General features: G+C 39.0%; 1 protein-coding gene across 1 annotated transcript; it reads right to left on the bottom strand.

The window, feature by feature from the left end:
* Positions 1 to 8,154: 8,154 nt before the first annotated feature.
* Positions 8,155 to 36,929, bottom strand: lrfn5a (leucine rich repeat and fibronectin type III domain containing 5a). Its single transcript, XM_066694634.1, has 3 exons — positions 36,052 to 36,929; positions 12,403 to 13,810; positions 8,155 to 9,705 (listed from the first exon to the last, which is right to left on the bottom strand). Exons 2-3 carry the CDS (start codon positions 13,788 to 13,790, stop codon positions 8,748 to 8,750), a joined length of 2,346 nt encoding a protein of 781 aa, XP_066550731.1. The 5' UTR covers positions 13,791 to 13,810; positions 36,052 to 36,929; the 3' UTR covers positions 8,155 to 8,747.
* Between the last annotated feature and the right edge of the window lie 35,160 nt (positions 36,930 to 72,089).

Here is a 72,089-nt window from a genome sequence, read left to right on the forward strand (position 1 = left end):
GAGAACTTTTTAGACAGTTGCATTAACATAGATAAACATGTACTTTGTATTAACATAGATAAACATGTACTTTATTACCTGCAAAGTCAAAGCATTACTGACTTATGTACCTTCTGAGTAAAGTATTGTAACACTTTGTTGTCTTCCAACATTTATGGACAAATTTCAGTAGAAAGCACCAAACCAACATAGCTGTGTGTCTTCAGCTCAGATTTAATCAAAGGACATTAATTAATTATGGCTTCCTTTTCACAAAATGTACAATAATCAGAATAGTAAATCCACATTAAGACTGCAGATATGACATATATTTCCAGTGGTATAATTTTATGTTTTAAGTGCAGTCAGCTTTTTCATTTAGACCGAATCTTAACGTATATCGATTGTTTTGCCATGTAATTACTATAAATCTGCCCTTGAGGGATTATAGATCATAATTTACATTTTTAAACGTTTTAATTTAATTTCATTTATTTTATTATTATGATGATATTTCTTACAATACCCAATGGCCACAAACGTAAGCCTATAAAAAATCTCTTGCTTGAAAAAGTATGAGATTTTTATCATATTTTTCTCCTACTCATAGTATTCCTCAAAATAAACCATTTTCCTTAATGGACACAGAGAATCATATGGGTTTCAGTCAGAGACCAAGGGTATCGCATGTGGGTGGGTCTTCAAACTGTCTTGCTTCTGGTCTTTGACATTAATCCCAATTATTGAGCATGTAGGGATTAAACGGGAAGTCAGGCAACGCTGACATTAATCCAGATTGTGTTTGGCGCACAGATGTTTGAGTGTTAGGACAATTATACTATCTTACTGTTATCTTTAGAGATTATTTACAGCAGCACTTTTTTTGTTTTTAAAGTGTGTCTGCACATAAAAAATAATATCAGTTTATGTCTGTATTATTATTAGGATGGTACCCAATGCAAACCCAATCTCAGGAAGTGTTATTTGTTCTTATAAATTCGATTTTCTCTTGTGAGATTTGTGCATACTATAAATGAAAAATACATGTATTGATACAAAACGTATTTTTCTCACTCAAAACCAGTTTCTCAAATGGTATTTTTTCCAATTGTATTTTTTAAACACACTCGTATTATAAGACATCTGTGCTGCTGTGATCTGTGCAGAGAAAAAAAATCTATCACGTCCTACTTATAATGAAATGAATAGTCATATTGCACTTCCTCCACAAGTGAAAATTAGTACAAAAAGTGATATTAAATTGCCTACTCATATCTATTTAATTTATTCTTTTGCCTTTAATCAGAAACTTTTTATGTCAGAGTAGCCTGTTCCTCGATGTCCAGATTCTAGAACATAGTATTATTTATACACAGTTTGTTTTTCAAATTCACTTTATTATAAAAATATATGTACAGTGGGGGCACAGTAATATTTCACAGCACACATACAATATCATGTTGTAAATGCATCGGTACTTGCGTTAGGTACTAAGTTCAGCAAAATAAGTCAAACCTTTGTCCTTCTCTGCTGCTGAGCAACGCTGACAGGACAGGACTGTTTTGTCTAATAACGATGTCAGCCAGTGTCCTTCCCGAGACATTATAAATCATCGCCGGTGGTGCAGTCTTGGTCATTGCCTTCCGATGAGAAGTGAAGAGTCAATCAGTAATTATAAACTTAATTACCATCCCCATAGAAAAAATATATCTTGTACGACCTTCAATATTCTACTGCCAGCCCAGCGTCTACCAAGGGCAGCGATTCACCAAATCAGAACGTCGGCTGCTGGAGGACTAATTCCTCTTGCTTTTTATGAAGTACAGTACAGCAGTTGGGAGAGAGTGACAACATGCCAGAGAGAGACCAGACAGAAGTCAATGCACAGGTTTGGAAAGAAATGCAGTTTGTTCTGGGAAAGCACACAGCACTGACAAGATATGGGTTAATGCTTTGTGGTATCAGAACATGCTTACACATTGTGTGGGTGAGCTCAGCCATCCTGTTGTGGCCCTTGTGTAAAGTAATATGCCAGAAATGGGCTTTGATCCTGGAAAGTAGGATTATTGATCTCATCCACACCATGATGAAGCCCAATCCGTGATTCATCCGAGTCATATTGGCAGTTTGGAAAGCGACAGTTACTCCACTTGGATCACAACTACAACATCCGTTCTCCTTCTGGAGTGTAGGACACAAACTCAGAAGGCCTGCTGTTCATCTTCCACTGCTCTAGAGGCAGTTCAGAGGAGAGCAACCAGACTTATTCCAGGTCGGAAGGGAAAGTCCTACTGAGAGACTGAGGAACTGAACCTTTATAGACTGGCATTATGACAACGAACTGGATAGCGAGAATGTGAACAGATTTTTAGCAGCTGCTCGACAAGACTGTCCGATCTGTTGAATCAGGTCTGAGTACAGAGGGCAGCAGATGTTGTTCTGATCGTGGTTTAATTCAGAGAGTGGTAATTATGTTAATGCATGACTGTGTTGGAGGCATTGTAACAGGTAAAAATAATAATAAAACCCACATACATTTTATATTTGGCGAGACCAGACTTAGTCTGACAACATGTTGTACCGAGGAAGGATGGTTTGTTCAATCCTGTACCTGCCAGCTTCCCTTCGAGAAAAACCAAGAGAGAGGATGACAAGCCGAGACAGCTGAGATGAGGAGATTCTACACAAGGACATGAAAGACACCAAGTGTCAGTCAATACCCAAGACAGACCTCTCAGAGTCATCCCTGTGATTGGCAGCAGATACCAGTACTGCTAAAGTTTGTGCTGAAGTCTTTAAGCAATGTCTGCCTTTACGTCCAGACAGTACAGCAGACATTTAGATTCATCAGAATATATCATTAGTGTGTTCGGTTTCTTCGCACTTTCCTAACGACAGACGGGTGACAAACGAAAGGCAAAACCTGAATAAATGAGTGGAGGAGCATAATGAATGCAGACGCCTCCAAACAGGTGTACTGCATGATACAATTAAGCAATTAACATCCCATCATGCTCTGTGGCATGTATACAAATGCTGACTGCTGGACCCCTACAGTGAGGGATTCCAGAGGCTCTGTTGTGCTGTGGGGGGCATTTTCCTGGCACGGTTTGGGTCCACTTGTCCCCTTAGAGGGAAGGGTCACTGCAAATCATGACAGCGTTGTTCTGAGTGATCACCTTTATCCTGTGGTGACACATTTCTATCCTGATGGGAGTGTCTCTTCCAGGATGACAATGCCCCATCCACAGGGCACGAGGGTCACTGAATGGTGTGATGAGTATGAAAATGATGTAAATCATATGCTATGGCCTTCGCAGATCTCAACCCAATTGAACACCTATGGGAGATTGTGGACTGACGTGTTAGACAGCGCTCTCCACCACCATCATCAAAACCCCAAATGAGGGAATATCTTTTGGAAGAATGGTGTTCATCCCTCCAGTAGAGTCAGAGACTCGTAGAATCTGTGCCAAGAGCATTGAAGCTGTTCTGGGGCTCGTGGTGCCCAACACCTCACTGAGACACTTTGTATTGATTTTTACTTTAATTTGTCACCTGTCTGTATATAATGATATTTTCATTCATGGTAGACTTTGGATGGCCTGACAAATATCTTCATTCATTAGCTTGTCATACTTGAAATATATTACAGAAGCAGTCTTGGAAAACTATGTCTACACACATAACAATCTCTGTGCTATTTACACACTGTTACATTCTAAATCAATGTGTTATTTATATGTTTTAAAAGTCATGCAGCGTGTCATGTTTACAAATTGATGTGCATTGTAGTCGTGTAAAGAATCTGACAATATGTCACACAGACTTTCATCAGCACCGCAGAAGCTAAACCTAGAGAGACCCATTGGGGAGCAATCAAATATTTCGGTTTGAAATCAGCTAACCACCAAGCATGATTAAGGGCACGATGCTTTTTAAAGCTGACAGCGAAGATCCCACGACACTGTGGTGAAGCCTGGCATCCGTTCTGCCATGACTGAGTGACAGATGTCGACTATTAATTAATTAAAATGACTGTGTACTTTACTATCGGTTGGAGGGGCTTTATTTTTCATTATTTTGAATATATGTTTGATTTTCATGGTGTAAAGAAAGTCAAAGATAGATTGTGAAATGATCACCATGTTATTCAGTGATCACAGTGTTTCAGTGAATTGGACTTTTAATTAACGGGGTAATACAGAAAACATTTCTAAGATGAATACAGTAACATACCATTCAGTCGTAAGGATAATCTTAGTTCTTCATCCATATTCTTAGAACGTCAGCAAACAATTCTCAGTGTTATAAAAAAATATTAAATATATTTTATTGAGCAATATTCAGGTCTAAAAGGGATCAGTTATTTTCAAATTAATATAAACTTTTACTAGCAAGAAAACAGGTTTGATTGACCTAAAAGGGTCATGATTTAATTAAATATCACATTGAGATTCCTGCACACTGTGAGAGTACTTCGCTGTGTAAGTTATACCAACATAACAGGCTTTTACTGAGACATATATGGATATGTATGATTATTATTGTGTTTGTTTGTTTTTTAGGTTCAAATAGGCTGTTAAAGGTGTTTGTCCATTTTAAAATCTATTTTGAACTTCCTCAATACCAGAATAAAATGCAAAACACAGTTCCTTGCTTTAAATATACAGATTAGTGCACTCAAGATGAGAGAATCCCTCCTCAACGCCGCACAGATACACGCACAGACGACCAATCAGTCTGAAAGAAAGGGATTGTGTGTTTAGGAGCTTGCTTGTTAAAATCCTATTACTATCAACTTTAGTTTGGCCCATGAGCAACATTGGAGCACTTTTAACACTCCCACGGGCTGCAGCGAGAGAGGCGGCTGGAACTGGAATTTCTTACCGCAAAACCCTTTACAATCCAAACATCAGACATAAGATATTAAGCACAATAGAAGAATGTAATTTTAGTTATGTAAGAATATTATTTACCGCTGTAAAGATTTTGTTTAAAAAATATCAGTCAAAATTTATTTTATTTTCTAAAAAAGGAACTTGCAAGTCTATTTTACAATTTTCATAAAACATTTACATAGTTTAGATGACTTCACACTTAACACGGGTTTTCTATACCGTTTATTTTTGCTTGTAAATGAAACACATAATGCTTCAAGTCAAGTATGAATGAACCTAAGCCATCGCATTTGAGATTTCAGGGATTCATAACCCATTTTTCCTGCTCTTAAAAAGGGTGTCTTTACGGATGCACAAATTAAGTAAAAGTGTGTGCATGTGTGATTGAAGTATGAGTTATTTGTTAATGCATCAGGTCATGCTGTCTGCTCGCCTGCCAAGCATGATGTGTCAAACTAAATCACTTGTAGCGCTGTGCACGGCCCACTGCCTTTAATGACTTCTATTCATTAGCGGTATGATGGGTAAATAACAACATCAGATCAAAGTATTCCATTACATGGTAAGAAAAATATTTATTTCCCTTTTTTTCAAGATTAGGGCATGATCCTGGAAAAAGGAAAGCAAGTTTGCAACAGCAGCTGAAAAGAAAACACCATTTTACTTCAGTCAAATGAAATCTTGTTCAAAAGCAATCTTGCCATCGTGCCTGCGGTCAGAGCCCAGATTCGCACCGCTGTCGTTCCTGACACCCGCTACACCAACAGACCGGTGCCCTGATGCTCGGGACTTGTACATGGCACTCTACCGAGCTCATATACTATGAGTAAGGCTACAATTTTGTCCTAGAGATAATTGTGTTTACCTGTCTGCCTTGTTTGTCGACTTTGTGTCTTAATTAGACTCCTGTGAAAGCTGAAAGCACGTTGTGTCCAGGTAACTCCACAACAATGCCAAAGTTTTTTCCTAATTTTCATTCTGTTAAATTAATTAATCAGTCATATTGCAACACATATTCTACATTGCTACAACATATCTAACCTCCGCAGCACAAAATGCTTCCATGTCTTTTGCTCATACTGGCTAAGGGGCAAATTGAATGACTACAAACATTGTAAAAGTAATGTAAACACAATTATCTCCGTGACAAAATCTCAGCCCTAACTATGAGCCCCAATACACCAAGAATATTTTCTTCTGTGATGCTTTCAAAACTCTACTGATAACTTGTATAAATTAGTTAATGAATCTTCAATTAATGAATTTGTTTGTTTGATTGTTTGTTTATTGATATAAGATTGTATTGAATGGTTACACTTTCACATTATTACTTTCAAATGTACACCTCAAGATCCTTGAAGCTGAGTGGGATTGACGGAGTTGGGACTATCAGGTTCTTTCGGCAATTAGGACTTGAGAAGGCTGTGAGAATTTGTTTCCTTGCTGTATTGACAACCTGCATTAACACTGACCTTGCAGGACTGTTCTGCACATGTGCAGTAGGACCACCAGGGTTGAATTCTTAATCTGACCAGTCATCTTTGAACAAACAACTTGGCAGCAGATAGAGAGATTTAATAGAGACCCCAAATCCCTTGACCTCATCAAACTTTTATCATCAAATGAAAAAGCACAACGGCATCGAGGGAAGGAGCTGTGTTTGTGAACAAGCCAAGCACATGTTTTGCAAGTCTGGACCGGGAACACCATGTGGTAAAGGAGAGTGATCCTCACAAAGCTACTTATGAGCAAGTGCTTTTAAATCTTAAGAATGGCAAAGGAAGGTCACCTAAGCTGCCTAAACACGAATTATCATCACTATTCACTGTTCACTTGGTTATAGTTAAACACAATGGTCAACAACACTATGAACTGCTTGGTGAGAAGAAATATGCCATAGATACAACTATAAAAACTAAAAATAAACATAAAAACAAACAAACAAACATAAACACTTTTTTAACGATGAAACACAGAGCTCCATCTTGACCAATTCAAGATCTGTTGCATTTAGTTAAGATTTAGTGAACATATCCTGACAACTGATAGATTTATTTGAGAGAACCAAAAAATCACTTAGTGTAGGACTTCCCCCAGAACCAAAACAAAAATTAGAAAGGAAAATTCAGTCCCAGGCATTCAGATATAGAACAAAAAGACTAAAGCTGGAGCTACAAGAACTCAATAACTCTGACCCCACTGGATAAAATTCAATGTTTATTCCACATTCATAATACATGTAGATTTGATTGTATTCCTTAAAAATCTGTGCTGAATTGTGTTTTAAACCCTAGTGACTACTTGAATATTGAAAATGAAAGTATGGAAACTGGGAATGTTCTTTGGCTCCAGACAAATAGAGTCACAAGGTGTGTAACATTGAATACGCTGTGTTTGATTTCAGTAGAACCTCTCGAAATTCTAGAACCTGTGGTACGGAGTCACCCTACGATCTGTCATAATGGCCGTCTGTCCAGTTTTATACATTTAAATGAATGTCTGATGTGTCTGACTTTGTATTGCACTTTTATCACTGAGGAAAGTAATGATACTTATTCAACAAGCTGAAACTAAAATGATTGGAATGTATGTTCAATATAATCTCCTCCGTGATTTCTGCATTTTGTGAAGCAGCTTTTCATACATTTTATCCAAAACCGTTTTCTACCTGGAATCAGTATGTTGAGTCTTTATGAACATGACTTTGTTTCAATCCAAGAGCAAGGCAGAATGTGTGAACAATTTGTTTTAAGGCTTAAACACATTTTCAAATCAATGCTTTCTCAGTTAAGTCCAGGAGTGGCACACAAATTCGAAGCTGTAAACATAGAAATGATGATGTATGTCAAAGATTGTGTTTTCTTTAATGGCATCCTGTATCTTCTGACGACTTTACATTTTGATTCTTACTGTAGAACGCAGTGTATACCACTGGCGGGCAAGATCTCTCTCTCTCGCTAAGAGTCTCACAGTCAGCTGTTCGTTAATAGACATTGTGACGAAGCAGGCCAATGTCAGGATGAGTTTCTGGTCCAACTCTTGGGGATGAATGAAGAACTTTATGTTCTCATCTGATCAGCTAAGAGGTTTTTGACATCCTGTAAGAGAAAAGAATGAAACCATTGCTGGGGAGCTTTCAAATCATTCATTAGAGATTAAAAACACATATTCAAGCGGTGATCTGTGACACTAACTGTGGTTTTTAGTTACCAAGAACTTGTAGCAATATTGTACACCGTTTAGCTGCGCATTTACCACAATGACAACATTTGAGTATACTTATTTCATATTTTATTTTACACAACATTTTTTCTGTACAGGGATTTGTTTTTTGTTGTTGATGTTGTTGTCGTTTGTGCCTGAAAACAAAGGCATTTCAATGTCACTGAAAAGAAAGCTTGAATTTCTCTTTAAAAAATATCAATTTAATAAGAGGTCCGATAACAAGTCTATTTTTGTGTCTAATATATGCAGGAAATTTGATTTCCTTTGTAAAAAGGCTTTTTTGTGAAATCTTTCCACCTTAGACCCCAATCCCACACCCCCAACAGATAGACCTATTTCCATTAGAACCTCCTACTGCAGAAATGAGAAGCCAATCGGTTCGCAAGGGAAGGCACTGGCGCTTTTCTCTTGCTGTAGTAATCATAATTTATTTATTTATAACGGGGAACGTTTTGTAAGGTTGTTGTCAGACTGGCGCACGGGCACGACGCTGTTTGTTCACAGCCCCGCCGGGGACGCCATTTATCAGCCGAGACAAGTTTGGAATTCCAAATTCCTACAAGGCAAACATCCACTGTTGGCTTTGAGAAGAATCAACGAAAAAGAAAAAAACGATTAAAAAAAAAACGATGCAAAAAAAAGTCACACAGTGCTTTCCAGTATCCACTCTGAACTTGAAAATGTCACTTTCCCGCTATCGATATCGGAGCCGTCCAGCTGCACGAGCATGCCGTTCATGGACAGGCTCCGTCTAGACCAGAAGTTGCCCAGCTTTTGGGAGCCGATATAGTAATGATATTTAGACAAGTCTTCATTGAGAGAATACCTTCGTTTGGCCTTCACGCCCTCCACCGGCAAGGTCAGGTATTTCGTGGGCCGGGGCTGCGCTCTCCTGAACGCCGGCGTCTCCTTGATCAGCACCGGGGACGCGGCGCTGGGCTGCTGCAAGGCGGTGGAGTTATTCCGGTTGGTGTTCTGTGTCTCCGCGTTGGGCAGCGCCTCGATCTTGGGCTCGGCGGACGGCGAGGATGACGGCTTGGGCCCAGCCTTGCGTTTTGGCTTGAGGGAACCGGAGGAGCTGGGGTTCCAGTTCTGGGTCACCATAGAGGTAGAGGTGGAGCAGTCGGGGATGGAGGTCTCTGAGGAGTGTGTCACCGTGTCGCTCTGGGCTGCTTTGTGACACTGGTCGCTCTCCGGTGGCCCCAAGACCTGCTTGGACAGCGAGGGCGGGACCGCCCCTCCGCACCCCTGCGCCTGTGCCCCGTTGGTCTGGGAGTAGACGTTGCTGACCTTGGCGGCCTTGTTGGGGTCACCGTTGTTGCACACTTTGTAGCGGATCATCAGGATGATGATGAAGACCAGGACGGAGGCGACGATGATCCCGCCGATGATGATGATCATCGTGCCGCCGAGGAACTGCGATTGCATAAAGTGGCAGCGTAGGTACTCCTGCTCCGTGGTGAACTGGATGCAGCCTACGACCCGGGTGGCCGTGAGGGAGGTGATGCCGTCATCGTAGATGGCCAGGACACACAAGTCGTACAAGGTTCCCGCGGCCAAGTTGTTGACGAGGAAGTTTTTGCTTGTAGGAGGAATCATTCTGTAAGGAGAGATGTATGATATTGTAATACTGAGACAGAAAAACAGGCATTTGAAACACAATTCCCAAAAATACATCCAACCAGCTTTCATCTCCCACTCAATCAAATCACAACGACACAATGTAGAGACCTCTTGCCTGTTGCACTTCAAAGTCTGTGCTTATACACTTAAAATGGAAAGGAATGATAAAACTAACCTGCAGAGCATATCACAATCAATGCAATGATTTCATAGATGCATTATGCTTTCTTACAAATGCAAATTCTGTATTGTTAAATTGCTGTTGAGTGCACAACTCTCCCGTCAGAACATTTGCTGTCAGAACAGATGTCCTGTCTGAATTTTAATGGCATATCAATTTTTTTTTAGTACAGTTCCACTTCTAATTATGTATCTTACATTCAACATTCGGCCGCAGACATTCACAAAGCAGCCATGAATTGGTGAAATAGTGTAAAACATTTTAAAAGTGCTTGCCATATATGGAAAAGCAATATGAACATTACCCATCAATATATAAAAGAATAGGCTGGAAGATTTGCTCATGCTGTAATGTTGAAAAAAAAGAAAGCCCTGGAAATGTATCAAACTGCAGCAGCTACAGTAGATGATGAAAAGCACAAAACTGCAGTGCATGCTGGGATTGTGTTGTATAATAGCTATGGAACTGAATTAGGAACCTGCCTTCCTAGCACATGTAATGCCAGAAAACGAAATGAGTCACGTATTGTAAAAGTACTCCCAGATGTATACCACATATTGTGTGTCTACAAAATGAAACAAAGAGCGCATTCATTCGCTGGTCAATTTACCAGGATGCTAAATGTCTGAAAGTTGTCGTGTGCATTGCCTCCCATATTTTGTGTGTGAACTTTACATACGCATATTTCTCATTGCGTGCTTTTCTATTTTAATCTGACAGCTTACAGTGCACTAGGCATTACATAATGCATTTTGGGGGACTTCTGTGCATTTCAAACGTTTTGCACAGTGATGTACATTAAAAAAAAATACTGAATTAAATTATATGAATTGTAATGCTTTCAATATTTGCTTAGGTCACATATTTTGCTCATATTTGCTCAATTCACATCTGTAAGCACTCTCACTCCAACAGACATCAGCTGATTAAGAGCAGAAAGCAAATCTCTAATTATCGTGGCCATTAGAAGGAAAATGTGAAGTTGTATATAATGAAATAGTGGCGTATTGCCTAGACACATTTTAACATTTATTTGAGCTGCTGCAGAGTGTTTTCCACTAAGGGTAGATTACTGTAATACAGTAAAAATAGAATGAAATGTCATGTAAAGAAAAAGATAATTTCAAAGGCATACTTTCTTATAGGTGTGATTTAACTTTATGATTCTGACATGACTACATATAATGTTTTGTTTACTTATTAAACTGATTTAATTTATGTTGCATTGACTGAATCTGGAAATATATTAATATATGACCATGAGCAATACTATGATTGCACTTTCAGTAATAACGTGCAACCATAGTATTGCATATAAAGGAAATATATGGTGGCCTGTGTAGCTCATTAAAATTGGTCTAGTAATTGTAGTAAAAATATCTCACTATCTAATTATCACATTCTGTTATCTATGTATTACAACATTATTTTACCACTTAAGAACTGTGAGCATCAATAAATATTTGTGTACTGAGGGGAACGTCCTTTTGATCTCAATCAATCCAAAATTGGGTGATTTTCTGAATGCATGCAGGATACTAATCTAATGCAAATCAGAAGAGCATTTTAACTTCAGAGAGAATTGTTTACAGAAGATCGTAAAAAACTATCTCAAATGAAATTATTTATGTATTTGAGGCTGGAAATAGAACAGGGAGTGAATTAATTCAGCACTGCCATGATCACTTTGCTTTTTAATTACTATACGCAAATGTAGAATAATCTAATAAGAGAGATATGAGAAAGTGGAACATTAGAAAGTTTGTTTTGTGGTAAAAACACACAGCACAATCTAGGACGCGTTTAATGACCTTCTGTTATTCCAGTTCATATTATTTTCCATTTCTCACCAGGCAGGTTTTCTACTGTTCACTGACTCTGGATAAAATTTTGTATTTGAATGGTTTAATACAGCAACAGTAACTAAAAAATAGGGAAAAATCTCTTATGAGAAGGGTACAGGTCCGCCGAATGAATGAGATCAAAAAAATATGTGCAAATCCATACTCCTGCTAACATTATGGAGACTACTTTTTGTCCTTGGCATCGCTTATACTACCCCTTCATTAGAGAGAGAACATTTTATTACAAATTAATTTTGATAAGTATGACTGTTTTATTAGTTCCTTAAATAGCTTAACCATAACCTTGAGCTTGATCACCTTGGCAAATTAAACACAGGCTTATTTAGACAGAGGACTGCGAGGTCTCAGAATCTGAGATATTTTGGGTAATTTCTGAGATTTTCATTTGTTTTTCAAGCCCAAGCCCCACACATCTTGTAACACAATCGCTTTTATCTAAATAATTTACTCTTCAGATGCTGCCTGGTTTGTTACTATTAAATCATTGAGCTGCATTACAAAACGACACGGAGTTCAGCTCGTGCCAGACTAAGTGGTACCACCCTTCATAATGGACGGGCGGAAGAAACGCATTAACAAATCAATGACGGAAGGAAAATTGGAAAAGGGACACAAGATACAGTCCTACCTGTAAACGAGAGAGTCGTCGTAAGTCCCGTTGTATTGGATCTGGAACATGCGGATGCCAGGTATATTCCTCTGAAAGTTAAACTTGATGAGGGCAGTGGAGGATGTGGCTTCTGCGATCACCACACGCTTGTCCTGGCTTGTCTTGACGTCGCCCGTGTTGGTGCTCGCGTTGGAACCAGACTTAGTGGATGTGGAGATGTCCGAGGAGCCGGGGTCGGGCTCCTGAATGTTATTCGTGCTGTTAGTGAAGTGGGGCAGCTTGATGATGTTGAGGTCCACAGTCTGGTGCGCCTCCCCCGCAGGGTTGGAGGAGATGCAGGTGAAAGAGCCAGTGTCTTTCACAGTGGTGATCAGGATGTCCAGGGTGCCATTGTTGTAGACCAGCGCCCTGGAGGAGTTGGACACCAGCTTGCCATCGGGCGAGATCCAGTGGATAGCTGGTTCTGGATCTCCCCGGGCTTTGCACCTCAGGGTGGCACGTTGGCCTTCCAGCACCCTGATCTCGTGCGTGTATCGCGTGATCAGCGGAGGCTCGCACAAGAACTCCTCCTCGGGAATGGACCAGAAGTAGCGCCCGGACAGGTGCGCGGGTGTGGCACACGTCTCGAGGTCGTCTTCCCGCGTGAGCCGCCTCAGCCACAGGAGCTCGCAGTTGCAGTGCAAGGGGTTCCCACCGAAGCTCAGGGCGAAGGACGAGGGGCTCATCACCCCCGATGTGGCCAGAACCTGCGCTCGCTGGAACAGGGGGTCTGGGGGCAGCTTTTGGAGTTTGTTGGAGGTCACATCCAAGCGCGTTAGTTTCTGGAGGAGGGAAAACGTGCCCTCTGGGATGAAGTCAATCATATTGTGGTCCAGACTTAGCGTATGTAAGCTGATCATCCTCTGTATGGCTTCCCAAGGGATACTTTCCAAGTTGTTATAGGATAAATCCAACTCTTCCAGAGCCAGTAAATCGTTAAATGCCCCTAGATAGATTACAGTGAGCTGGTTATTGTTCAGAATAAGGTGGTGCAGTTTGGACATCCCACTGAACGTGTCGTTAGAAATCCTCGTCAGCCGATTGCTGTTTAGGTGCAAGGCTCGTAGATTTTCAAGGTCCGCAAAAGCATGTGGCGTAATGAAACTAATTGTATTCCTCGACAACGTGAGGTCCACCAGTCTGGTCATGTTGGCAAAGTCCTTCCGTTTTATATTCGTGACAAAGTTATCGGCCAGGCGCAACTCGACGGTATGCCGGTCGATGTTTGGTGGGACGAAGAGGAGCCCTTTTTTGGCACAGAGAGTTGCAAGGTTGGGAGATAGTATTTGACAGACACAACGCTTTGGACAGATCTGGGCCTTAACTGCCATGCCAATAACCAGCAGATAGACAAGCAGTTTTTCCATTGTAAGTCAGGTTCAAACACCTGCAAAACAAAAAGAAAGACACCAATAAATAGACTGTGGTAATCATTGTCTTTAACAAATATACATTGCAATCAATAACGTCATTAAAGCATCACTCTATATTTCTAAGTGCTTATTTTTAGAATGAGGAAAATGTCAGTCAGTTCTGAATACAAATAAATATGCTCTGCTTTGGTTTGACTGGCACTTCTGTATTAAAAAGATAAAATCAATAAATAAACAGCAGATCTGCTTCGGATTGTGTTGATGCCCTGCCGATTCACATCTTATGAAGCACAGAGAATACCAATATACGAGCAAATCTCCAGGACAATTTTAAAGAGATGGTGAAAAGACAACCATTGCATTTATTCAAACCCCATGAAAATCTACCCCGGCTCTTCACAAGAAAATAAGTTTGTAAAACATATAAGCTGATATTTATCTAGACTTTAATATAAAGACAGTTGTGCTCGGTGCATTAGCACAAATATTAAACTACCAGGAATAAATTGTACTAAGTAGCTCAGGAATTTATTTCATGAATGAATTATTACTGAGAGGATGGCTTAAGATAAAGCACTATAAAATATTTAGGGAGAGATTATCTTAATGGCACAAGTGAAAAAGAAATATGGATAAGGTTCAAGATATCTAGAAAGCAACGAGCTTGACTATGCATGCTTGTTAGAAAACAGTTGAGAGGCATTACATCCTGATTATATCTGTTTGACTTTCTGTACCAAAAACAAACATATTGAAATGAAGATTAAAATCATCCTAAAATCTATACATAAACCCCCCACCCCCTTTTGTTTGAAAAAAAAAAAGTTTTGTAAGAAAACACTAGTTTTAATCTGTAAATGATGGACCATGTGTGTAAATGTATTTTAAACTTGTATCTAAAACTTTATTTACTTTTTAGTTTTAATACTATATGTAACTATCCAATTACAAATATTATATAATGAAACAAAACACTGATAATATGATTGGCTATCAGAGCTGTCAACCATATTGACACACTCAAGTGAAGAATTTGAGAACCTTAGTCAAGAATAAATAAAACACATTCATTTTCTAAATACAAAATAATATTGCATTATTTTACAATAATTCTTGTTGTGTATCATTGAATATTGTACAGTTATGGGCTCACGCAAAATATCTAAGCTGTGTACTTTTGCAAGCGTGTTATTTATTGAAAAAACCTTGCACCTGTCATATCTCAAGATTGCAATATGCTGTATCAATAAAGGTAATGACATCAATTGGTAGATTGGGGGGCAAACCTATGTTCAGATATCTATTGAATAGCGGAGGTGTCATATGAAAGCAGTCCTGCTGTTCTGATCTCAGTGCCCTCAACCTGTTATTATGTCTCTGATAACTGCGCTGATGCATGAGAGATGAATAGGCAATGTCTGATGGGATAGAAAGTGTCCTAAAATGGACACTGCGTCTGGCCATCTGCTGCTACTCACCGTAATCAAATCTAACTTAACCGTGATAATTCAAAATTAAAGTAAGGATTGTAAAATATGGAAAAGGGGGAAGTAGATAGCAGAAGCAAAATTAATATATGGGTGGTTATTAATCATATCTTTGTAACTGAGGAAGCATCTTAAAGCTATCATACATTATATATTAACTTAGAAAAAATGTCAGATGTCAATGCGAATTTAATAGAGTAGTATATTTGGAAACAGCTTTGTTAAGCAAGAGAATTTATGCAGCTCAACCTCAGCTATTAGACTTAGACACCATGAGATGAAAGTCCTGCATGATTAGTATTTGGGTTTGTAAAAGAAATGTCTCTCTAATGTCTCCTAAGAAGTCGTATGAAGAGATAATAAAACTCGAGCTGCTGGTTGGATTACAAACAGAAACATCATGTGCATAACCTGAACAATAACGTCAAATATTGATTTATGGCTTCTTCGCTGCTGCAGCTTATATAAGGTAGATAGTGATAAAATATGCATTATGGGGACTTAATCCTTGTGGTGGCTTGACATGCTATAATTTCTCAAGTTGTAAGACATGATGCTTTTTAAAGCTGGAAGATGGAATTCTGAGCTCAGCGCTGGTGTTAAAATATTTAGCTTCCACTGGGAGAGAAAAGAAATCCAAGAATTCTTCCAAGCAAAACAAAACCACCAGGTTTTCACAGTTTTAAGGAATGGTGGGTGCATTTGTCTGTCCCACACCTGCAACAAAAGCTGTTTTTATTTACTGATTCAAGTTGCTTCGATTATATATATATATATATATATATATATATATATATATATATATATATATATATATATATATATATCAACAAGCATATAAGCATATTTGTCAGTTTCATTTGGAAGCTGTGTGGTTGTTTCCGTGACCGGTGATGAAAAGCAATCTTACAATCTTGATGTTGGAATCAAGTTGAAGTCGCTCTCAAAAGAAACATGAGCTTTTTGGTTTGTCTAAAGTCTCAGATACACAAGCAAGTTTGTATGATGCTGGACAGCCCAGAATGACCATGTCGGACTAATTGACAGCTTGAGTTGTCAACACATTTTCACTTGACTATCAGTTTTCCGGACTCAAATGTCATTATTTTCAGCAATTCCTCTGACAATTTTCTACCTCTGCATGCACTCAGCCCATGTTATTGCATTTTTTTTATTACCTACTCTCACATGGCATTACTGCAGATGAGAGGACACGTGTATCTGTATATATAGATAGACAATGTTAAGTGGAACACAAAGAGAAAAAGATTAACAAAAAGAACAGGGAAATACTTCTGAGAAATCAAAAGTTAAGGCGAATTCCAGATGCCTCAGAACTCGGCTTCACACGCAGTTATAAGAGATTAAATGAGAGTACTATGGAAGATGCTGAAATGTTTTTCAAATTGCTCAGTACACCATCAGTGTGACAATATGCACGACGCATACGATATTTGGCAACATTTGTTCCCAAGTAGAACAATCCAAATGAAATACTCCTTGTCCTCAGCTTTTCTTGCCAAAACGGTTTGTATCCTGTAAAGCTGTTAGCTAAAGCTAAAATCCAAACTTGCACTATTTAACTCCAAGGTAAGCCCGGGAAAACAATGTCGTGTCACTTCTCTTCACGTCAGTATTCCACCTAACGAGTTTCTACGGGGATTCGCCTCATTTCATGTCCAGCAGGAACAAGTCCCGCTCACTCCCAGAGAAATGTCCTGATGTGTCATTTGACATGTGCCTGTTCTCTCCAACGCAGGGAGGTCAGGGCAGGATGCACGATGCGAACCCAAAACGTCTGAAGAGGTACTCCGCGTCCTCCATCTCCATTTCTATAGCAATGCCACACATTTGATAGGTTGCACTACCTGCACACATTTTCCAATTAGGATTATTTATGCACAATACTAAACTTAAAATATGTGACCCATACTACTCAGACGCTTCAGGGCTGGTCATAATACATTTTCTGCTGGATAGCGAATTAAAACACAGAATTTAAAATCCCATTGAGCTTCATCTCTGCTTTCCAAATTCACCAGTTTGAGTATTAACTGAAGCTTTCATATGAAGCGATATGTAAATGACACCAATTGGTATATGCTTCAGTCGGCTCCCTTTAATTTCAATATGCCTATAAAAATATATATAATCGATGGCAGCGCAGTCATGTGCAAAAGGTATAGGCTGGAGTATTGTACATATTTAGTGAATTGTAAATAATTAATTTAACAGAATATGACAACTACTGCATAATTGAAACACAATTAAATTGAAACAAAACGCCTAAGTGTATATTTTAGTGTATAAATAGTTCAATTACACAGAAAATACCAATTAGCGGTATTAAAAATGTGTTTATCGCTACAGTTGGACATAAACTACAGATGCACTATGAAGACTTGGGCTGCTAACTACTTTACAGGCACCGGGATGCTCTTGTGCAGTTCGAGAGAAGACTTGGCCACAGGGGCTGTAGGAATATAAATAAGTAAAATGAGGCACAGTACAAAACATTATTCCAAAAATCATATATTCCAAGGCATATATGTAAGCACCATCCTGAATAAATAAAGAAGGGTTTTATGATTCTGAGTTGAGAATTTGTAATAAAATGTCAAATACTGGTATGTACAAATGACAGGAATTGTTGCAGCTGTAGCACCATTATTGAGTCCCAGAGAGAGCGGTCTTGACTGTTATAGAGACCTATCCTTGTTGTGTGCGCTTTTGTCCTATTAAAAAATGCATACATAAAATCTGCATACTGTATATGTGTGTGTGTGTGTCATACCATATCTAGCATGTGTATTCACATATGTATTTTTTTGGAGGTGGAGATACTGACAATATGAATGCAGTAAAGTATAACAACAACATACAATCTTTAATGCTAAATCAGAAGGTTCTGGGTACTGGGAAAGACACATATAAGTGTATATTTTCATATATGTCAAATATGTTTTCCCCACATGATAAATGTGTACATATGTTTTTATATAAAACACAACACCACTATTATTTGAATCAGAGATGTGTATTGTAATTATTCCAAGCAATTTAAATTAAATGGGTAGCAAAGCAAACCAAGAAAAGAGCAGTTAATGATATTCATCAGCCAGGAATGATTTTGTTTCAATATGCCTCCAAATTACAAATATAATCCGCATTTAATTTAGTTTTACTTATTTTGTTCCGTTTGGACTGTTTTCTATAAACTCATTATCATGTTGGAAGTACATCATCATCATGCCGTTGTCATTTTGTTGGAGATACAAGCACGGGTAATGCACCTCACTTAGGTGAGTCGAACACCAGTTCTGTTCAGGAGTTCAGGGCTCTGTCTTCCGAGCTTTGTCAGGAGGGATGAGACAAAGCATGCCAACTGCCCGCACCCATCAGAGGATTTGATAAAGATTGGACAGCCAACACCTCGAACCAGCAGGAGTCTGAGCAGCTCCAGCAGAGTACAGAGTTATCCCCAGCCAACTTTCACCCGTCCTCTCTAGGCGGTGCTTGGCCGATTGAACGCCACAATCTGGGAACTCCGGGCCAAAGCTGTCAATGCTAAAAGCAGGACAAGACCAGCTTGCTATCGTCTGTAGTCAATCCATTTTTAATTGGAGAATGAATGACGTAAACTTGGGAAATTCCCATGGAGAGAGTTGGTGCTACCAGCATTTAAAAGTGAATCATGTTATAGAAATTGAAATCTAATGAAATCTAGCCTTGAAATGCTAGTAATCCTTCCTGCATTTGTCAGAAACTATTTATATCTGCTCTACAGTAGCAATTAAGTTCCAAATGTTGTTGTTTTTTCTTGTGGAAAATGTGTGGAAAATATTATAATAAAAACTAAAACAACTGCCATCATTAATTCAGTGGTTTTCAGGCCAAGAATTTCAAGTAAGCATGAAGCTACTATGAGGGATCAAGTCATGAGGAATTGGGAATAAGGCTGAATGGGGAATAGAAAAGTGGATGCAAAAAATAACACCTTCACTGAATTGTGCTTAATGAGTACACTGCCTCATTATTTTCTTTGAGTAATAATTCATCCAGTGCATATATAAGATTCTTAGATTTCATTTTATCAAGTCCATTGACACAGTGAAAGGGTAGTACAGTAAAGCAATGTGGCTCATGTTTAATTGTGTATTTCTTTCTTGACAAACATTTTTCACAAGCAGCAGTATTATCAGAGCAAAAGAGTAAAGACTGGGATGTTCAGTTTGGTATCCGCAGCTTTATACAGAAACGAGGTTTAAATGAAAGCTTTGGCAAACTAGTCACCTGGCAGTCTGCGGGGCGGGTAAATCCTACTGGCACAGAGAGGGGGCAGCAGGGACTCCAGTCGGTGGTTTGGTACAACGACTCCTGCTGTAGTTGATACGGATGCCTGCAGCAAGGAGGGCCCATGGAGATTGGGTATACTAAACGCTGCTGTGCCCATATGCTGCTGAGCTGTACGGGAATATAAGGGCTGGTGTATTTCGAGAATATGATTAAATATTAACCAGAGACAACTCGAAAGCAATAACAGTATGAATTTTAAAGATATCCGAGTACCAACGTGGGCAATAGAGCTGGAGTTAAGGATAATCTCTTAATCATGCTGCAAACATATACAGATACTGTATGTAATTTAATTATATAAAACCGAGTTAAACGGGCCACTATATGAGCCAAACAGATGCCATGCAACACAGATAAGTGGATTTTTCATCTGGGCTCTATTTTTATAAACATAATGTCATAAATAACCTCAGCAATGCCTGTATTTTCATTTCAACTATTTTCATTTAATATTCATTTTTGAAATATTTGTGTATATATAGACATTTAAGATTGTACAGGTTGTCTTGAGTTGACATCTAAACAGCTTTAAACAAGTCACAATGAAAGACTGTAAACTGGTGAAAGTACTTGGAGAGCTGGACAAATCCAAGCAGATTAATTTTTGAAGCACTAAATGACAACAATAATACTCTTATTTTTAAAACACCAGCCTCTTCTGAGATGACATTGAGGGCACTTAGCCGAGCAACTCAAGTGTATAGAGATCAATATCCGCGCTCGGGGAGGAATTCTCCGTGCTTTTAGATGGATGCAGGGGCACAAATGCACCCGCTGAAGTGGAGGTGGGCTCCTAATGTAAGATGCTGAGAGACTTCTCTTCACGAGGACAGTATCTGCGCAGCGCGAGACCAATGTCTGTCTAAGACACATTCAGAGGATTACAAAAAGAAACACTCCATGGAGAAAGTCGTTTCCTTTTATTGTGTTGCTTCAGCTTTAAACGCATGCCGAAATAAAATCGTTTCCCTCTCGTTTCTGTTTGATGATGTCTAAAGTCAAGAGTGTTACATGAAAATGCGAGGCAGCAGATGAAATTTCTGCTGCTTCAGAATTAAAACCAAACCATTTACGCATACTTTATTTATACGGACAAGGCGGTGGAGAAACAAATTATAGCTCTCTGCAGCATATGCAAAAAAGGCCCGTTTCCATGTAGAATATTATGAATATATTATTGATTTGTAGGCACAGTAAACAGAATGAGAACCGTGTGACGCATTCCAAGATAATAGGGCAACTGAAGATAATGCTAAAGAATATTTGTCATATCAGGAAACAGAAAAAGATTTAGATTATGGAAGATACAAGTGGTATCATAAGTTCACATTAAAAGACATATTCATAAAATAAACTATAGATTTTAGGGAAATTATAGTATTGATTTAGTTTTTTCCTATAGTTTTCACAGCAGCTGCCTCACCTAACTATTTGTCTCCCTTTCGGATAACAATTATTCTGCCCAATCACACAATCCAAAGCCCGCAATCCACAAGCTTCCTCTTTTTATAGTGCTTTGGCTCTAGAGACCTTATTATGAGAGACTGGCCTTATTTTGTGCTTACTCTGATATTCTCCAGAATCCAGCTAGATCACTGAGATAAGCTATTTTGTGTGTGTTGCTCTAAGCTCTATTAAGGATACCCTCTTGATAATGTAAAAAAATATGAGAAAATACATTCATGTAAACCTGGAAAGCAATTATGTTCTGAAACAGATCAAAAGCAATGTACATCAAAACAAATGTGTGCCAGACATCTCCTTTCCATATTTCATGCACTGTCTGTTAAAATACTGTTGTGGGTTACAATCCTAAGATGTGTTTACATTGAAACCTTGCCTAGAGCACTTGCCATCTGAAAATATAGGTTGTGTATAATCACGCTTGCATCCAACACTGTTTTTGTACTGTTTTTCAGTACGCCAATGAAAGTGTTTGTTTCCATAAACCCATACGCCATTTTCTACGGTTAATTAGTTCAATTGTGAGGCCAGAGCTTTTCAAGAAAAATGCTCTGAAGTACTACTGTGTAGATCATGCATCAAAAATAATGACATATTATCAAGAGCTTCAGAGAAAATTGTTTATCCAATTTGTACACAAGTAAGCAAAATAGCAAAGATAGAACTATTTTATGGTTTTCTCCATTTGGAGAAAAGGGAATTGCAGACTGACTGGAAACTAAGATTTATTTTGGAAGAAACGTTTGTGTTTACTAGAGAACAGGGGCTCGGGTTTTGTTTTAGAATTGGGGGATACAGTTCAACTTGAAAAATAATGATAGAGCTCAGATATTGTATCATGACAACCGATCTTTCACATCCATGAAAACATCAAATATGTATTTATATTGAGAAAATGGGCACTGGCACGGTAGTGGTTGATTGAAACCAAAAAAACAGGGATTATGATGATCAACATAAAATGTTAAGGATTCGGTAAAAGACAAATTCCTTCTGTGCATCACCTCAACTGTGGCACATAATGACACTAGTGCTGTTAAATATCCCACAGCTGCCGCCATAAACCCCCATTGAACTTGAGTGGATTTCTTTGAAAAATAAAATAAATAACATGAATTAACTTAGGTAAAACTGTGAAGATTGATTAGCCAGTCTGCCTGTGAATATGTGGGTGAGTAACTGTCAAAATGTAATTGCCAATAACAATATGAACTGGTGAAAATATTAAACTGCTACAGAAGATTTCACTGAAAAGAGTATAATTTTTCTATTTGAACATGGCAGTGACTGATTCCACAGTTTCAGCATACAATTTGGGAAATCAGGACAATGACAATGACCCAGACTTTGAGCTTTTGACAAGCTTTGATAGTGATTAACTAAGTTCCTTTCTCTATTACATTTAGAGTCTATTTTTCAGACCTTCTTTACAGCACAGCATAGAATTGATTAGAAATAGTTCTGTGTTCATGATTTGACTGTATAATGTGAATTGTATTATTATATTTTTCAATAGCACCAGGTAAAATGTGTATAAATTATATAAAGTGGCTTCTAACAATAAATTAAACTGCGATGGGGTACAGATTTGTACTTTGGTAGGTCAAAGCTCTGATTGGGTCCAGCCCTGAGTGGAACCTGTTTTTAAATAATTAGGGCAAAATCACCACTTTTCGCAGGATTAGAGTTACTGGAAGTCACTTCACAATAACTCCTCATATTTTGCTTTGATTTTATGTTTTGGATCAAACCTTTATCTAATACAGCACCTTCATGTTAATGCACCAAATACTATCCTGTCTAGAATTTAACAAGAAATGTTTTAGCTGAAATTAAAGCAGAAATCCATGACTTTCTCATCTTAATGTTGTGTTAGTGAGATGTATCTGGCTTTCTGATAAGGGTTGTAAATGCATAGACACAGCTCAGTTCTGACAGCCTGCAAACTATTTCTAAATCACTATGTCTGGTTCTATTTTTTCCTTAAAAGAAACGCCAGAAGCAAAGAGAATGCAATACATTATTTTTTTTGTTGTGTCATAAATGCCAATGCCTCAGTAAATCAAGATAAGCAATTAAACATGAATAAATAATTCAGAACAAATAAGCTATTCGAAATGCATATAGTTCTTAAAAGAAACCTCTAAGGAATTAAGAGTTCCTCTATCAACGTTGAATGACTTCAGTATTGATGAACTAAACTCCTCATTGGCCAAGATTAAGGTTCATCACAGCATGTATGTTCATGGGAAATGGAGAACATTCTGGGACTAAATATGTACTAAAATTGAGCAAAGCACATCTTTGTTATACTATTTTATAGCTACATTGCACCATGACAACTCAACAGTAAACAAATAGATGATCTCCCATTTAATGCACTAATCAAATACAGCTGTCGTTTTCAAGTTCAAGCCCTTCATTTTCTGATTTACTTTATATCCTGCATATGTGGATCTGGGTGCTGGAGGCTAATACTGGAGATGTACTTCAGGATAGCATTCATTACAGCACACCACTACATTTTGTGAATCACATCCAGTGGTTTCAGAGGCTGGACTCGAGCCCCTGGATGAGTAATAATACGATGGATACAATGGATTGAATACAAAGGTTAGAATGACTCACTCTGAAACGGTGCCACGGTTTTTATACTGGTGGATCGAGCCGTCTGAAGCAGGCGTCGCACAAACTGGGGGAAGGTAACATTTTTGTCTTTTTAAAGCATGAATAGAATGTTGCTAGGGTTTAGGGTTATTTGTCACGTAGGGTGATGGTGTGGGGATAGGTGACTGCCAGCAGGGGTGTTGGACCAGCACGGTAGTCACGCACCGCCGGGTTATTTTGAGAGCAGCGCAGGGGTTGTGTAGTTCGCCAGTGCCCTGTTGAGAGCACAGCTGCCCCTCGGTGTTGCCATTGTATGTGAAGAGCGTTACACCTCATGGCAGAATAAACCCCCTGAAGGTGAAACACAAGTCGGTGTTGTCATCATCTACCAGTTGTGTTAATATATATAATAAAAGCACCCTCTTGCAGGTTAACCTCATGGTTTTAATATGATTTTACCATTGATGTGTAGTAGTTTGTTCATCTCTGGGCTTTACTACGCTGGACCATGAGTAAACCATTCAATAACAGGAGATGGAAACCCTGCTGATTGAACGCACTCTTGTTTTTTTTTATTCCACCCGAGTTCTCAATTACTTAATTGAATCAATTATTTGCTAACCTGAACACATTTTGCAATACTTCCAGGTTCAAGCAGGTGATGATTTGAAGAGGAATAGACTTTCCATTACAGGACAACAGTAACCTGCCACTGGTGTAGATCGTAGAGAAAACAAATACTACACTTTCCATGCCTGGTTGTTTTTCATTTGATTGATTTTACCATCACATAATATCCTCAATTTATACCTCGTGCTACAAGTAATTTTAATTGTTTTCATTTGAATACATGACTTGTAGTTTTTGGCAGTGAAATGAAAGCTTCAGAAGAAGTCAATCACCAAACGGTCCTGCAGGTGGAGGTGGGCGAGTATCCCAGGCTTCCCGACACCAATTTGTGATTCCCATCTCGTTGCTAAGCAACAAGAGCAAAATATTCCGAGTTGATATTTGCTTTTCCACTGTTCAGCAACACATTAAATCAGCCTGACTGAAGTACCTATGCGAGGCTGGAGATGGTAGCTATCCAACCACTACTCAACTAAATTTGTTTTTCACCAGATTAAAAGGCACCATGTTTTGGGCAGAGACTCCTGCAAATATATATGCAATGGTTAGATTCAATAATAATTTTCATATAGTACTATGGAGTAAGATACCATAGTAGAAAGGTCTCCCTCATGATAAATTAATAGTGACAGATCTGCTTCCATGTACAGACTATATCTGTAGCTGATTGCTATTCCAGCCTCTCACTTGTTTCTCCTAACCCCAGAAGCACACACAGGTACAGGGTGAAACAACGTGGTGTATTTTTTATTATTGTTCCCAAACAAAACAAACAAAACCTAACCCATCTTCAGGTCCTCAACTATACAAAGATCAACTAACTCACCAAGGACAGATAGGCCTGTTTACCCTGTAATAATCCTTTGTCTTTCTCACCCCTATCACACAAGTCCTCTTTTCTTTTCTTTTCTTTTCTTTTCTTTTCTTTTCTTTTCTTTTCTTTTCTTTTCTTTTCTTTTCTTCCCTCTCTCTCTCTTTTCTCTTTGTGCCCCATGTGCTTTTAAGTGAATGTGGCCAAGTGTCTCCAATCACCCCATTAAACCCACACCTTAATAATCAATTACACCCTTAAGAGCCTCTACCAATATGGCTGCCTTGACTTCAGCCTCCAGGGTCCTAGAGCCTCCAAATTCGCATTTGAGAATGTGCACTCCATTTTATACATACAGCTCTGGAAAAAAGACCACTGCAAAATGATCAGTTTCTCTGGTTTTATTATTTATAGGTATGTGTTTGGGTAAAATGAACATTTTTGTTTTATTCTATGAACTACTGACAACATTTCTCCCAAATTCCAAATAAAAATATGAATGGAATGGAATGACTGCCGTACATGTAGAGATGCTGATTTAAGAAACACTTACAGTGGTTTCTTATTTTTTTCCAGAGCTGTATATACACACAGAGAGAGAACTGTACCATTTCATCTTGCTGTACTGTGTCAGTTTCTGCTTTCACTGTTTTAGTCATTTAAAGGAACATGTATTTCAAGCATGTCCAAAGTATTTCAGACATCTTCAATTGGTATTTTCTCTTGCTGTATAGATATGCCCCTTTTCTCAATGTTTGATCCTTTAGCTACCCCACTTGAATTTCAAGGACGCAGCCGAGGGCTATATCTGACATCTGCAGCTCGGCTCCAGTTTTTTTCCTCCAATTCCTCTCCTGATCAACAAAGTTTGTGGAGAGGCCGAGGTCAAGATCCAGCGCATGCAGTGGGCTCCGATCAGTTTGTTATGTTCTCTTCTACTTCAACACGCTTTAATCTCATTTCTTATACCGCATGGTTGATGGAGACACACAAGTCTAGTTTGCAGTGAGCATCATATGTATATTTAATTGCACAGCATAAGGCTTTTAATATAAGAAAGAAACATCTCACTAACTAATGCATGCAACATCTTTCCCAGCTGTTAAGGGGGAAACAAACAAAATTACGTTTCCTTTTAATAATGAAGAATACTTTATTTTACACATGGGTTCAACATCAGTAATTGTATGTTGTAGAGCCTGACAAGCTGTACATGTAGAACTCTGCTGTGTTATGTTTTTGTCGTGTTTTAATCAGATGAAATTAAAAATTAAACAGAATCACAGTCTGTCTCTGCTGTCTTTTTCATTCGTACGTGTGAAGTTTTCTTGTTTTGTTTTGACCATCATTAAGTACTTCCAAAGGACTGCAGTGCTGTTTTTTTAATATTGCCTTCCAAAAAAAAAGAAAGATTAATAAAAAGAAACAATGCTTGCTGTGGTATTCGCAACAGACAGCTGCTGGCAAATCCATATTGTATAATCTCTTCCTAATGTTCGTGTATGTCCAGTATAATCATAAATGTAATTCTCACTGAAATAACTCACTTTATCAGATTGTTTCATGGCAGAAAATATGACCTAATTAACACGATATCAGCGGGAAATATAATTTAATTATAATAAAACATAATAAAAGATCAAGGGAGCTTGGGCTGGATAATGTAAAATAAAATTGGTGAATAACCTGCATCTCTCTTATGTTTATATTTATTATATCAAAATATTTATCCCGTGAGGTTAGAGAGCAATATTTAAATGATTGTTTAGTCCAAATGCCAAACTCTTCACTAGCTGTTCGTTCTGAGCATTTCAATCAATTTATAATGTCTCTGCTGGATGGCTGTACAGCGACCTTTGACTCAAATATATTAATGTATTGAATTAATGTATCAACTTTCGCAATCACAGTGTAGATAATTGGAGTTGCAGGCAACCTGGGCTGTTGATTGTTTTTATAACGGTGATAAATCTCCCTAAAAGCTCTGTGCTGAAGGTAACGTTTTCTTAGCTAGATTTTCTTTTTCTTTTAATGGCGGGGAAGGGGCATCACAGCAAAGCATAAAGTCACAGCAGGACAAGAAAACTGACTACATCCATATATAGGTTACGCAATGCAAAGGACTTTGTGAAAGTTTGGCTGAGCACATAATTGTTTTAATATCTCACATATTTTGCTTTCAAAATGACAAGATGATTTTCCAGATGGAAACTCGCGAACTTCTAATTGTGCCTCCCACGGTTTTCTTTATTAAATACCCTACAAAAAGGTAAAGGGAAAAAAAGGCTGCATAGTATAAGTTATCAAAGTAAACAACACTCAATTTAATTGTAATAAACCGTTACACTTTCAATGGGGTGTGAATCTAGGTATCTAATTGTAAGAAGACATTAAAGGTGTGTAACTAAATGGCAAACTGTGACTTCCATATCACTAGTGAAGATACACAAAATATATAAAATCATCACTGAGGGCTTTAGTTTGTAAGTGAATGGAGGGAATTAGTTGAATGTTCAATACATATGATTATGATTTCATCCAATAGGAACATATTTCACAACAAAATTGAATAATCACAAGACATTCCTCAGTAACACTTACTCGGATACTGTATCTGGGGAGAAAAGGTTATAATTAATGGCGTGACTATCTGGAATGCCTTCTGGTCTCAAATGATGTATGATATGTTTCCAGTACAGCCTAGTCCATGAATATGTATATGTTGCTATTGTTTTTCTAGCCCTGACAGCTAAACTACAATTTATGCCAAATCTTCTTTAGTGTTTTACCTATTGTGAACTAGACGGTAACATCGTCATCCAGACGGCAGTCACATAAAATAATGTCAAAGTAAAATAAAAGTTTATAGTTTATCCTTAAAGTGACGTAACATATATTCAAAATTGAATATATGCCAATATTGTCAACTGAGTATAATACATTATACATGTGTGTTTCCTCCCCTTTCAAGAGTCTTTTATATGAATTTGGACTAATATCGTTGTGTGGTTTACTTTCTTAGGTTTTGGACTTAATTCTGAACAATATGTCACCGCGCCACTGCCATCGAGACAGTGCTGTAATTACTTGTGTGCCCATAAAAGCCCTTTCTGCAAACCTAACCGCCACACTAAATTGCCTGGAGTGATTCGTACATCTGAGATGGAACAGAAGAACATGTATAAAAGGGTTCCCTGTCACTTAAGTTGTCATGTGCACAGCCTGTGTACCACGCACCGCCGATAGGGGTTTGGACTCCCTGCATGCAACGTGTCATAAAAGTTTTTATCCCCATTCATCACGGATCAGACTTCTGTTGCATGCTTTATAATACTCCGCCACAGCTGTTTGGGAATTCAATTTAAATGTTTGGATGAGGAAACGAACTAAGCCATTGATCAGCGCAAGGAGTGCATCGGAACGATTCGTTTCTTTTGAAGGTCAAGCATATGGTGCCCAAACCAGCAGTGCTTCAAGAAAATAGGAAAATAGTTGGGGTATCTGATTAATAATAATACAATAATCTGGATATTATATCTGAGCCACTGAAAACATGTTATGGCACGTTATACATAAGCTAAACGGAGTTTGTGCCTACATTAGTGTGAGCAGCATTACTAATATGTACCTGAAAAGTTGAAAATGACAATTTCCAGTTTTTGTTTTTCATATTGAAGAACACACAAAGCATGGAATTGTTTGTATACACAAAAAAAGCGCAATTCTGCACTGACTCTCTTTATATCTGTCTTTGTTTTTGCTGAGGCGCTCGCCTGACTCAGTAGTAACTGCTTGAAACATACAGATGCGAACATGAGTGGGCAGGTCCTGTCGTCAACAGATTTCCTTTTCACTGGACTTTTTTCTGTTACCTATTGGAAAAATCCCTTTGTTTCAACCTACACTACAAGAAAACAAAACTGAGCATAATGTCGCCTATCAACTCTACGATATTACTTTAAGCTTTTCATCCCAACACACCATACTCCTCAGGGGACAAAAATATATATATATATATATATATATATATATATATATATATATATATATATATATATATATACCATTGATGTATGTGTCAGATTTCTTACACAGTATAATTAGTACCCTAGGAATCTAAAAACTGTGACAAACTTTGACTGAAATTAGACACACTCTCTGGTACTGTATGTTTGTAAACTAGAAGACTGTGGAAACACCTCTGTTGTTGTCAATTTAAGGGCCAGTTACATACAAAACCATACATACTTTTTTACATACAAAAGTCAACGTGTAAAGTTACTCTGTGTAACACTCTTAAATTAACACTAATGGCGGTAGCTTTGTTTATGTGCTTGTTGTTTTTTGTTTGTACAGACTCCTAACAGTCACAATAAACAAATTAAACTTCTGTTTCCCACACAGAAGCTTTGAAGGGTATCAATGAATGCAGGTTTCATTTTATGGTCGGCCCTTTCAACTAAGTAAACAAGCAAGTCTAAATATACACTTGTGTGTTTTATTGTATATTTTCGTAATCGATTTAAGATAAAGACGGTGGGTAGGTTGTCTTATGGTCTACAATCGTGGCAGTGGTGGCAAAATTAGGGAAACTCTCTTTCCATTATAGTTATCTATCATCATACACTGCTTATTATTAAACAAGGATCCCGAACGATCTGTTTTTCAGGATCAGCGTCGATGCACAAATACCTGCCTGGTGGGAGATTTCTGCTCGTCTTCCTGCTCGCTGTACATTAACTGTACATTAGGTCGGGTAATAGAAATCAAATGTAAATGAGATGATCTGCCTTACAGTAATACCTTCGTGGAAAGCCTTATCTAATTGAAATCGTGTATAGAATGACAAGAAGGTGCTCTAACACCATCTACAAGCTATTTGCTAAAGTGTATTGACTAAGCAATAAATGGTTCTTCATTCTTATCTCTGTTCGTGAGGTTTACTGCCCTAATGATGTTTGGTGGATGAAGAAACTCTCCTCCTGGAAGGAAGGTGGCAATTGGTTCAAAAGATGCATTCGAGTTGGCACCAGAATGATTTTTGGCTTGTGTGTTCTTTTGATTAGAAAACAATGGTATGGAGTCACATTCTTGATTAATTATGGCATATTTGTTACTGGTTTTAGAAGGAATGTTGTCTATCAGTTATCTTAAAGACCCAGCCTTAATTTCTACTGTTAGAGAAGACCTCAGAGAACTTGTTTGTGCAGATGTAAACATGCACATGGATGGGCCTGGATAGTATTTACACAATAGTGTGCTTAACTAATACATATATTTCTGTTTGTATTCATAATTTACAGTAATTTATTTGTCAGTTAGTGGACTCACGTTTCACATTATTAAACACAATTATGGATTTACCTTAAAGAAACAGGTATAAAAGAAAAGTAATGAAACCAGTAATGTTGAAAAAAAAAGAACACTTAATAAGATTCATTGACAGGTTAACAGCTTATGTGACAGCTTAAAATAGGGGCAAACAGGTGACCTGCCACCTCGTGAGAAAGGTCCCCAAACATAGCTCAAACGAAGCAGGCAAGACAGCTCTTAATTACCACTTTGCCTGACCTACATTGAAAACCTTTCTGCTATGAGAACGGCAAACCTCGTGATACATTCGAACTCAAACACAAGCGGGTACAATATCTGCCTACACTGCTGTCCACAAGTATCACAGTATCACAAGTGCAACAGCTTCAGAGGAATAAGCTAAACTGTGTAGAGATAGGTGGTTAAAACACAGCTGGACTGTTGCAAGGTGCCCTATGAGTACTGTTTTAGTTTAATTAGTTAATTGATTAATTGATTTATGTGGAAAAATTTATATAAACATCCAATTTACTACCAGTTAATTCATAGAATTTGTCAATGGTGCCAGTCCAAGTCATGTATGATTTGTATGTAGTACTGGAAAAGGTGAATAACAAGGTCACTGAGTTAAACCCATTACAGGAAGGCCTTCAGGTGGAATGTTATCATGTAAACTACCCTGTTGTATGTATTGATCCTCGTTTTATCTCTGTTGCGTGTTGTAGGGATACGTTTTCTCTTTAAATATCAGGCCCTTGATGTCACTCATGCCCCTCTTGACACCAGAGATCCACACATGGCAGGATTAATGTGTATGGGAAACAGGAAATCAGCGGGAGAAACTCCTAACGGCCAATGAGGAGCTGCAGGTGACCGATGGTGATTAAGCACTATTGTTCTCAAATTAAATGCAGCCAATAAACTGCTGCCTCGGTGCCAGGAAGACGCTGGGCCGTCAGTTAGGCATTATAAGTCGAGAAAACAATGACAACACTACTGCCTCGATACATAAACACTTTTTGCATTTGCTAAAACGCTTGGCATAAACACAAAACAATGTTAAATCCATCGTACATTCCTCCTCTTTACTATTCAGAATGTTTTCTAGATTCACAAAACCCCTTCTGAATGGAGGAATTTGGCACTTATACAGTAAGCGAGACAGAAAATAATAAGCTTTAAAAATGCTAACATTAGCTTCTCTTACTTTAAGGCATTTGCCTTCACCATCTGCCTGTTTAGAAAGCTCTGCAGCTGAGTGCCGAGGCAGGAAATGTAGTTAGACCAAAAAAAAAAACTGGCTGCTGTGTGACTGAATTTTAATCATTTCCCTATATTTAGCCGTTACCACTGTTATATAATGTATATTCGTGCAGGGAGTTTTTTTCTGCTAGGAGCCAATATATTTTCACAGGTACATATCACATGATGGTGCTGCTCTTCCGTTGGTAGGAAGACTATTGAATAAAATCTGCATGTTTCCAAGATCTGTAACCGTGTGATTTCTGCCTCATCCTTTGTCTGTCATTTTTTGGGTATTTATTTACATGGAAAATCTGTCTTCGGCGTTCTCTGCTTAGCAAGTATTCAAAAATAAGGTCAACAGCCTATTCACAAATCTTGAGGGATTTATCAACTTGTTGGCCTTTTGCACAGAAAGCAATTCTACCTCACAGCCACATAAATCTTGTTTAAAACAGCAGGGCAGCAAGATAAAAGCCACCTTCCACTGTCATTCAGATAACTAATTATGTACAAACCTCGCTGGCTTCCAGCCGTAAATTTCCTGACAAATAAAGGAAGAAAATATTGTTGTGGGGTTCAAATGGGACGCTGCCAAAGCCTTCAACTCCAAACAGGCCTTGTTTATATCTGTAATTAAATAATTAATAAAAGTAGGAATGTTACATTTATAATTAAATTAATTAATGTTAAATGCTGCTGTTTAAATTCAGGTTCTGATACTTGAATGCCTCCTGCCTGCACACCATTAAAGCATTGCTAATAGCAGTCGAGAGAACATATCCGTAGACAGATGTAATTTGAGACCTTGGCCAGTATGAACTAAACCCAGGCCTTGTTTATTCACTGGGCTACTGACCGCATTGCTTTTTGCAGTAAACACAGTGTGGCTACCAATGAAAAGGCCATCTGTTCTGCAGCTATCAAACATTTTATTACTAGAAAATCTCAAGCTCCTTCAGCTCCACGTTCGTGCAAATTGTGCTGATGTCTACTCCCTCTAACACAAGAGTGTGGTCTCCTTGCTGGGCTTTACACCCCTGTGTTACGCCTGTCCACTGTATCAAACGGACTGTAGGAGGCTTGGTACAAAGATCCCCGTGTCTGCCTCTCTTTTCATCACTCCGTCTGCGTCTCTGTGTGGCCTGTCAGTCAATAAATCGTGCCCCCGTCACTTTGATTCCCTCATTTTGAGTCAAGTTAATGTCTATACATGACAACAGTGCAGCTGCACATTTTGCAAAACGCTAGCTACACAACTATAAAATACCAGTAAGGCTGTATTCACGTGAACAGGATCATGTAATTCAAATGTAATCTAGCACATATACATACAAATACCTACTTGCATGTAGAGCTGCTGAAGTAATCATACTTAAAGCTCTCAATCTGAGAATAGCACTAAAAATATAATCTATTTCATCTGCAGGCAAGTCTTTGGTACCAATGCAGCAAATATAACCACCAGAAAGATTACCTACAGAATAATAGTAAGATCTATTAGTATTTTACCCAAAAACTCCCATGCAATCCTTCAACAAAATCCTTAGTTCTATAAAGTGGAAACCATTGATTACGTTGCACTGCATCTGCAATGCATTAAATGCTAAATAACACTATATTGCACCCTTTTCCTTGTTAAAAAAGCTCAATCCCTATGAGAGAAAGTGGCATTTGCCAAAGAATGGTATATTTTGAAACTGCTTTGGAATAAATAACAGTTTAAACCAGTCTGGAGAATTGTCAGCAAGAAAATAATTAATTGCATGTAGATTATTCATAACGCCTTCGAGTGCAGTGCTTTGGCTTATTCCTCCAAGCCTTCGACAGTGCACCTCTAGTAACCATAGACAGCATCCGGGGTAACTCCTGCAGCTGGTCTCCTCAGCCCACTTACTGCTTAAGCAGGGGGAATGGTAATCTAGGGCACACTGTCTTTTTCCACCCTCCTGCTCAACAGTGGCTTTCATTAAACTGCAGCAGCAGTCGGAGCCTCATAATGCCTCCTTTGATTCTTTGCCTCTGACTTTGCAGCAACATGGAGGTAAGCTCGGCACGTGTAATTAAACAAGCCTCCACAGAGAGGGTGTCTTTGCTGAAGTCATCCCAACTGCTACAGTCGCAGCCCTGAAAAAACCCACCCTAATCGAGTGAGTGAGGCCACTCATACTTGTTTTGATTTTGATATATCGTCGGCATTAGACAAGGGTGACCTTTCTGTCTTCATTAGTGGGATTGAGACACTTTTAAACGTGGTGATCTATGGACTCCTGATGCTTTCTCCACCAGAGATAAAACTGTCACCTCCAGAGTTTAATGCCCTAATAGTGTTGTCTCCCCTTGGCCTGGCTGCAACTCAAAAAAGGATTCGGCTGCAAAGAGTGTCAAAGCCCTTCCCTGCCTCTGGAGCTGCAGGATGGAGCATAAATTGAATTATAGCACCACCAGCCAGTCAAAGCAGTGCTGCAGTTTAGCTGCCTGGCGACTGGCTGCAGAAGAAAGTCTGAAATGCCGTCATTAGGGGTTTATATGGAGTTAATGCAAATGATGGAATAATCTTATATTCCGGACACCAGGCATGAGTCAACAGAGTATGATAGCAAGTCCACAAACATGTGAATTTGATTGGATGTTCTCTATTATTAAGTAAAATGGGCGAGGTGGTCATTAAGCATTATTTTCCACTAATACAGAGAAAAAGGTTTAATAATGGATGGATTACACCAAGGTAATGAAACATTTATCAAGCTGGTCTGAAAGTACTTGATCCTGTTAACCTTACCCCTTTTGTCTCTAACACATTAGACACCTTTTGAATGAATTTTCCACATTAATGCAAAATATTGACCTTGAGGAAAAATTACTACATTCTTCATTCTTAACCAACTATGGATACTTTTAGGGATCACCACAAATATACTGCCTTTAAATTTCCACATGCAAAGTCAATCCCATATGAGGTAATCATGCAAATACGTACGCATCAACGTTTCTGAATGTGCTGTATAGCTCAAAATATAAATTACCCCAGAGGACAAATACTATTTAAATCAATAACAGTAATGTTACGTTCAGTTAAATCAGATGTTTTTTTTCCCTCATAAAGGCTATGTGAAATAAATAAATTATAGTAAAATGTATACTTTTCAAATAATCCTCCAACAGGGTTACATGTCACACAACCTACCATAAAGTACATGGTCCCAATTAATTTTACGTGCCATTAGGTTAACCATGGTCAATTTTTACCCTTTTATTTGAACCTCACCATTAATATCTGATTATATCTCTTACTCGTATTAGTCATATGTAAAGTTTAGTACATGAACCTGTTTAGCACCCAAAGCAATTCCAACCAGAGATGCAAATCATATATTCATCTGCTTTAATTAAGCATCTAAGCATTGATATTTGCGTTTAAAAAAATGCAAATGCTGTTAATATGGAGATTTACATAATGTGTTGTTGTCTACAATTAATTACACCAGATGGTAAACGTAGAGGGTTCTCCCTCCCGTTGTGTTTATGAGTCTTATAGTTTTTACCATGTACCTTTGGGGGCAAGGAGATCGTGCCACTTGGACCAGTTCCTCCTATTGTCACATGAACCCATCCCATCGACAAGGACGTGTGTTAGATTCCCTCAGCTAAATTTTCACATGTCCTTTTTACACGAAATACCTTAAGTGAGATACGCCCGATTACATCTCGCCGGTGTGGCATCAGACCCAGATTGGGTATCACTCGGTGCATTTTCTTAGAGGGAGCATCTCCGGGAGAGGCAACTGAGATTGCGTTTCTGTTTTGGCATAAATCCCTATACATCCAAAGCGATACAGTAGAAAGCAGAATGATTGCTAACAATGTCAGTGTAATTCCATGAAACTGCATTCTGCTCCTGTGTGTGTGTGTGTGTGTGTGTGTGTGTGTGTGTGTGTGTGTGTGTGTTTATTGCCCCCTACAACTGACTAGACTTCACATACTAAGCTCTTATTTTTCACAACTCTGTATGGGAAGCCCGTCATGGCAGTCTGGAAACACTGCCAGCATAACGCTATAGTAGCCCATTCCTGAACAAGCTCGTCTAGAAGAGGCTATTTGACCTTGCAGTGTACCTGAATACCAGGTTAAACCCTTAAGCCATTTGATTACAGTCAATGCCCCCCTAGCATTGGGAACACCTTCAGGTAGGACGCTTATATCAAAACAAATCCAACCAAAATTGCAAAAAACACGCAGTTCCCAGCCCAGCATACAACAATCCCCGACCATGACCCGACAATACACAAACCCCACATTCAGCATCGTGTCAAAACACAATCAAACATAAAGATCAAAAGTTTACCTTGCAGAAGGAACATCAGCCCTGCTCAGTAGACTGAGGGTCAGGGATATTGAGTCTTCTCAATCCTCATGTTTTCCCATATTTTGCTCCATCGGATTTGCACTATATTCTGTCAATGCAAGGTGTGCTGCTCTTCTCACCGCACAACTCCGCACAGCCCATCTCCCCCCCTACACTCGACCGATATGCCATAGGTTTGTATTCAGCAAATGCATTTGAATCCACAGATGCGCCTTATAGGAAGAAGAAGAGGAGAAAAAAATCCACCCGACGACCGACACACACACACAGATAGTCAGATCCCAACACAGGTCTCCAGAAGCGCTTTAGAGGACGCTGAAGCTTGTTTTTTCCGCAGACTGAGCCATCCTCCTTTAGCCTCACAGCTAGGGGAGCTTTCCTCCGCATTAAGCCAGCTTGCTCTATTTAGCTGAGCAAACGTCTCTGCAGTGAGAGCGATCAAGTGGCTGAGATGGGGACCTCAGATCAAATCTCAGCAGGCAGATCTGTGCACCGCTCCCCCCCCCTCCCCCGGCCAGCCTCCACGCTGAGTTGATCCTCAGAGTGATGGAGTGCCACATCCAAGTCTCCAGAAAAAGGATGCTCCTCCGCCCTGTGACTACAGATCTCGCTTTTTTCCACCTCTTTAGCTCCGTAACAGGATTACTAACCAATTATTAAATCTTTAACACTCTGATGGGGTACTAATGAAGGGGGTAACCGACATCCAAACACAATGACAACGGCGGCAAACTCTCCTCCGAGCATCACAAGTGTCTCCAGGAATCCATAGCCGCATGCCTGTGGAGATCAGCCCTCACGGACACCGTCTGAGGCGTTTAACTAGGAGACGTACAGCAGCAAAGGAGGGATTTGTGATGGAGGCTATTTTCTCTCTCTCTCTCTCTCTCTCTCTCTCTCTCTCTCTCTCTCTCTCTCTCTCTCTCTTCAAATGGGAAAAGCGGAGGAAGTCATCGCGGATTGGCTCAGGCGCTCCTCGCTTCTCTGTCTGTCACTCCACGGCACTTTGCTAAGGAGGGCTGTCAGCTTAGCTTTCATAGGCAAACCCAGGATATTGCTGCTCTGAACAAAAAAGGTGGCGAGCATCGCTCAGCGGGGCCGCCCTGCGAGGAACAGGCGACGCAGATTGGATTCAACGCGACTTTCCAGGCAGATGGGGATCCAAAGGGAAAGCAGAGTCCCTTTATCGCTGACAGCTGTTGAACAGGAGTTGTTTACCGCCAGGAGAACTGATCTATATATAGAGATGGGATATCTAACTTCGCTGTAACAAAGTTCAGAAGATACAGGAAGGGCTCTCGGCTGGACTTTACTAATCTTTGCCTTTTGCATGACTGGAGTAAGTTGAAAAGATGGAGCAACTGGTGTGGGATGGCGAAACAGACTAGCAACACAATGTTTTACACGTAGACGGATTTGCTGCACTTGGTTTATTATGATGGACGTCTGCGTAAGGCGTAAGGGTCGTTGGGATTAAGTGAGCTTTTTTAATGCTTTTTGTACTGATATTGATTTAATTACTGACTTATATGTTGCTTTGAGTTCAGGAGGTGCTAAAGGGTGGGACACTTTTCACATGTTTGTGTAACTCGAAACAAACTCGAAATAAACTCGAAACAAGTTATTCAACTTCAAGGTTCAACCTCTTTTCCAGTATTGTCTTGTAAGTTAAAGCTATAAGAAGTCGTGTGGCCTTGTCATAGTTTTGTTCGGACCCATATTATACTTTTTTTTATCGTATTTACAAATATTTACAATCTGTTTTTGATTCTGATAGTATTGAATGTAACGTTTGCTGCGAAAGCGTCTCGATTTCGAATTTATTTTTGTGTTGTGTGTTTTTTTTCTCTTTGAAGTGACTTACAAAGTCTATCACAAGGAGACACAGTTATGGCAGAATGAAGTGATATCATGATGAGAGAAAGATTAGGACAGAAACGTACTGACTGGATTGTGTTGAATATTATTGTTTGGTGGAAAGTCTGCCTAGAGAGAATATGAGCTGTTTTCAGTACCATGGACAGCTACAGAGAGGGCTTGCTGAGACAAACGCAGCAGACACAATAATGGCACATTTTAACGTTGACAATTATGTTATGAAAAGTGCACTTCCATTGTGTAGTAGTATTAGCAATATTAATAATAATAATACAATATTTAAATATCCTCATATTCCTGGAAGGCAGCTGAACCTCCACGGGCGTGCACATTCAACATTTACCATGCAAGCAGAAGGCAGTAAGCAGCACAGTAGTGGGCCATTTGTCCCGCAGTCAGACTGTACTGAATCAAAGCATCTCATTACTGGGCCAGAGAGACACTGAGGAGAATCACTCCATCGTGATGTCATACTCTGGTGGGACTGTAGCACCAAAACAGTTGCATTCTCTCACTTCTCGTTTTGTTAAATACCTGCACTAGACTGGCCTATACGCATTTAGCTGGCAGCTTTTTATATTTTATTTTTAAAGTAACATATCTTTTCTCTGACCCACTGTGAATTATGAAGAGAGATTATGCTGATGCGAAACAACAGCTAAGACAGAGTAACTTGGATCTTGGCCTCAGTTGCTGCCCTACAGCTTTAAAAGTGTAATATTTGTGATTTGATGTATGTATATTACTACATTGAGAAGGAAATACCATACAAGTGTTAGTCTCGTTATGTCAATATGGTATTGTCTATTATTACTGATTAATCTGATTTAAGGGGATACAATATCCAGAATGTATGGAATGATCTGATAGTCATAATCTGTTTGGTGGCTGATCTTATCATTTGCTCATGGTATCATGTTTTATCAACAGATGCAGCTTTCCCACACACACACACCCCGGGTTTGATTATAGCCACACATGAAAAGAGTAAAGTCATCAGCTGATTAATATGTATCATGAAGGCGTCATATGGGAACAGTTGGCAGCAATGATCTGAAGACAAGTACAAACATACAATTCAAATATATTAATTTAATATACATTGATCAATATATTTGGCAATGTTTGATTAACGATTTGTTGTTGTTTGTTCTAAACAACTAATCTGCAGGAAAGGTCATTAAGTAGCTTTTTTGTGTACTCATGTATCTGGTAAGAGGGGGGTGCTGTTGTATTACAGAATGGAATGTACACCAGAATTAATATAATAATTAATATCTGATTTATATTCTAATCTAAATGTAAAACATGTGGTGTAAAATATTCCCAGAGATGCACGCATAATGCCATGGGAAAATTTGATAATCTATTCTAATTCATAGCATGTGAAGGAAGTCCATTGTCCGTTTCACATAAAACCAAATACATTTTGAGTGTCATTGTTGGGATGTAGATGTTTTCTTTTCTTGTGTGTATTTATTTATTTTATTTTGAATATTTTTAGAATTCTAGAATTTTAGAAGAGCACTAATTCATTATTCCACCATTTCATATGCAGTTAATACTATTATAAATACATCTCACCAGCTGTTGGCCTTTTAAGTATCGATGCCAAAGTATCTAGTGCTCAGTTCTGCAGAAGTGAATTATTATTAATCAAGCAAAAGAGACAAAGAAGTCCAGTCCAACAGTGATCCATCCAGACCCAGGATATTCTGATTTTCAGTGAAAGTCTGTTGAATTAATTGAATACCATGGGGGGGACAGGGTCATCTAGGTGAGCAACCTGGGGCAGCTTGCAAAGCCACTGAAAGAAGATTATTTGAACCTTGAGATTTGGAGAGAATCCTGGCAGTGCTGTGAATGTAGGATGTCCACTTACTTGCCTCTGATAATTCAGTGGAGCGGTCTTTATTCACCCAGCCATCCTGAAGGTTTTGTTGTGGTTGTTTTCTTTTTTTCCAGTATCACTCAATCTGTCCTGTTCTCATTCTTTCTCTCTCTCCATCTCTGTTTCTCTTGTAATTCCATCAACCCAAAAAGCTGATTAGCCAATGATCCTGTCACACTCCTGAGCTCATCGCTTCAGAAATCCATGCTGACACATTTGCCACAGTGCTGAGAGGAACAAACACAGTGCTTTGATTAGTCCTCCAACATGAAAAGGAAACTGATTACACCAAATGTATTGAGATGCTCGCAATGTAAACGAATATATATTAATTTCCAATTGGAACGCATTGTGATACTTCTGTTGTCTGATACAGTCCCGAGGATGCCGACAGCAGTCAATTACCACTTTGTCAGTGTGGGCTGTATCGCTCTGCGGTAACAAGCTTTCCTGCCGTGTCAGCGATCAGAGTCCAATTGCCAACATAGGCTGCCATTCCTCTGCAACATGGGTATAGAAGTAAAGCTGGGCCTGCTGTTCAATTGGATTGAGCTCTGGGGTGATCTGTGGTGTCCAATGAGAGTCACTGGAGTTCTGTGTGTTATTTTTCTAACTATTCTTGTCCACATCTGGCTTGATGGCCTGTAGCGTTGTCATCCTGGAAGTGGATATCACAGCTATTAATCTGAAACAATGTTCAGGTCTGACCAGGATGTTACTTGTACCTCCAGGGGTATGATATTGCTCCATCTATCCCAATCTCAACATCCCCTAAGTGATTATTCCACTGCAAGGAGCCTGGGATGCATACAACTATATTAGACTAGTCTTAACCATTAGACTAGTCTTCACTGGACAGTTAGAATAGTCAAATGCACCTTTTTTCTGCTTTCTCTCTTTCTTACTCCTAATTAAGATGAAGACTACCTGAGTGTCAAGGACTTTATCATTTTTTATGTATCTATATAAATATTGCTCAATGCCCTTTGGATCACTCATCATAACCTCATCTAGATGTTTTGAGATTCTCCTCATCACCGAAAAAGATTGTGACCTGCAACTCAAACCAACTTACCAGCTGTTAAGGGACCTTTTCATGTAGAGAGGGTTGATGTGGACTTGAAATGAGCAGCAATTTGTGTGGTGATTATAAAAGGATTAGCCTTCATTTTTCTTCTCTCTCTCTCTCTCTCTCTCTCTCTCTCTCTCTCTCTCTCTCTCTCTCTCTCTCTCTTTCTCTGTAGCACTAGTATTTCTGTACCTGCTGACTGTGGTATGAATTTGGCGTTGATCTGGAATTGCGAACACCAAGACAGTATAAACAACACAAGCCAGTGAAAAGTCAAAAGAGATTATGCCTCGTTAAAAAAGCAAGCCTTTGAGGTCATCCGTGTACATGAAATTAATTACACTTTAATTACAAACATGGTTACTTTTAACATCTTCAATCACAGTATACCAGCTTTAATCTGTTTAGAATTGTATTAACAGTGAGAAACAATGAGAAACAATGAAAACACGTATACACTTAAAAAGCTATACCATTGTAATGAATCTAATTATTATTTATATGCACAGTAGTATGCTTCTCACAGGCAGCAGATCGGAGGATTGTGAGTAAACTGTTCAGTCTGTGTTCAACCCGAATTGCTGCCATGCTGTAACAGGAAAAAAAAAAAACTCCCACAATTCAATGCATATTGACGGGAGCCCAACAGTGGAGACGGATCAAGATTAAAAACCAACCTGTATGGAAAGAATAGTCATAACTGGTGTTCAAAACAAATCCTATAAACCCAATCCTAATATGAGGAATACTACATACAGTAATACTGTTCCACTGTCACATTAGCTGTGGATAAATACATTTACACCAGAAAATACACTTGTTCTGACATATCACTGAAAAAATACGATTTACTAATTGATCAATTGGGATATTTAAACTATGTTACAATATATTACAATAGATTACAAGACATACATGCAGCATGTTTTGCACCGCAAGTAATACAAAAACCACAGCAGAGCAAGATGTTTCTGTTAATGGAAGTGTACAGCAGTTATCATTAACAATAGATGTGCCTAAGACCAGCCATTGATGCTTCAAATTTAAAATGTCTGGCTTAAGACCTTTGCCATTTGCATTGTGTTGGTGATGCGAAAGAAACTATACCTTTCTTATATTACTAATGTTATTAATATTGCTAATGGTGCAATAACAGTTGTGTAGTAAAGAGGAACACATCTGGTTCTGTAAAGATCCTAAAATATCAAAACTGACAGCATGACTAACTATGACTAACCCTTTCTAAATATTCATTACTCTCACAGCCCTTGTTAGGTTTTCAATTGTGGGATAGCGTCCTGTTCCTAAATTACATTGAAATAAAATAAAAAGAAACTGCATTCATTTAACGCAGCCTCTAAATATTTTAAACACTTCCATTATATCACTCTAGCCCATTTCGTTTTCTAAGCAGTGTATATTTAGTTGTTTCAGCTCAATTTCCCCCTGGGATTAGTCTTGTTGCTTTCCTTGAAACTTTCTGTTTCATGGATTTCTTTTCATTTCGAAGAGGTCTATATTTAGCACAGTCCAAGGAGAGAGATAGAGAAAAAAATATGTTCTTGTAGGAGTAAAATGTTTGTGTTTAATGGAGATGGAAAGGCATGAATTGGTCGGTGCAGCTGTAACATGACATTGCAGCGAGATGTATGCAGCTGGAACTGATTGATAGTGATTTTGTCCTGGTGCTCACAGTTGGGTGTGATGCCACATCATCGACACACTGTACACTATTTGTTTTGAATGAAGGTTCGGTAGAGATACCTGGAAAAGAGAAGCTGTAGACTGAAGCAAAGGGAGACATCTTGGGGAGGCCTTCATTCAGCAGTGGATCAATACAGGCTGATGATGATGGTGAAAGTGAAGAGTAAAGACTTGCAGCACCAGGGTGGAGCAGCTTGATACAAAATAGAGCAGCTCAGGAAAGGAGTAAAACCATTTCTCTCACAGCATATTATTACTGTGCTGTGCACCTGCTGCTCACCTCTTCTATTAGCAGTCAGAGCCAAGCAGGAAAATCAAGCGACACAATTGTGTATTGGGTATGGCATGTGTTGTACACAAATGAACCAGTGGAATTATCATTTAAATCACAGTCCAAAAGATAAACTTTGTATTTCACTCATCCAGATACTCGTCACAACTCATCTTCAGTGTGAAATTATCTTATTTCTATCGCAAATTCATTTCTGCTTTGTACAAGACAATTGTAAGGAGAACTAGAACCTATTCCAAATATTTCTCTATTTCAGGGTGTATTCTGATCATTTAATGACTAATTACAATCGTCATACAAAGGTTAGCTTTGTATGTTTGTTTAATGGCTGATAATTATTAAATGACTGGTATATCGCCACCTTGGTGCAGGAGGACTACATTACAGATCAAAACATGTATTTTAAAAATAAGGGCTTAATAATAAAGTAATCCTTACCATTATCTAGCTTAATGTCATGCAGATCAGCGAGGGGCACTGACTGATTTCACGCATATATGAAAAGAGCTTTTAAATCATTTTCTCATGTAGCCTACCTGCTGTTTTAATCACCCATATCCCAATTCATATTGTCAGAAAATAATCGACACATTGCAATGTACCAGTTATTCAGCATCTTTCTTCTGAGTTATATTTCTAGTAGAATGGGATTCCCCTTACAATCCCCAGAATTCAACATGAAACCATTTCCTACGAAGAAAATAAATACAAGGACAAGACAAGTGAAGCACACAAGATTAGAGAAGGAATTCCAAGAAACACCCAGGACTAAGCAAGATTAATGACACGGTGCTTTTAAGGTGAGCGCATGCTGGTGGCTGGTCACCTATCCAATCAACATTGTATTGTGGTGGCTGATGAGAAACTCATTGGAAACAGACATTATCATCAGTGTTAGCAGGCTGTGCACAAAGGTGGGGAGGGTGGCAGTTAAAATGGCAAATGCACAAATCAAGAACAATTCAAATTAATATAAAATCTATCTGGAAGTCGTATATTAACATTATCCTGAAATTGCACCAAAAACAATGATGTAAAGAGTGCACTTTATTTGGTATTGAAAATCCTACTTCACGTGTTTGTATTTCAATTTTTATAGGTTAGAAGAGTAGCCAATTTATTGTAATTGACTGTGGAGTCAAACATCTGTTTTCTAGTTATGCTCATCCACATTAATTTTAGACATTATTAAGCACCATTACGTTCAAATCGGTTTATTTATTTATGTAGAAAGCTATTTATCAGTAATATCAGGAACTGTACATAGTAAATGGAAAATCACTTTCTCTACGGCTTCAGAAGATGAGAAATTATACATTAATCAACTGTAGAGATTGAAAGATGATCTTCCAATTTCCAGCAGCTTAAGGAGTGAAACTGCTGACTTATTTATTTATTCAAAATATGATGTTCAAATAAATATATATTTTTAAATGTAATGTATCGTGGTATATATGGATATGTAGATAGATAGATATCACCACCAACATCAGCCCATATCGATCCACTGCTGGATGAAGGCTCCTCAAGATGTCGCCACGTGCTTCGATCTACAGCTTCTGTTTTCCATGTCATGCCTGCAAAGTGTATTGTTTCATCTTCCCATCTTTTCTGTGGTCGTCTTCTAGGTCTTTTTTCATCTCCTGGGATCCATTCGATAGCTTCCTCTGTCCATCTTTGATCTGTTCTTCTCTCGATGCATCCGGCCCACTTCCATTTTAACATTTTCACTCTTTCAATGATGTCACATATTTATATATTTATTTGAATGTGTATTTATGTTATGCCAGAGCAATTTTACCTCTATAGACTTAAATCTAATATTATATTATTACAGGTGAAGAAATAAGGTTATAAAACATAGAGATAACCAACAAGTTGATTGTGTTAACATCGGAAGTGGCTCATGGGAGTTTTAAACAGATACATTCAAATAAATATAAAGTATGTAATTAGCTATTTAATTAATAGAATACCCCCTATGAAATAAAATTGAAATTGACTACTTAACTACTAATATTGCTAATATCTTCCTGTACATAACAAGTGACTGGAATTATTGAGAAAACTTGTAGTAAATTGGGTGAATTCCTTAAGCGATATGAACAGATACAGCTGATGAGCAAGATATTATTTAATCACCATCATTTATTAAATTGCCATAATTGTTTTACATAATTGAGAGGTATTTTCCTATTCACCATAATTTAATGTGTTGATTGCTAAATTATTGTTTCAGCTCAATGCAATTAGATTGGGTACAAGGATAGCTGTAGGTTAACTGAAGAATTACAGTTATAATAATCAATAAATACCAACGTGAAAAACGTGAGCACATTTTTAATACATCAAAAATGATAGGTAGGGAATTGTGATTCTTAATAAATCAAAGAAAGTGTCCAGAAACATATTTTCCTACATAACTTTCTGAAGTTATTGGAAACAGGTTATTTTGTTTACTTAAGTTCATCAGACTATGGCACTATCCTGAATATATATATAAACATTTAACACAATCTGCTACACACAGCACATTGTCTGAAAGGACAATCCAATAGTTCATTTATTCTGAATGTTTGTAAAAGCAACCAGCAAGAATGGTTTATCTAAGAACTCAAAAGTGTCTTTGCTGTTCCTTTTTCATCATTATAGATCACCTGTTAAGGAAAAATGCTTCAAACCACTTTATCTAGGGGTTCTAAATGCATTATTGATCTAATTTTTTTTTTAAAGCTTTGGATTTTGGAAGGTATGATGATTCTGAGATGGCAAATTAAGTTCAATAAAAAAAAGCATTTCAGGGACAGTAAATAAATAAAATGAATCACTTTTTCCACTTTTTTGTGTTCATATCAAGTCAAACTTCAATATGTTGATTTTCCTGTTGCAACAAAAATAAGCTTGACCTTTTAAACGGTCAAATGTCAACCTCCTGAATCTGAGAAATGGAAAAAAGGAAAAGAACATAAAGCTAGGTATAAATCAATTTCCATCTATTTAATTCTAAAATATTTCAGCATAGAATCCAAAATGTAATCTCTTTAACACTTACATACCACAAAAGGAAAGTTTAGTAAAACATTAAGTAAAAACAATGTAGAGCACTATTGTAATATTTAAATAAATATGATACAGAAACAAACTTCTTGAAATTACAAGAGCATTATTTCTATTTTTATTGATTTATCATTTGAGTTCCTTAAAATGTAAAATTCCTTAAACATAATTGATCTGGATTAAACAATCTCAAACCTGAAGACAACATTCAGGATAATATAATCAAACATTCATACGAAATATACACTCACCTAAAGGATTATTAGGAACACCATACTAATACTGTGTTTGACCCCCTTTCGCCTTCAGAACTGCCTTAATTCTACGTGGCATTGATTCAACAAGGTGCTGAAAGCATTCTTTAGAAATGTTGGCCCATATTGATAGGATAGCATCTTGCAGTTGATGGAGATTTGTGGGATGCACATCCAGGGCACGAAGCTCCCGTTCCACCACATCCCAAAGATGCTCTATTGGGTTGAGATCTGGTGACTGTGGGGGCCAGTTTAGTACAGTGAACTCATTGTCATGTTCAAGAAACCAATTTGAAATGATTGGACCTTTGTGACATGGTGCATTATCCTGCTGGAAGTAGCCATCAGAGGATGGGTACATGGTGGTCATAAAGGGATGGACATGGTCACAAACAATGCTCAGGTAGGCCGTGGCATTTAAACGATGCCCAATTGGCACTAAGGGGCCTAAAGTGTGCCAAGAAAACATCCCCCACACCATTACACCACCACCACCAGCCTGCACAGTGGTAACAAGGCATGATGGATCCATGTTCTCATTCTGTTTACGCCAAATTCGGACTCTACCATCTGAATGTCTCAACAGAAATCGAGACTCATCAGACCAGGCAACATTTTTCCAGTCTTCAACTGTCCAATTTTGGTGAGCTTGTGCAAATTGTAGCCTCTTTTTCCTATTTGTAGTGGAGATGAGTGGTACCCGGTGGGGTCTTCTGCTGTTGTAGCCCATCCGCCTCAAGGTTGTACGTGTTGTGGCTTCACAAATGCTTTGCTGCATACCTCGGTTGTAACGAGTGGTTATTTCAGTCAAAGTTGCTCTTCTATCAGCTTGAATCAGTCGGCCCATTCTCCTCTGACCTCTAGCATCAACAAGGCATTTTTGCCCACAGGACTGCCGCATACTGGATGTTTTTCCCTTTTCACACCATTCTTTGTAAACCCTAGAAATGGTTGTGCGTGAAAATCCCAGTAACTGAGCAGATTGTGAAATACTCAGACCGGCCCGTCTGGCACCAACAACCATGCCACGCTCAAAATTGCTTAAATCACCTTTCTTTCCCATTCAGACATTCAGTTTGGAGTTCAGGAGATTGTCTTGACCAGGACCACACCCCTAAATGCATTGAAGCAACTGCCATGTGATTGGTTGGTTAGATAATTGCATTAATGAGAAATTGAACAGGTGTTCCTAATAATCCTTTAGGTGAGTGTAGATACATTTCCCCTGGGATTCCCTGGGGATGCCACTTCAGCAAATCTCTGTATATTTTAGATTTTCGTACTTTCCGCCAAATATCTCGTACGGACGACGTATTTTCACATCGTCTTTGTTCATCGTTTCACACTTGGAAGAAGAGGATGAAGAAGAAGATATTGAAAATGTAAACCTGGGGTAAACAATTACCTTCAATGTTTTATAGGGAAAAGACAATTGTTCGCCCTTGAGGCAGAAACGACTCCTTGCTTTAGAAAACAGCTCACTCAGTTTATGGATTTGGGAATTTCATCAGAATCTCAGAGACAGTTCCCTGCCCTGGGCTAGGGTTTACAGCCACGATTATCAAACACATTTTGTTTGTTTGCCTGATTTAATTTAGAGGCTGATCCTCTTATAAATCAAAACCTCTTAGAAATCGCAAAGCTTTAAATCTGAAGATGGAAGTATGAAAATAATCAAAAAATAAATAGGGGGCTTCTTTCTGTTTTTTTTACTGGGATTGTTATATATTTCCCCCAAGTGTATGGTTTTATGTTGACCTATACCCTGTTTAATTCCAAATTCCTTTTATTTCAGTTGCCAGCAGCATGGCTTAAACCAAATCCTGTATCTTGTTTTGAACAACAGATCACAGATCAACAGTTGAGCAATGCCCAACATTTGGCATTAGCCACACAATAGCGATCGGTGTACCAGGAAGTTCAACGTGTGTGTTCTGCATTTAATATTCTGTGTATTTTGTTTTGTCAGTCAAAGGGAATAAAATGAAATTTTACTGGCTAAAGGTAAAAAAAAAATTACAGGAACACACACATTTTGTTTTAATTGTTTTTCATCCGTGTCATATTATGAAACTTTTAATTGCATGCCTCATAAATTCCCCGAATCCAGCTATTATAAATCAAACAATAGCTTCTCTGGATCGCTCTCCTACACTAGCACTTGTAGTAAAGCCACAGTAGCGGGCAGCTGACCGGAAAAGGAATACTTAGTTTCTGCCCAGCCCTTAAGTAGTCCGGGTAGACACAATAACTGCATAAAGTTTATAACCGCTTAAAGGGATGATACAACAGCTCTTGAAATAGGAGTCACGCACCACTGTTTAGCTCGCAGGAAAAGCAGCTTATTATGATACTGTATGCATTGCTGGATTGGTCACAGAAGCTCACAATGCCTGGCCTTCCCATTTAGCTCTAAAGGGCACGGCCCATTGGTAAGGCATCATAAAGGTGTTTCTCCTCGAGGGATAACCATAAAAGAGGTTTGCTGTGGTGAGCAGTTTTAATCTATATCGGACCGAAGCAATGACCTTGGATTCCTCTTCTGAATCAAAAGTGATCAAAATAAAACAGAGCAGATTATTTCTCACCCGAGTGATGTCCTGCGCTACCAGTGGACCCAACAGCTGTGGATTAAATATCCCCCGATTATAATTGCGTAGTTTAGCCCAGCCTTCCACAAGGGAGGGAAATTCTTCCATGTTTTAAATTGACAAAGGTGCTCTGGGTGCTGAGCGGAGATAACCAGGATGATGGGGGATCGTAATGGCTGCTTTAAATTAAACTCCAAGGCACTGCAGGTTTGCCCACGCGTTCCTCTGGATCAGGATAAACACAACTGAGAGCCATTTCAGATCTGCTCTCGCTCGGGCTGATTGACTGCTCATTGTAAGCTTACGAGTAAAGCCTGGCCTAGTCAAACGGGCAGAATGAAATCTCTAAACGAAGGTGGTGGGTTCATGTGTTGTACAAGGAACTAATCTGCGGTGTGCAACTCAACAGCGTAGCATAGTCTTCCCAGAGAAACACTTTAATACACTGGTCTCTTCTTATACCGTGCCTGGGACAGTAAGAGACAGTAAGAGTTCGATACACAACAGATAATCTGCATACATACGATATGAACCAGCCTGACCCCAGAGAGTCCAGTCTGTCCCCCAATAAAACACATATCTTTATGCAAAACAGGTTCTATAATCGCATATGTAGAGCATTCGACCGGACACGCTTTCGACTGCGATTCTATATGATCGTTTCTGACGCTGTAGGCATGTTAACTAGAGAATTAAAGCGAAGTGGCAGCCGGGTGGGTGCACTTTACAGGCACAGAGCTCGTCGGCTCGCAGCGCTGAGGAGACAGCCACTTTGCGATGTGGAGCCCTGATCGGCAGTGATAGATAACTTCACACGCTCATTTCAATTCGTCAGGTAGGGAGAGAACACAGGTCACAAGTGTGGTGTAGCGCTGGCTCCGTGTGTTTGCAGAGGACACCGCTAACAGAATGAGGTTGCAGATTTTTTTGTATTGTGAGGCACACAAAGTATTTATTTGCATAATTATATGGTCACTTTTGATATAATTTAGAGAAACTGCAGGAGGCAGTTGGTACAAAGATACTATTGTGGACTATTATCCAGCTGTAAAGATTTGTCCATGTCCAAAAGATAAAACAAAAAGCTTGCTTGAGGTTTGAAAAAATCTTTACAATCTTTACATAACTTGGAACATATGTGTTTGTCTTTGTAAGATTATTTATATATTCTATAAAAACTTTGACCAATGCAGATGAATAGAGGTTGAGACAATTAGTCATCTGTCTGGTTGTTCTGTAGTTCTTTCATCTTAAAAGAATGAATTGATAGTAAGATGTGAGAGAAGTACAATTCATTACGGTCTGTGAGGGTGAAGAAAGAGGATCCTTTTCAGAAGACAAACAGGGGGTTCATGCTTCTATGCATAATTGTAAATTAGTTATGAGGTGAAATGAATATTTTAAAATAAAACTGATTAAATAAACTGATGTGGCCCTGTGTAGATGCCAGACATTCTATTTGCGTTCCATTCCACTGTTGCAGCAAGATTGTGCAACCCATGTGTGAATTTCAGCTTTGTGTTTCGCTCCGGAGAGGCCAGCTGCAGTAGTCGTGTGCAGCTGATTTTTAGAAACATATTTTCATCCAATGCCATAGGGAGAACAGAAGACGAAGGAGAAGTGTGTAGTAAACTTTTGTTTTCCTTATTGACGTCTTATTGACGCCGGCCACCAAAGGGAGTCGTCTTCTATATGATCGTTCTTTAGACAAACTTTAGACGTGTCTTCCCGACTGGCCGTCTCTGGAGCGCTTCGTTATATCGCTGAATAAACTATTTTTGGTATTATTCTAATTAAATCTGGGGCTCTGAGTGTCTAATGAGGGAGTACATTTCTCCCAAGCAAAACAACACCATGTGAATATTTGTGTACTATGTATGAATAAAGTTGTATAAAGAGGACAGATTAGTGTTATTTGAAATGGTGGATAAAAACATGTGAAAGAGAAGGATGATTATATAGTGTGACACCGTGTGGGGTTGACCCACTCAACCAAACCAAAGGAAACTAAGGGAACTAAATCCCCACCTGTCATATTTTTATACTGGTGAACGAGAAACTTTTTAATGGTGCCAGATAACTTTACTGGTGAAAACTAAATCTGATCAGCAACAGCAGCAACCATTAGTATCCACATCCAATCCATGGAGTTCCCCGGAGTCAATGCAATGAGAGGAAATGTTTCACTCTACTGACGTCTGACGCAAACAAGCCACATCCTCTGCCAAGGAGAATATGAAAGCTCGTGGTTTTAGAAAACAACAACCACAATTCATCACATGTGGTCAATCCGTCACCCCCGTATCCGTCTCCCAGTGTCCCTGAGGAGGGAGGCAGACCTGGTTTATTTCTTTATTTCTTTATTTTGTATTCCAGCAGTGAGAAAAGAAGCGGGTGTTCTGTGACATTGGTTTCACCCCTAGCGGATTGAAATAGAGTCAGCTAATGAGCAGTTTCGGTGACAGGGCTGTCGAAGCCAAAGTCACCTGTCAATCTCCCCGGTAGGGCTTTAATGAACACCGCATGCCTGTCGGGTCTTCAAACTAACAGATTGTGAAGCTGAACTGTCTTGACAGCAGGCTTGCCAAGACAATGCGGCTGCAACGCTGCCTCCGTCTCATCGTTTCAACTGTTATTGGCTGTACAATGACACGCTGTAATCCCCACTTTTGGCCCGGTGCTTCACACTTCAAATTTGCAATGAAAGACGCTTAAAATAGATCAACAACTACACTATGGAAATGTTGAAAGGGGGGAACTGTTATCTGCAGCAAACAAACATATTTAGATGTTGCTTGTGTTTGTTCCTCGCCTCATTTACATGCGTGTATATTTTTAAAAAGACTATACTGTGTTTTAATACTCAATTTGGATTCGGCTGAAAAATGTTAAAAATGTAAATTCGGACGAAAACTGTTATTTAATCTTGCTTGCAACACGCTCAGATTGCCTTTTGCTGCATTAATCTTAACAATTTCCCTGTGAACTCAGTTCTACAAATGTATTATCCTAACTACATTTGTATTCCCCGCACAGTGCTTTGTAAGTTAGACGTGTTTTCTCTTCCAGTGTCAAGGCAGAGCTTTTTGCTGCTCTCGTAGATCTGAATAGAGCCATTTTTCTCAAGTTTAATGCATTTAAAAAAAAAAACCTGAGTGATATCAGCGTGGCAGGTTGCTCTCAGCTATTTTTTTCAGGCTACCAGACTGATCAAAGCTGAAGTAATCAATTAAAAAGTGTTAAATGTTGCTTTACCGTTTGTAGTCTTTAGAAGCTGCAAATCTATCATGATATCAAACCGCTGTTGGCAACCAGAGGCACGAAGCAGCTGCATTTTCCACCTGCATTGTCGGCACCGTTCAAGCTTGGCCCGAGTTCTTGGAATAAGTGGAATTCAAGCCAACCATTAGGCAGAAACCTGGCCGGAGATTGCATTTGGCTTGTCAGCCGTTACTAAAAACATGGCAGACGGGAAAATGTCATTTGAAATAGATAAGGAAAACCTCATTGAGCAGTGTGAGCAATAGCTACCCTATCAAACCACACCGAACAGAGAGGCAAGGAAGATGCCTGCAGGAAATACGTAAGCACCACTTGAGGAAATTTGGACAACAAAACATTTTTCAGACGTGTGGTTTAAGAGAAAAATCGTCACGCTAAAAATCAGGCGATCACAGCTTATGACTGAACAGCTGACCTGTGGTCTGCTTTAGAAAGGAATTAAATGTCCTTTTAAACGCGCGCAATTACAAACCTTTATGCTTTACATGAGAAAAGCAGTCAACCCTTTTCGAAAGCACCATTGGAACCCAATAATGGTAACATTTATTGTCAGGCATACATTTAAATGAAGCCTAAAACATAACCAAGCATTTCAAAACCTGCGGGTGGATAGTTATGACACCATTAAGCTTTTCGATCAACACATTTTAATACTGGTAACAAATTAATGCTATAAACATAAACATCTGATGCAGTGATACAGAGAATACACTAAGATGTTTACTGTGGCCTATTTTCCCTCCAACGTAAACATAATAATAGTGACAGTTTTATCAAATCGATGTTTTATTTAAATGGAAATGTAAAATGCATCGCTAGGTTTGTAACCGATCGCATTCTGCTTCTTTATTGAATTTGACTGTTTGGGATTTTTGTAAAATATCTCTTGTACGGTATTTATTCTGTAATTATTATGAAAGTCTTGCTGGCAGTTCGCTTTGACATTTATAAGAAAAGAAAAGCCAGAGTTTTTTAGGTCTTGAGCTGCTGTAAACCACCTTCCAACATGAGAGGATGATTGTTGTTATTTAGTTTCTTTTTTGTGTCATGGCAGTGAAGACATTATTAGGTTAGTGGAGTCAGAACCCTGTATTATATTGCTATTATTGCGTTAGGTTCAAATATCTGTTCATGTGGCTTCGAGATTTGAAACCTTTAAATCATCATTTCAATGCTTCAGGTTTGCAGGGCTGGTAACGCTGGGATAATGACCTCTCCGCTCACAATCTGATTGACATAGACGCTATGTGAGATCTATAACAATGAACGATGTGATTAAACATCCTATTCAAAGTGTGAGTCTTCGCGGCATTAAAGAAACATGTCAGCCCGGGCCTTGACAGGTGCGAAAACGATTGAAATGGTACAGATTTAGATTTGAGCTCACCCCCAGCTGTGACGAGAGCGCTCGGGAACGAGGTTAGCGTCTTGATTTGCCAGATGAAAAAGTTTAGTCTAGCGGGAGTCCCAGTAGGGTAGCTATTCTCCACCTCCATCACAGTTTCTCGAGGAGACCCAGGGATAGCACAAATAGACATCCCCGGGAAAAGAGATAGCCTCCACCCACAGGGATTGAGACCGAGAGTCCGATTGTCTGTTCTCTTCTGATAGTGATGGATGCTTCAGCCTCCCGACACCGCGGAAGTCGACTCAATCTTATTCAAGGCGCTATCTAAAATAATTCAATAGCACCACTTCTATGATGGGTATAATGTGCTCTGATTGAATGTAAGGGCAAGAAAACAGCTGCTGAAATTAAGTTTAGAGTGGCATTATATTGTATAAGACACAAGGCTGCTTACTATATTATTTAACGTGCAGAACATTATTTTTCCACAGTGCAAACTATAATGGCGTGCTTTTCCCCGACGCTAACTCCCTTGCAAACATGCAGCACATTATTCATACTTTATATACCTATGACTATTGGTTTGGGCTGTTGAATAATTGGGTAAACAATGCATTCAAGCTCGGATGGTGTAACTGGTATCATGTGTTGAGACCTCATCAGGCTGCCAAGATCCCTGCTGCCCTGGTTAATTTTTGTCATATTAGCATGCCAATGAAGTAGTCCGTTTTTATCTGTCTGACTCCAAAACACGGCGGAGATCCTAAGAGGAGCTGAGCTCATAGGTTCAGTTCAACACTCTCGTCATGTGCTTTCAAACAACACATTTTAATTGAGCAGTGTTGCTTTGTTGGCAATTTACTTTCACTTCTGCAAAGATGGAGAACCAGTAGTATTGCTTTTGCTACACCAAGGAGCTCACGAGGAATTGTGCTGTTTGCATTGAATACCGCAGCACCTGACTTGGTGACACACGTTACATTTCATTCCAATGGCGTGGTTTCATTTGTGTTTGTTGGTGCTAGAGGAGTCTTCCTTGGCTTTTTATACTGCAGATATGCCTGGAGTTTGAATGGCAATATGATACAATACCATCCGAATGAATGCCCAACCTTGAGTGTTGACTTTTTTCCAGAGGTATCTTTTGAGAACCGGATCAAATCTAATTGTGCATACTTTACCTACTTCCCTTATTATTAAAATGCATTCTCATGGAGACATTCTGTATATGTTTAATTGTAGCAGTACACACAGACACCCACATACGTCTATATGCACATGCAGATCAATACACAATTAATGAAAATGTACAGTTCATGCATTCCCCTAAAATATCCCCTATTTGCGGTGTAGTTATATTGAATAGTTGCAGGTCCTTGACAAGTAATTCTATTGTATTTATGTATTGGTGTTACACATTGCCTCTATCCCTTTATCTCCATAGGTTGCCCCTGCTTTATTCAATAGCCGATTATGGTTAAGTGGCATTATTGAAGAAATTAAAGGATGATAGAGGATGTAAAAATCATCCCAAACTCTGTATTTACACAGATGCACCGAACTGAAAGGAAATGATCCGGTTTTATCTGAGTATGTACCAGTGGTGGTGAAACAGTCGGAAGCTGATGCAACTTCGGATGATTTTGCCGGTCGTGAGATGTGCATCTGCATGCGCACAGATTCCTCTTTGGTGTAATAGAGGGATATAATTCTGGTGTAATTGAACATGAAATTAGATAAAAACACCTCTGTCTTCGCTTCAACAGCAGATGTTATGGCTGCACAAATGGCTGCAGGCTTCTGTGTAATGCTACACACACTCCAACACATGGCAGACAAGATACTCCGGGCGTTATACACGTCGCTTCATTTAAGGATTAAAAACAGGTTCAGTCTAATAGGAAGAGCAGAGGAAGCAAATAAGCCGTGCCGTCCTCTTTAATAACTGTCCGTGATGAACTATGGGACTATATCAGTGAATCGTTAGGCTTCTTTTCCTGTCATTTAATTTCTCAGCGTCAGAGAAGGGAAAGCCAAGTATTATATATTTTTAAATCGTTAATATATTTCATATAGTCCCGGAGATTATAATTTTTGCCAAATTGAACAGGTTAAGCAAACTTCTTGAAACAGAATGTATAAAAGTATAAATATTTTGTGGCATTTTACACTCTTAAGATGCAGTTGCATGGGAATACAGTTGAATAAATCAATAATAAATACTGAATTGGATAGTTAAAAATGTGTTCCTAACGACAGCATAATTTGTTTGCACCTATGTCTGATTATCAGACAAAAAGGGTGTGCAAACATATATAGCATTGCAACTACTGCCAAACAAGTAATGTGGAAAAAAAATACTTTTAAAAAATGTAGCGTAATACATTTCCCAAAATACTGTGTAATATAGTGACATAATTCGACAAAAATAAAAACAAATAACACAAATTACTGTTTTCGCAGCAGAACATTGAAATTCTGCAAACGGAAACTTGCAAATGTAATTATAAGAGATAAAGCTGAAACAAAACAATGTTAAAATCTAATTTTAAGGCCACATACCCTGGAAGTACAGCAGAGAGCAAACATGATAAAAAATCTTTGTAACTATATTTCTAGCCTTTAGTCTCAATTCAGAACAGCACCAGTCGCACACTGTTTGTTCGTCGGTTTGTTTGCTTTGTTTTGTTTAGTTTTTCTTCCAAGCCCTCTGCTCACACTGATATGAAGAGGTAGACACTGAAGTTTGTTATTCATAACGGGCCATTTTCCCTAAAGCGAAGTCCTGGGAAGAATTTAATCTGTTGAGGGGCTTTAAATCTGAGTGGAAGTTGTGAGCAAATCTGGGTTTAACACTTCATAAGGTATAATTGATCTCCTAAGAATGCCCTGTAGTAAGATGAAGCATGAGAAAATAATATAATTGCTTGCATAAATGGCGGAGGGACGGTGTTGGTGGAAGTGATATTTTTTGACTAATGGAAACATTGACAAGCCACATTTATACTAATAACATATATACTTATCACAAAACGCTGGGGATATTGCACAGAAATGTGAAAATGGAGCGACGAGGACTTTTAACTCTCTTTAACTGGGTTGGTGAGTGATTTAGTATTTCTGGCCCTTTGCATAGGTTTTAAAACGTTCGATATCTTACAAAAAATGTAGAAGAATCTGTTAAAAGCTTGCTAATTACAAGACAAGATTCCCTGCCTTTTGCTTCATTTTCAATATACATGTCGTTTTAAGTACCAATCATGGATAATGGGAAACTGAGCGTTTTACTCTGTGCATTTTAAGGAGGCTAATTGCTTATCAGAGCTGCAGTTAATTTGCTGTACAGGCTGATATAGATCAAGCTATAAGTCTATAATAAGGGAGATTTAAATAATTTTCGGTTTCTGAGGACATGGAGCGATGTTGCTTGTTTACTCTATTGGTGGCTCTATGCATTATGTATGACACGTATCAATTAAATCTCCTTTATAAGTGCTTAGTTTACTCCATGGAAGTTGGATAAACTTTGATTAAGTTGAAAATGAAGCAAAAACCAGGAGATTACAGCTGGCAGATTTGTAAACAATTAACCATTTTATCATGTATTTTACGTGATATTGGACAGTTCCATATGCTATTATTATTCTTATTTATTCATTAGCAGATGCCATAATTCAGGACGACTTACAGTTCACACACAAAAAAAAAAACAATTTGAAGCATTCAAAAAGTGCTGTATTACAACAATACAATTAGTACAAATTGCAATAAGCACATAACCTAGTACAATGAGCTAACAAGTACAGACAATACTGTTAAGGGGAGTTGTGTGGGGCGCATAGGAGAAGTTATAACAGGAGGTGATGAGTTTATTCATTAATTGGCTTAAGTTTATTTTGTATTTTCCTTGCACTTTCACTGCTATGTATATTTGTATTCTTCTCAGGAGTTCTGTTTATATGTCTCATTGATTTTTGGTTTTTGATTAATCATTTGCACGTTTATGTTAACGAGCTGCCCCCCCCACCACACAGTGACCCAACTGCAGCCATAACGAGTAGGCAGCCTATTCACACAACTGGGTCGGAGAGGGTCGGAGAGGAGAGGAGAGGAGAGGGTCTTTGTGTAGATCGGTGTAGTCTGTTTGAGACAACAGCGAAAGTCTCTTGAACTGAATGCAAGCCGAGATCGGGAGGCAGTGAAGGGAGTGGAGGAGCATGTGCGAATCAAGGCAGGGAGACACCAGACGAGCAGCTGAGTTCTCGTCAGGTAGCAGATGCAGGCAGGCCAACCAGGAGGGAGTTGCAGTGATCCAAGCGGGAGGGAACCAGGGACTGGATGAGCAGCTGAGCCGAGTAGTTGGTGAGGAAGAGATGAATTCTCCATATGTTGCTTGAAAGGAGTCAGCATGTGTGTGTCAGAGTGGGGAGAGTGTGGCAGATTGTAGAGGAACTGAAATAGAGAGATTTGTGTAGAGGAGGAGGGAAAGAGGAGGAGATCAGATGTGAGAAGGTGAAGTTTGAGATGATGCAGGAGGAGATGGCAGAGAGACAGCAAGTGATGTGAGAGCGGATGAGGGGATCAGAAGAAGGAAAATGATAGGAAGATCTGGGCATCATCTGCACTGATGTGGTAGGAGAACCCATGGGATGAGGGGCCCAGAGAGCAGGTGTGGAGACAGAACAGGAGAGGGCCCAGGACAGAGCCTTGGGGCACACCTGTTAAGAGAAGTTGCTGTGTGAACGAAGATGCCATGTCACCTGGTACATGCTGCCGCTGAGGTAGGAGGAGAACCAGGCGAGAGCATGGCCAGGGATTTCAAGTCATCAAGGGATGAGAGGAGAATGGAGTGATTGACAGAGCCATCGGGGAGGACCAGGACAGAGGAGAGGGAGGCTGCCCAAGCCAGTGACCGCTAGGAGTTTCAATGGAGTGAGCTGTGTTTTAAAGCTGAATTGCAGAGGAGGGTTTTATCTGGAGTGGAATCGGCAAAGCTTGTTTTGAAAGCAGAGGGGAAACAGCCAGAGAGGAGAGAGGAGATGAGGAGGGCGGAGATGAAGGGGAGTAGATCTGGAGCAGTTGCCTGGAGGAGGCCAGTGGGGAAGGGGTTAGGGGGGCGCAAGTGGTGGGTTTATGGTGTTGAAGCAGAGGAGATCTCTGAGTCAGAGAGAGGTGAGAAAGAAGATCAATAATCTACCTTCTTGGTAAGAGACCCAGAGGAAATGGATGCTTCATCAGGGAGATGTGAAGGAGTGGGGGGGGGAGGGTGTTGAATATGTTTCCACTTATCAGCTGCTACTAAAATATACAATTTGTGCCATAATTTTTACTTCATGTGATTAAGAGTTACAATGTCTGGCAGAATGACAAGGAATGAAACGCAGACAGAAAATATTATACATGAGAGTATTGAGTATCATTTTAACTGTGGTGGCAAAGCAGTATCTAAAGATAACAGACGTTAGGGTGATATTTGGTTGTCTCCCAGAGTGGAAGTGTCCAGGATGCAACGTTTTTAGGACCAGATTCTGATATTTAGGCCGATATGTAGCATATGCAATATATAAGTGACATTTAGGGTCCTTGCTTCATCACAAATAATGGTTAAACTTGTACAGAACATCAATGATAGACAACGGTCTCATGTTTTGTTCTCCTGATTTGGTTTTGGTGAAGCACCGTTTTTTGGAAAAAGCATTGAACTTGTCAGAGCGATTGACATAATGTACAGATGTTGGAATGTTCTGAAATTATACCCATTAAGTTTTTATTTTAAATAAATAAAATGTTATGCAGTTTGATGGGCTGTTTGATGTGAATTGAATAACCTCTACCTTTCTGTGAGCTGTATATATGTAAAACATGATTAAATCCATTTTATTTAACCTTGTAAGTGCAGTATTTTTTCAAAAAAGATAAATAAACACCACAATAACAAATTACAGCTAATGTAGCTCAAATAACTGTGATTCCTTTTGTAGAAGAACTTCTAATATGCCTCCCACGATAATGTTCTCTTTGTCAGCAGACTCTGCAACTCTGTATAAACAATTTAATCCTTTGGCTTGGGGTTTTTGGGAGAAAGGGATTTTGAATCTTAATTTAAAACTCCAAAGCGGTTTTGTTTGTTTGTTCGTAGTTTTTCTTCAAGCTCAAAGAGGGTTTTGTGATCACACTGAATGACACTTCATTTATTTTTTCTCCTAGTAATTCATTTTATTTATTTTTCGAACGATTTAGCGTATGCATTATTAAATCAGAGTTGCCATGAGGGTCACAGAGATAGTTTCTATTTGTTTCATTAACAAGGGAATTATATAAAACAATCTGCATATGCCAGAACATGTATGCACAATGTATGAACTGGTACTCGGCAAATAACAATTTAATCAGTCTTATCCAAATGGTATGAGGGGGCGATGTGTCCACTGTGATGCATAATCTGACAGCAAGATCTGTGACACATTCAGGGGCACATATTCTCTCTCATAACGAGGTGCAAATTAGACTAGGCTTCGATACAACAAAAACACAATTGTATCACTATTCAGTAAATATGCAGGTAGTCATTGATCTGAATGACATCCGCTCATGTGCTTGAGGACTATCTCTTGAGGCTTGAGTGTCTAATATCGAGGGCTGTGAAATTACGTCTGCAGGTCAGTGTGTGGAGAGGAACTGAGACCGGGCACTGTGGGAGAACTACTGTACCTACATGTTGTGTGTGCTCGGGATTAATGTCAAGCCTCTGCAATCCTTGTGTGTTTACACAGCCAGAGCAGGTAGTTGGAGATCAAACTGGCTACAGCCGGGGATGTGGTTGTTTTTCCAATGCAAGAAACATGAAGGCTTAGATAACATCTCCTTGTGAGCAATCACAGAAACGCAGGACACCAGATGATCCAGGACACCGTGGTTCTTGGGCCTACATAAATAAATCTTTCCATCACTGATTAATTTGGACTAATTATATTAAACTGTTGCACTTTGAATTATGTAAAAGCTTGAACATTCACAATATACTATGTTTTGGATATACGTCACTTTAAGAGACAGTATATGACGTCAAATGAAATACTATAGATGGACAGATGGAGACCGTTCTTTCTATGAGGGATGTGAGCAGCACTATGTTTGGATGCAATGTGTTTTTAAACCATGTAACCACATACACATCATGGGAAGAAACCTGCGTAACCAGTTGCCTGTTATTTTAAAACACACAGGACACAACATTTCTGCGATGATGTATGAAAGCAGCAATGTAATCAAGCATGGGCCATCAATCATGTTAGTGTGGCAGTCTTCAGTCCTTAGGTGCTGAATCACGCCTCATGTTTAGATCATCACAGAGACTAGTACATGAAACTGGGCTGTACGGCCATTTGTAAAGTGAAAATAAATAAATAATACATTATAGATTCCCCACCACGGATACACAGAGAGAGACCGGTGCTTGCCATCTGTTACGAGCAATAATATATGCCAAAGCTCAGTTAATGTAAATCATGACATAGTTTAAAATACAGGTATTTTGCTACCTGTGATCCTTGCGATTTGACTGACAGGATGTTTTGCCGCACGTCCATTGAAACCGGTTGCCAAGGTGCTACGATTGCAGCAGTGTCCCTGTTCTCTCAGCCGGCTTGTCAAAGCTATGCATCACTTCCCATCCTTCAGCAGGAACAGAAAATGCACTTTGTAAAACAGTGCATTCTCAGTCTTGCTGTACCGAAGCTGACATACAAAGCTGTGATGGCAGCGGTCAGATTTGGGCAGCTTAGTGCTAGAGTTGCCAATAAACAGGAGCCTTTTCTCAGTCAGAAGCAACGCACGGATTACTAATGATGCTGTCAAACGAAACTGAAGTGACAGCAATCCCAACGCTCATAGCTGCTAATGTGAAAAGGATGCCAATGCGTTTCAGTCAGTCCTTCAGACTATTTAAAGGTTTATTCTGACAGGGGGGATTTATTATTTATTTAATTCGTTTCATGAATTTAATGTAGTTATACACCGTGATGGACTTTTAAAGAAAACCCATGCAATAAAATGAGGCATTCATCTCATTGTATAGTTAAACATATTTAAAATTTTGTAATAGATGTTTCACAGTGACATGGGTTGTTAACCTCCTTAATGTAGTTCCTATATGTAAAATACAAATACATAAATTACAAACAAAGTCGTGTATTGCAGTGCTCCGTTATAAACGATTATGTCAACAATGAGAACATTTTCAATCAATATTAAAATAAGTTAAATTAAACGTCTTTCTTAAATAATAATAAAATACGCCATCATTAACATCACAAATAATAATGAAATTGTATTTCTGAGGAAATAGAGTTAATTAGAAAAGTATGTTTCAGAGCTGTGAGAAATAAACACTGTGTTTGATATAGTATAACGTAGTAGTAAAGTAAAACAATTAATAATTAACTACTCTGTTAGAACAATAATTTATTTTAATAGCATTTGGCCAAGATTTCCATTTTGATTACGAAGTGCAGATAATTAGGTTTTAAATAATGCATAGATCATGGATAACTTAGTGCAGCAGCTTTGTTTTTGTGTTAAACTTCCATTGCAGCTCCTTTTCGGGGAAATAAAGTTGTTCTCTTTACAGTGGGAATAAAATGTCCCAATTATTTTATTATTGTTATTTTGTACATATAATTTGTCTCAACAACTCATATGCTGAGAAATAAGCATGACATAGTGTATATATGGTGATTCAATTAATCTAGATACAACAACAGTGATGTTTAATTGGTCACAAACATGGCCGCACACCTTTAAAGAGTAATGGTGAAAAGTAATTAGTATAATTAATAGGGCTGAATGCTTTGTTGTTGTTGTTTTTGCTATAGCTAACACGAGCATCCAAAGTAAACTTCAAGTACTTTTAGTATCAGTCGGAAAATGAAGAAACAGTTAAACAGAAATAAGGTTAAATAAGTCAGGTTTTTGTCGTTTGCTGTTAACATGAAAAATCACCTACATTTGGTGAGTAAATATATAAATACATTCATACATTCTGCAAATGCTCAGGCAGGTGTGTCCCAGTCATGGGTAAACTGTTCAAAACATCGAGTTACCGAGGCTTTAGTAAAGGAAGCACAGGATTTTTCAAAATTTTCACAAGCAGCACGAATTACAAATGTCCGTGTGTGAGGTGGATAACATGTGTCCGCTAATTATCCCGGGTTCGGTTACGCTCCTTTTCTACGCGTGAACTCAGCTGCCAGCAGAATGGCAGTCCAGGCGGCCGGCTAATAGGGACAGTGGTTAGAGTTGAATAAGATGGCTTATGACACCATTTTCCAATACCGCTGCTGAACACAGGTATAATTGAGCCATTACCTCTCCTCGGTCTGCCATTCGGGATGTTAAAAATGCATTACAGCTGTTGAGGTCACTGTGGGGGTGCCCTGCAATGCGCGGGGCTGTCTCTTCCACGCTGGATTAAAAACTGTAGTCGGCAGCGTTTTTTTTTAATTTTTATTCAGATAAGCTGAGTGCCCTGGGGCAAGCATCGTCGGCCTCTTAAAGGGAAGGTTCCTGCTCATGCCTGGATGGCAAATTTCACTTCCCACTCATTGGTTATTGGTTATTGATGGATGTTCGGCATATGAAAACTGAAATATAGAATCAGCTGCCAGAACAGATCGTGAACTCATTTTTTTACTTTGCATTTTAACTTTTTAATCATTTCTTTATATAGTGCTCTGTGATATACACTCACCTAAAGGATTATTAGGAACACCATACTAATACTGTGTTTGACCCCCTTTCGCCTTCAGAACTGCCTTAATTCTATGTGGCATTGATTCAACAAGGTGCTGAAAGCATTCTTTAGAAATGTTGGCCCATATTGATAGGATAGCATCTTGCAGTTGATGGAGATTTGTGGGATGCACATCCAGGGCACGAAGCTCCCGTTCCACCACATCCCAAAGATGCTCTATTGGGTTGAGATCTGGTGACTGTGGGGGCCAGTTTAGTACAGTGAACGCATTGTCATGTTCAAGAAACCAATTTGAAATGATTCGACCTTTGTGACATGGTGCATTATCCTGCTGGAAGTAGCCATCAGAGGATGGGTACATGGTGGTCATAAAGGGATGGACATGGTCAGACACAATGCTCAGGTAGGCCGTGGCATTTAAACGATGCCCAATTGGCACTAAGGGGCCTAAAATGTGCCAAGAAAACATCCCCCACACCATTACACCACCACCACCAGCCTGCACAGTGGTAACAAGGCATGATGGGTTCATGTTCTCATTCTGTTTACGCCAAATTCTGACTCTACCATCTGAATGTCTCAACAGAAATCGAGACTCATCAGACCAGGCAACATTTTTCCAGTCTTCAACTGTCCAATTTTGGTGAGCTTGTGCAAATTGTAGCCTCTTTTTCCTATTTGTAGTGGAGATGAGTGGTACCCGGTGGGGTCTTCTGCTGTTGTAGCCCATCTGACTCAAGGTTGTACGTGTTGTGGCTTCACAAATGCTTTTCTGCATACCTCGGTTGTAACGAGTGGTTATTTCAGTCAAAGTTGCTCTTCTATCAGCTTGAATCAGTCGGCCCATTCTCCTCTGACCTCTAGCATCAACAAGGCATTTTCGCCCACAGGACTGCCGCATACTGGATGTTTTTCCCTTTTCACACTATTCTTTGTAAACCCTAGAAATGGTTGTGCGTGAAAATCCCAGTAACTGAGCAGATTGTGAAATACTCAGACCGGCCCGTCTGGCACCAACAACCATGCCACGCTCAAAATTGCTTAAATCACCTTTCTTTCCCATTCAGACATTCAGTTTGGAGTTCAGGAGATTGTCTTGACCAGGACCACACCCCTAAATGCATTGAAGCAACTGCCATGTGATTGGTTGGTTAGATAATTGCATTAATGAGAAATTGAACAGGTGTTCCTAATAATCCTTTAGGTGAGTGTATACAGATGGGTGACAAATTAAAGTAATAACCTGAATAAATGAGTGAAGGAACATAACGAATGCAGATGCCTCCAAACAGGTGTACTGCATGATACAATTAAGCATTTAACATCCTATCATCCTATCAGACATGTATACAAATGCTGAGCAGGCCCAGTTGACCTCAATTTTGGATCAAGATGACAAGAGGAAAGGATCTAAGTGACTGTGAAAGAGGGGTCATTGGGGCATGAATGGCAGGAGCTTCAGTCACAGACGCTCAACTGGCTCATGTTCTGGCGAGTGCATGTGTGGGACACCAAGAGAACGGGACAGGCCTGATTGCTGGACCCCTACAGTGAGGGGGTCCGGAGGCTCTGTTGTGCTGTGGGGAGCATTTTCCTGGAATGGTTTGGGTCCACTTGTCCCCTTAGAGGGAAGGGTCACTGCAAATCATGATAAAGTTATTCTGAGTAATCACCTTTATCCTGCGGTGACATTTCTCTCCTGATGGGAGTGGTCTCTTCCAGGATGACAATGCCCCATCCACAGGGCACGAGGGGGTCACTGAATGGTCTGATGAATATGAAAATGATGTGACTCATATGCTATGGCCTTCGCAGTCACCAGATCTCAACCCAGTTGAACACCTATGGGAGATTGTGGACCGACGTGTTAGACAGCGCTCTCCACCACCATCATCAAAACCCCAAATGAGGGAATATCTTTTGGAAGAATGGTGTCAATCCCTCCAGTAGAGTCCAGAGACTCATACAATCTATGCCAAGAGCATTGAAGCTGTTCTGGCAGCTCATGGTGCCCAACACCTTACTGAGACACTTTATATTGGTTTTTCCTTTAATTTGTCACCCGTCTGTATATTACATATCCATACATTGATTTAGGAGTTTAAAACAGTGTTTGACTAATGCATTATTGAAACATACATTACTAAACCTCAGCACAATGTTAGTGCTCTATGTGGTCTAACTGCATTACATTTACGAGATATAAAACCAAGTTATATTAATTAATTGCAAACTGTTGACAATTTTTATAGGGCAAGAGTATCCTCTAACCAAACAGTCTTTAATCTCAATGCATAGAGGCTGTGTGGAAAAAAACAAACAAACAAAAAAACTATATTGTCTAGTGTTGGCTTCCGTTTCTCCTTTAGTGCATGGAATCTATATTTTATTTCTGAACTTTGAGCTTAAGTGATGGTTTGACTCGCCTGACCTTTGCGCGTCACTCAGAACGGCAAGTAGCGAGTTCCTGGAATAGCCGGCACATTCTAATCAGCCACAGCGTGTTTGTAATTGCACAGGCTCTGTGCGCGCTCCTGACCTTTCGTGTTGTCATTTTAGTTTAAACACATCAAACTGTAAACAACATGCAGTATAAAGATGCCCCTTCTCTCCAAATAACTCCGCAATGTGGATATTTCCTCTGAAGGTATACAAACTAAGCGGAACATCTCTCGAGTCTGGTTAATTTAAAAGCAGTCCCTGGAGTTATTTGTACTTAAAAGTATAACTGGCACTGCGATTTTGTTATAAGCTTGTTTAATTATCGCATTTATGCAGGGCTATCCGACGGGCTGTACAGTTTGTGGCGCTGAAATGCAATGTGGTTTTCCACATGCACCATAAGGCAGCGCAGTCCAACCCATGATATGGAGAAGCTCAAGCTGACAGGCTTTATCGGTTTCTGCATCCACTGGCTGGGGATCAGATTAATCTCCACTAATTAAGACAATTATTGGTTCAGTTAAGTAACTTACAAGGCAAACCAGATGACCCTGTCGCTCTGCAGGACCACGGCTAGACACCCCCTCGCCATATGGTGTAATAGAGGCAAAAGAACACAAAACAATCATTGATAAATCGTTTGTTAGTTGACGGTCGATATTTGCACCATACAAAATGGCGGCTGAAAAAAAAAGAAAACATCCTATCAAGGATTTGTTTGATGAAAGCTAATGTATTCATCTTGATATGTCACTACTTAAAATCCAGTTTTGTGTGTGTTGTTTTTGTTGTGCTTAAGCCGTTATTATTACCAAATCAACAAGCCAACACAAAGCAGTTGTTAAATAAGTAAAGTGTTCTTATACAGTAGCTTATCTGTAGCAACAAAAGCCATCTGCTAAGCTTTTAGTCCTGGTGGGATTTTTAAAGACAATAATCCCCCAGTATGCTTACTCTAGCCAAGTACTTAGCAATAAACACAAGGATTTACACAGTATTTTATTAAATATTTGATATGGATGTATTTAAAGTGGTAGATGCACTTTTGAATATTTACTTTAGTCATAAAAAAGGTTGTCTGTCAATTGTATGGTCGTTTTGTTTGTTTGATGTTGTTGTTTTTTTTTCCAGCGTAGTAAATGGCTTCATTTTGAGACCTTTATTTTGAAACTTTAATTTAGAAATGGCTACGATAATCTCTGACAAAAAAAATTAGACGAGCTTCTGCAGGAAACCATACACAGCAGCTCCTAATGCTTGTACAACTTCAATACTCGAGAATGCAGTAGACTGCAGATGAAGATTAAAAAAGTCATGACCTCGATGTCCATCGGTTTTATGCATAATAAGGAGCATAGACTATAAAATGCATCCCTCCAGGATAAATCGTTTATATATGTTTTATGATTGTCCCCTTCCATTTGCCTGACCTTAGCTGGCTCACAATTGTCTGTCTGTCTGTGTCTCTCTCTGTCTCACACTCTCTCTCTTTATATATATTTTTTCCTGTACATATAATGTAAAAGCTTTGGGAAAACATTCCTTGTCATGCCAATAAAGAAAATGTGAATGGAATTGAATTGAGAGAGAGAGAGAGAGAGAGAGAGAGAGAGAGAGAGAGAGAGAGAGAATTCCCTGGAATTTCTATTGTAACATAATATTCTGCGGAAGTGAAAAAGTGACTTTGATGTAGAGCAGAGCTTTATGGTACAACTCTTAAGTTATTCCTCCCTGCAATGAATGTTGTTGCAAATTGTTGAGCTGACAAATACGGTACGAGAGGCAGGAATAACTTTCATCCTTCGTTTTACACTCATTCCGTGGATTTTTTCTGCAAGATTTCCCTCTGCTGAAGTGAGTTCATTTTTTTTTTCAACCTTCAAAGCTGCAGTAAAACCCTTTGATCATCAGGGAGTTTTGCACAGTATGTCTGACACCGTTTCTCCGCAGATGCAAATCACCTTATAGGGCTGTATACTCTTCACACCATCAGCCCCTCTTGCAATTATCAAAGAATGGACTACACATAACACACTACAGTTCACTAATACACAATTGCAATGGAGTAATATTGCTCAAAATGTGTTGAACATTTCTTATGCTTTTGACTAGGTCTTTTGGTGCATTCACTTTTTTTAGTGCTTGTATTTCTCTCTAGTTTTATCAGTTTTAAATATTTCTTGTGTAAGCCAAATGAGCACAATAAATATAATATACAAAATAATTACAATCTCTATGTTTTGTGGGCAATTGATATTTGCTCACTAATTGATTTCTTGGCTAGGTGTTTGAATGAACACCACACTTCCTGACTCTGGCTTTAGGTCAAATTTGTCTGTGAATAATGACAAATACGCCATGTCAGCTACAGCTATTGTACGGATATTTCGGTATTTATCTTATTTACACAGATGTGGCAGCCAACTCCAGATGTTCTACCCGTGTCAACCTTTAACCATTTCTGGAAGGTTGACAGTAGGGTGTGCTTCTGTTCGTATCGGAGAAGAAGTACAGATTTATTACATCTAAAGACGTGTCCTGTGGAAGCCTGGGCAAATATTGGTTCATGGAAGATTTGAAAAGGGGCTTATTTAACTGAAATTATGTAACTGAAACATGTTATAGTATATACAATGCATTGCCCCTCCCCTTGATAACAAAACATGGTGGCAGCCCCACCACTCTTGGGATTAAAGATTAAATCTGCTGCATTCAGGTACTGAAACACAGTGACTGCCCACTGCATTCTCACAGCCTCACCACCATTAAAATTCATGGTCTTCTTTGGCAATCAAATCCGCGAGTTGCGTCCACTCCTCACTGCGAGCTAAATGTGTCCGCTTTACAATGCACTTCAGCACAGAGACACGACAACAGAAAAGGCCTGTGCAACAAAGGGGCTTAAGGATGCACGGAAGTAGCTGTGGCCGATGATGGATGACATGAATACCTGCACCGAGTAAACACTCTCGATCAGCCATTAATCCTTGTTCCTGAAGTTTTGTGGATTGTAATGCACAATTCAGCACTTTCAATTTATCTGAGACCACTAGACTCTGCGCTAATGGCTGCTGGACAAACGCTGCTTCCCCTTTTACTTTCTGTTATTCCACTTACACGCACTTAAAACTGGAAAAAAAAAGATATCACCCACCAGGTTTCATTTGAAGTTAGGTTTTCTCCATCTATTGTTCTCTTTTAAAGCTAAATATACACTATTATGAAAGCACTGTTTCACTTCTGTTCTGGAAGCTTCAGGACATGAATAAAACACAACCTAACCTCATCTAGCACATATTAATTATTTAGACTGTGAATTAAGAGCCTTTATGGACTGAAATGCTGGCTTTATTTTCATTTACACACAGAGTTTATTTTATTTTTTTAAATCCGTCTCTTCCGTTTGCACCGAGAATTTTGATGTTAACATTTCCCATCGTCTACCTCTGAATAATCAGTTTTCATGCATTGTTTGTTTGTTTGGCTGACCTATTATCCCAGGGAAATGCAAATAGTTACATGCACAGAAGAATGTCTGAGAATTAAAAAGTTCAAACGTTCTTAAAAGTTTAAATGACTCCCATCATTCTCACATTCTCCTTTAGCGTTTTGAAATATGGAACAGCTTGTTTATTCAGCTATGTGATCTTTGTTTCTTTAAAAAAGCATCTCATTATATCCAGGACTGAATTCACAACAAACCCAGTCATTTTCTTTGGGAGTTTCTATTTCAAGAATATTTCAAAATGTTAAATACATTTAATAATACTTTAAAAAATATTTAACTCCACCGAGGCTGAGATTCACAAGACTGCACAGACGGGCTCACAGACGCTTTGGCTTGGCTCCATCGGACAGGAGATCAATCTGTATAAATGTGAAAACCTGCTTTTTAATTACTAGAGTCAGAAAGGTAAATAAGAGCAATTGCTGTCAATTATCTGCCAGGTGTCAGCATTTTCTAGCTGTCATGCGCTAGCTTTTATATGTGATCAGGTCCAATAGAGCACATATAAAATCCTGATCATGGGATTGTGCATCCAAGGGTCGATTATGATGGTTTTTATTCCACTGTCATCTCTGAGCTTCAATCATCTTCCTTTATCCATCTAAATATTTCTAGAAATGTTTTGTCAACAGTACCGGTCAGGGCCAGAGCCTTGAACTGAGATGGTGATCAAGATTATAAAATAACTGAAGCAATGTCTTTCGACTGCTATTTCATAAGCAGTCAGGGGTTGTTTTGGGGGCAGTTGTCATAAAATGTTCGGTAAATATCTATTTAAGTGTTATCTATATAAGTGTTACATTTCATCTGACATACAATTGTTTTTAAGTGCTACTGTATTGTGCCCTACACTAATCCGATCCAGCTCTTTCTGGATCAAACCGGCACTGAAGCTCGGTCTGAGTGGAACAGGCGCTGTGGCCCGCAGCAAGCGCTGTACTGTTTCAGAGATAATCCAGCATCTGGCCATGACAATTTAGAGAGAGGCGAACTGGCACACTTTGGGAGAGGTGCGACAGCTGAGATGCCTCCAGTCTGCCCTGTCAGACAGATACAGCGGCTACAAGGGAAGTCAGCGGACGTAGAAGTGGCTTATCTTGAGCCATCCAGGTTGCTGTATATCTCACAATAGCAAGGCTATTATCAGTGATTATCTTGTTTAAAAAAAAACTGCTTTATCAGCTAAAAGGTAAAGTGGGCCTTAGAGGGAGGTGCAGAAAAAACCTGAGGAAAATACATCATCTCGAGGGAGAGGCAATGTTGCTGACTTAAGCTGAGCCACACTAAAACCTTAATAGTATTCTCATTTGTGCTCCATCTTACCAAGTTATGTGTGCATAGGCCCACAAGTTAAGCTTGCGTCTGTCTAAATAAACTATTTATAATGCAGCCAACAAGAAAAATGATATATTCAAGACAAACTAGTCACCAAATCCCTAGATATGAACACATACAAATACAACAATAATGATTTTTTCTTGTTTTGTCATAATGGTAATTTCTTTCTCAAACTCAGAATGCACAACATGGTGCAATGACTGAAACAGGTCTGTATATAAGTCAGTGCATCGCCAGAAACGCTCCTGTCGCACAGTTCTGCAGCGGTGAACAGTAATCCGTCAACAGAGACACAGCAGCTGTGAAGGGAACAACCTTCCCAGGGCCAAATGCACAGGGAGTCAAGCAGGACCTTTGCTGAGAGCAGAGATGGATTCTGTAAGCATCTGTAAAATTGTGCCCTGCCGCCTGATGTAGTTTTCATTTTCTTACACTCACAAAGAACTTTGGAAAAAAAATTGTATGTTTAAACCTCTGATGTTTTTGATTATAAGGCACATTAGAAGCTTTTCTTTCTTTGTTTTTAAGGTTAAACTACTATATATTTGTTTTTTCGTTGCCTTAAATGCCCTGCCTGACAGCTCTAGAAAAACAAACCATGCAGAGACTTGAAAGAGGAGCTTGCTTGCCTCTCTCTGGGGCAATTAATATGACACACGCTGTAATACAGTTGCACTCTGGGTCCTAAAGAGCATGGCCTTCTGTTTTTTTATTCATCTTGAGCTCCTAATGATTTAACGGAGTCAATCATTGGCCTAATTGATCTGGGTTACTTCTGTTCCTAAGTGTTCAGCCATTGAGCCGTTTCTATAAACCCTACGGGGCTGTGGCCCTTGGGAGCAGGAATCAGCATCAATCGCCTCAACCCTTAGAAGGTCTAACAGCCTTCACACATGAGTCCAGAATGCATGACATACATGTGATACTCTGCAACATCTAAGGAAATGCAATATAATGACTGACGCTAATAAGCCAAGCAGTCATGTGACTTGGGCTGGGATTAAATCAAAACTTTGACCAACCTGCTAATAGAAAACTACAGAACTGTACTCAGTTGCGGCTTCATTTTTAATAAGATGCCACTTTCTTCTAATCATAAATGTAACCGCTATGATGTACAGGTTTTTAGTTGGCTATCAGCGGGTGGGTCAAAGTTTTGATTTAATCTGGCCCTTGATCTAGATTTGATCTGGATCAGCTGTGATGGATGTGGCATCCTCTGATAGAGAGATTTTATAAGGTTTTCCACACGGGTTTGCCCTGATATTGCACTGAACAAGAAACTCAATGGCAATGTGGACAACATGGATCTACAGATGGAGGCAAAGACCCCAAACCTCATAGCTGGGCCACTAATGTGAGATAACAACATGTCACAGGCAGAGACTCATCTTTGCAACCTGAAGGGGACAGACCCTCTGAGCTGAAACAACTAATTTTTTATTTTTTCTGCTGTCCACATTGATAATGGCAGCTGTCAGTTTAGCCTGTGTATCAGTATAGATATCAGGAGAACATGGCAGATTGCTGAATCAAAGTATTTTAGTCTATTTGTGGGCTGAGTCCAGTCCAGACTGTAAATATATATATATATATATATGTATTTTAGCAG

This window comes from Amia ocellicauda, chromosome 21 (assembly GCF_036373705.1).
Source record: "Amia ocellicauda isolate fAmiCal2 chromosome 21, fAmiCal2.hap1, whole genome shotgun sequence".
Lineage (NCBI taxonomy): Eukaryota > Metazoa > Chordata > Actinopteri > Amiiformes > Amiidae > Amia > Amia ocellicauda.

What these genes read in the sequence shown, in the direction of transcription:
- lrfn5a (XM_066694634.1), bottom strand. Translation starts at nt 13,790, where the DNA reads ATGGAAAAACTGCTTGTCTATCTGCTGGTTATTGGCATGGCAGTTAAG. An exon ending in GACGACTCTCTCGTTTACAG is followed by an intron (nt 9,706 to 12,402) that starts GTAGGACTGTAT and finishes CTCTCCTTACAG; the next exon opens with AATGATTCCTCCTACAAGCA.